Below are 60,948 nucleotides of genomic sequence, written 5' to 3' on the forward strand. Positions count from 1 at the left end.
AAGCTTCAATTTATACACCGATCTATTGTCGATGGGTTTTCTGCCAGGTGGTAAATTCGTCAGCGTCCAGGTCTTGTTTTTGACTAAAGCATCAATCTCCTCTTCCATTTCATTCTTCCAACGGTCTCCTTGAGGGAACTCGACAGCATTCTTGAAGTCTTTTGGTTCTTCCACAACACCCACTGAAGCAAGCTTAGCATAAGACTTCTTTCTCATCAATCCATCTTACAGGTGGTCTGCGAACTCTCCGTCCAAGGGGAGGCTCTTCATGTTGATTAACTGCAGAAGCGCCGGTCAACTCTTGTATGTCAACTTCTTCATGGCTAGTACTGGAATCACTCACTTCTTGAGACTCTGTGGGAAGATTTTCTCCATCCTGAATGTTGTTTGGTTCAAATGGCATATTGAGTTGGGGTTTTTGATCTGGTTGCCCGATTTCTTCAAAATAGGAGTTGGCAACCAGATAAAATATGCTGCTTGGTTCGTCAATTTCAACTGCTCGATCATCCAGCTCTTGAAAAACAACATCCCTAGATATTAGAACTTTGCGATTTAAGAATCCCAGGCCCTGAAAGCCTTTTGGGTTTCACAATAACCCACATATTTACATTTAATGGCTTTAGGATAAATTTTCCCCTTTTTTCTTTTGGGACATGCACAAAAACTGTAGATCCAAAGATCCTGAGGTGGGAAAAATTCGGCTTCACTCCCTTTCATACTTCATATGGAGTTTTACCTTCTACGGCTTTAGTTGCCACTCGGTTGAGCAGATATACAGCACAGTAGGATGCTTCCGCCCAGAGCTCCAAAGGAAGGGATGAGAAAAAGAGCATACTCCTTGCCGATTCCAGTACCGTTCTGTTAAGTCTCACTGACACACCGTTTTGCTCTGGTGTGTAAGCCGCGGTTTTCTCATGTCGTATGCCGTTTTCACTAAGCCACGTCTCAAACTCCTTCCCAACGTATTCACCGCCATTGTCACTTCTTAGACAGACGACTGGGTTTCCAATTTCAACTTCAACCCTTTTCACAAACTGTTTAAAGAGATCAAAAACTTCTGATTTACGTTTGATGAAATGAATGACACTATAGCTACTGAAGTCATCTTTGAAAGTTACAAAGTATTTAACGCCACCAGGAGATGAGACTGATACCGGTCCACAAACATCGGAGTGAATCAGATCACCAATTTTCTTTCCTCTGGTTCGGCCAATGGTTGAAAAGGAGAGACGGTGGTGTTTTCCATTCATACAACCTTCGCATACCAAATCTTTTCTTAAATCTTCGCTGAGGATAATCCCATCGGCCATGAAACTGTCAGCCATCTTCTTTATTGTAGAAACTGCGACGTGCCCAAGACGCCGATGCCAGAGATGTATTGAATGAGGTGTCGATTTTACCAGGGCTGAGAAAGATTCCATTTTCGGTTTAGGTGTAATTGTTTTTCCATGACAGCTTATGATATCAAGAATGTATAAATTATTTTCTTGACTCAAACCAGCTAACCGAACTTTGCCATTCTTGCTGACTTCTTTTTTTCAAATCCACTAAATAACAAACATACAGGGAAATTTATAAAACAATCGATTAGCTTTGCAACTGACTGTTTCTGATTGTACCAACTGCTTTCGTGTAAATCCAAAACGGCTAAGTCAAAACCTTTTTTACAGTAGCCACACGCAGCCAATACTTCGGTCATCTCGATTATTTGTGGGAGGTTTTTGTCCTCTCTCCTGGTTGAAACTACAACTCTTGAAGAACATCCCTGTTGCAAAATAAAATCTATATTTGATCGTAAATTGGATATTCAACAAATGTAGCATTTCTTACCCTCAACACTGTGCCGTTTACAATGGATGTTCCCAGTTCTACCAGGGAATGATTATTCCCACTGGCGTACGCCCATATTTTAAGCCCACCTTTTACCTCAAGGAAGATTGGAAACGCCCTGAAACAAATGTGTAATTTTTAATCGTCTTTTGCAAGCATCTATTTACAATAACCATTCTCAACTTACTGCCTAATTCGAAGATCAACAATGGACGAAGAATCGGTCTCCCAAAATGTAATTTGTTTCTTACTGAGACCTCTTGCACGTAAAATTCTTTCTTGGCATTTCGTTGAACCTCTCGGGTTGGTTCGATCAATTTCTTCCACTCCAAAAACACTTATTTCAAAATCTTCTTTATATGAAGTTTTAGAAAATATTTTGCGTCGATCAATTTCTGAGGATGATCGTTTGAGAGTGCCAGATCTGCTGCACATGTAGGGAGAATTTCCTGCATCTTAAAGAAATTTAACCAATAAAAGGAACAAATAAAGTACAAATTTAGACATTTAGATTGTAAGAGGTACTGGGAAACACAGTATATCTTTTTCCTTGCTGATCGTAAACAACTGGGTATACTTGTGTGTTCAGTGCAGTACCACTGCCTACATTCCCAAATTGGAAAGTTGAACCATCAGAACCTAACTGCGACAAAGGCTCTACAGGCATGCGGAGAGATGACCCTTCTTTGAGAAAATAGTTACATAGTCAGAAAACTTGATTTACTCAAAACACTAGTGTTAGATATGGGTTACCTTGTTCTATGAGTGGAACTGTTGTGAGTGTACCGTTGTCCTGCCGTTTCTGTACGTGATATCTGAGTGGGCCGTGGGTTAACTTGTTGTATGAGTGGTTCTGGACGTGCAATTTGTGCTTGGGTCTGCTGCACTCCAGAAGCAGCTCCTGAATATAAAGAATGTTTTATTAACATTGAAACTGATAAATACTTGGTAAAAAAAGTAAAGTAAAAAAGGTAGCAGAGCGCCAGTGGTGTATAGAAACGACACTAATTTTCCTGCCTACGCCAGCTGATAGCGGTTGTAAACCGTAAATGAATGCTTCTGCAGTCTCTGATTTCAGAAACTTGGGAAACGAATAAATCTGGGAAAATTCGAAAAAAATTCGGATCATTATGCAAAACTCACAGTTAGTTTATGAAAGGGTAGTGTATACACGGTTTGAAAATAAAAATTCCTTCTTAAAAATTAAATATATAAAAAGCTATGTGAAAAACAAGTTCGGGTCATAAGATAACATGGTTGGCGTCGGAGTGATCCGATACTTTCGGAGCCACTTTTAGAGGCCTATCCCATGAACGAAAAAATCTGAAAAAAATTCAGACAAAACAAAAGAGGTAAAATGACATAAATTCCAAGTTTTGTGAATTTATGTCATTTTTTCACTTTTTACCACCCGAAAAACCAACTAGAAAAATACACGTCGCCTTATGGAACGGCGCGGGGTGATCCCATACTTATGGAGGGGACTGTAGGTGGCCTGTTCAGTGATCATTTGGCAATCGAGTGCGTGCTCAGATTGTCCCGCCCCATTCTCCCGACAAAGAAGATATCTTATCGCCCATTCAAGACCATTGACTACGAGGCATTCGCAGAAGATGTTGCCAAACTGCCATTTGTATGCGAGCCTGCTGAATCATGCGATGAACTAGTGCGGCAATACAACTCTGGTCTCATTTCCTGCTTGGATAAACATCTCCCACCAAGGTCGAAGACAATAGTTGTACGTCCACTGAACTCTTGGTTCAATGATGAGATTTGAGCGGCAAGGAGAAGTAGCAGAGCAGCTGAACGTCGTTGGAGAAGCCGTCAACTGGAAATTGACAAACAGATCCTCTGCGGGATGCGTGACCGCTTGTCGGAAGCCATCAGAACTGCAAAATTCAGCTATTACAGCTCGTGTATAAGTGAATGTGGAAAAGACCAGCGTGCGTTATTTAAAGTGGTGAACCGAATGCTTGGGCGGCAGGGTGGACTAACGTTACCTAGTCATGAATCCCTTAATGCAATCCTGAACCAGTTCGGGGCGTACTTTCAAGATAAGATTGTCAAGATAAGGACTGAACTTGACGGAGCAGTTGTTGAACGTGAGTTTCCGGACGACCAGGAGCAGTCAGAAGGATTACAGATGGAAGAGTTCACGCCGGTCTCGGTGGAAGATGTAGCCTTGACAATTGGTTCGTCACCAACTAAGTCCTGCTCCCTGGACCCCATTCCAACGTCTCTATTGAAACGAATGGTGGGCATTTTGTCACCATCGCTTACTCGAATGATAAATGACTCCCTGTCATCTGGATTTGTCCCAGTGGAGCTAAAACAGGCACTCATTACGCCGCTTCTGAAAAAGTCGACATTGAACTCTGAACTACTCTCGAGCTACCGTCCAGTATCAAATCTTCCCTTCATCGGCAAACTTCTGGAGAGGATCGCTGTTAAAAGGCTGAATGTGCACCTAACTGACGGGGGGGCGAACGGCCCCGACGCAATCAGCCTATAGAGTGTATCACTCGACGGAGACGGCGCTGGTGAAAGTTGTGAATGACCTGCTAATGGCTGCGGACGGGGGCTATGGCTCAGTATTAATGCTGCTTGACCTGAGCGCGGCATTTGATACAGTAGACCATACAGCCTTACTGGATAGACTCAAGAATCGCTTCTCGATAACTGGCTCTGCCCTTCAGTGGTTCCAATCGTATTTAAGCGAACGAACTCAGTCCGTCAGTGTGTGCGGTGTGAAATCTGAGCCGCTGCCTTTAATGTCGGGTGTGCCACAAGGCTCAGTACTCGGCCCAACAATTTTCACCGCTCATCTGAGTCCTGTTCATGATGTCGTGAGTAGGCATGAGATCAATCTACATACTTATGCGGATGAAATCGAGCTTTATACTAGCTTTAATCTCCTGAAGGGAGATCAATCAGATCAACTGGCTGCCTATCGGCGTATCTCCGATTGCTATGATGAGACGCATGACTGGATGACTACCAACAAGCTAAAGATGAACGGTGACAAGACGGAGCTGCTGCTAGTCCTACCTTCGTCAAGACGAGGGAAAGGCATCGAGTTGGAAACCATTCGGGTCGGCAGCCACCAAGTTACTCCGGAGGAATGTGTGAGAAACCTTGGAATTACTCTTGATTCTGGCCTATCGTTCGAAAGGCATGTGAATGAAGTCTGCAGAAAGGCCTACTTTCAGATCAAAAATATTGCCAGAATCAGGAGATACCTGGACATCAACGCAACACGGACGCTGGTACAAGCTCTGGTGATATCGACTATCGATTACTGCAATGCTCTACTAGTCGGCCTGCCAGAGAGCGTGATTGGAAAGCTGCAGAGAGTACAAAATTCAGCGGCTAGGCTAATTCTGCGCCTTGGAAGGCGAGAGCACATCACTCGTCATCTGAGAGACCTGCACTGGCTGCCGGTTAAGAGGAGAATTGAATTCAAGGTCCTGGTACTAGTCTACCGCTGTCTGCACGGATTGGCGCCGCAGTATCTTGCCGACTTGGTGAAGCTGCGCGACTCGACGATACTGACCAGGTTGGCAGGTGCAAAACATCTGTTGGTGCCGAAAACAAGAACAGCGCACTATGGGGATCGTGCTTTCTGCAGAGTTGGGCCGGTCCTTTGGAACAGCCTGCCACCGAATATTAGAACCAAGGAGTCACTCTCAACTTTTAAATCCGCCCTAAAAACCCATCTGTTTAACTGTCCCCGCTGATGCAAAACTGTACTGTTTCCCTGGCCATGAAAATGTTAGCGCCTTTGATCAAGTCTTGTTAAAGGGCGCTATATAAATGTCAAATATAATAATAATATAATAACTAACTTCAAAAATGGATTTTATCAATGAAATTACGAGCAAATTACTAGATTCTGCTGCCAAAACAGTGTCATCGTGGACCATTATCGGAAGCAAGAGAGAAGAGGCTACTGGATTCCAATAGACAACATGTAAGAGTCTTTTAAATCTCAATGCGTTGGTAGAACGGCTCATGGATTGTAAAGAAATGCTACGCAGTCCTTTCATTTTATCTTGTACGCTGTTCGAAACTGTTGTAAAGATTTCGGCCGGCTAAAATTTAACAAGCGATTCGCCACTCAATGAGACCGTTTTTGATTTAGCGGAAAACGTCGCTGGGGGTTCTAAAAATTAAGAAATAGATGGGTTTTGTGCAAAATTTGTCGCTTAGTCGATGGCTAAAATTCGCAATCGCCTAGCTTTTGTAGTTTGGGAGATATTTCAAAAAGACTGAGAGGGGGTAGCCGAAATTTGGACTTTTTTTCGGTTTTTGTGCAGCAGTTTTCTTGTCAACTGCTGAACCTAAAAATAATCTAATTGGTTTAAAATTATGGGATAGCCCCTCTCTTCATTTTCTATTTTAATATTTTAATATTTTTTAAATATTCGGCTTAGAAGCCGAGATATTAATGATTGAAATTTTGAAAAAAATTTCCCAAAATTTCTTCGTTTTTTGGCCATGCCGGCCTTCATCCCGTAAGCCACCTAGCGCTGGAAATAATAACATCCAATAATAACATCCCCCCTTCTTTTCCTTTAGGGTATTTTCAGTGGCCACCCTCAAAACCCCCCATTTCCCGGTCGATTGGCGATAGTTAAGACTAGGCTTCAGTCGGTTAACTGACGTATTCAAAACAAGCTCAGACTCTCTTTCAAGTTTATTCGAATTTTGTGCTATTATTCTACGTATCTTTCGTGAATGTTTGTTAACTGATCAATTCACGCCTGCATATTATTGCAAGTACTGGACAATCTATGTTTATTGAGCTAAAAGTGCCTTTGTTTACAACCGTTATTGGTGATTCTTCTCCTGTAGTTGCCATCAAACGGTCACAAGTCATCGGGTAATCATGTGCGGTTATACCAACCAGATATTTATTACAATGCGAATGTTCTGAACTCGCTTGTCTTATTTACAGAGTGTTATTCACTACCAATCCAACATATACACACAGCAAGTCACTAGTCTACAAAAAGTTACTGCCACATAATCATGTGCAGGTATACCAAACAGATTTTAAGTATAATGCTAATTTTATTAACATGTTTGTCTTATTTTCAGAATCTTATTAACTACAAATCCAACATATGCAAACACCAAGTCAGTAGTTGACAAACAATTTACTGCCAGGTAATCATATGCTGCTGTACCAAACAAATATTGAGTTCAATGCTAATGTTCTTAACTCGTTTGTTTTATTTTCAGAATCTTATTCACTACCAAGCCAACATATACAAACATCAGCACAACATGCTGGCACATCCTGGAATACCAATTGATTACGACTGTGTTGATTCACAGGAAGCTCTCGTCAACATATATAATTTGGAATTGTATTTGGAGTTCACCACCCCCGATACAACTACAGGTATTATGCAATTATTTATTTCCGAGTTACCAAAAGATGATGCATAGTTCCAATTAGGTCAAACGAGATTTTGGGTTTCTGAAGAAGGCTACAATCAAATTTATGACGCAGAACACGGTGGACAACTAAATGAAGACGAAAATCACTTTGATTTTCAATGGGCTACGCGCGAATGGAACTTTAGCAGAAATACAGTAATGTGATGTGTGTAAGGTTAATGTAATAAAGTTTGTTCGGCTTTACGTATTTTTTGTCTTTTTCATTACACTTGACCTTCTATGAACAAAAAAGATAGTAGGGGTACGGAAAAAAAGGTAGAAAAGGTATAAAAGGAAACCGAACAGAATGGAACAAAGGAAAAATAGTTCAGTATATGACAGTCATTGTTGCAAGGATCAGGTGCATCGTTATTCTTTTATAGTTAAATGTTTTATATGTTGAATGGCAAACTGTAAGTGTAGAAAAAGGAAATGCATGGAATGCGACAAATGCTGTGTTTGTGCTTGCACTTGTATGAAAGGAAATTGGGATAAGAAATGATCCGTAGAAGTGACGATTGGTATCCTGCTGAAAATATTCGAAAGCAAAGTGAACTCCCGCATGATCCCGAATACGATGAGTCGCAATCTAATGAATAGGGTCTTTGCATGAAATTTCGATTTGTTTTTAACATACTTCATGATAATCAGTTTTTCACGCTGATTCTCATGGTATTTTTTATTTTTTTTTTTAAATCAACCGAAATGTGTGTATTTCTAGTTCAAAGTTAAAATAAGCGCCTCCCATTTCAAAACGGGGTCTCAGCCATTTTTAATGGGCAGTGCTTAATTTGTGATGAATTTGTAGACGACGCTCACCAAAATCACCCTTTTCGTACTGCCTACGGCTGAATACAACCCTCTTTTGCCCTTAGGGCCTTAAGGCGAAATACGAAAAGGGTGATTTTGGTGAGCGTCGTCTACAAATTGCAGGGGTACACAACTGTAGCGTTGAGCTCGTCAGACGAAATCGGGAAAAACTAGCTGGAATTGATACGGATTTGCCTCGCTTGATTGAAAATTGAAGAAATTCGTCGGGCGGTCAAACGATATTATTTTCAAGTATGACAAACCTCCTCAAACTCTAAGATGTGTACAAACCAACTACGCATCTGACTACAGCAACATCCCTACGTATGCAATTCAAGTCTTCAAACACTCGGGTAAGGAATATTGACATGGACGAATCGATAGAAATAATAATTTTGCTGTTCTATTCAGATCAGAAAGAAGGTACTATCATCAAGGTTAATCTTGCAGAAAAAACGTGCAGTATCACTGCGTCTATTAGACAAGAAACCGATGACTATGAATCAGAAGATGACACTACACTCGCGTTTTCAACCCTTCAGTCAACATCAAACGAGGCTGCTTCTACTAATTTGTCAACCGAGATCCAGTCACCTACTGGAATACAAATGGGTTACAGCAGGGTTACAACGATCGGTAAAACAACTGGAATTACTGTGATGTGCGACAAAGCTATTCAAAAACGTGGAGCTAGATGGAGGACTCGGAAACCGTTCTGTAACACTGTCCAAAAAATTCAGAAGAGAGAAACAAATAAAAGAAACATGGAGAGCTACGCCATTAAGAGAGCTCTCCAACTTCAGAACGACGGGAAAATTTGTTTCACTCCTATTTCGGAGAATAACATTGAGGCATCCTCCCCCCCATGCCCGGCCGACTTCGTACCTGATTTTGTTTTCAACAAAGGATGGGCCAAAAGACCGCAAGTAGGCAAGATGTATGGCCCCAAATATCTTGAACCGTACAAAGTTGAGATAGAATCTCTATAATTGCGGAGAATACGACAAAAAAATAAAATGAGTCCCGCCCAAATGCTAGAAAGAATTCAATTCCAGCATCCTAAGGAATTCTGTCTTCCTTCCGAAACGACATAAGATCCTACATAAACAAACTGCAAACGTAAAAAAAAGGGAGGCGGTGAGAAAACAGAAAAAGTAGCCGATCAGTACACTATATTCTTGCATGACTTAGCCCACAACAATCCGGAAATGAAACCAGCAGAAGCGTTACTCATTACTAAAAACAATTTCCCTATTGAAAGTAATCCTACCCTTCCAACGGATGCAAAAATAAAGAGCAAATTTAGCTATTGTAAGTCGAGGTTTAATAAAAGATAAATTCTGTTCAGATCCAACCAGTTCTATTGATCTCTTTTTAACGCTATCTAACGCTATCTAACACAAAAAGCCAATTACTTGTTTTCTGATGACGTCTCCATTAATGTGACGATCCTCGTAGAGCTAGCTGACGTCAATAACTATGCAGTTTTCCAGTAGTTGTCGTTGTAAATTCATCCGCAGAAATATTTCGCAGTGCAGAGCAGTGCATGGAATATAGGGTTGGTGGGTAGGACAGCATATAACATTGTTTCTGCATCTTGTTGATGGAACCCTTCTTCAGAAATACAATATCTTGTTTGACCTAATTAGAAATGTACATAACCTTTTGGTTATTCTGCAATAAATGTATGAATCATACCTGTCGTTGTGTTGGTTGTAGTGAACTCCAAATATAGTTCTAAGTTATATATATTGACGAGAGCATCCTGTGATCCGACGCAGCCGTAAGCAATTGGTATTCGAGGATGTTCAAGCATGTTGTGTTGCTATGTGTATATGTTGGATTAATAGTGAACAAAACTGCAAATGAAACAAACATGTTAAAAATGTTAGCATGGTACTCAATATCTGGTTGGTATAGCTGCATATGATTACCTGAGAGTAACAATTTTGTCGACTACTGACTTGTTGTTTGTGTATGTTGGATTTACAGTGAAAAAGATTCTGCAAATGAAACAAACAGGTTAAATGTTAGCATTATACTCAAAATCTGTTTGGTATACCTACACATGATTATGTGGCAGTAACAATTTTGTCGACTACTGACTTGGTGTTTGTGTAACTTGGATTGATAGTGAACAAGAATCTGGAAATAAAACAAACAGGTTAAATGTTAGCATGGTACTCAATATCTGGCTGGTATTGCTGCACATGATTACCTGTGAGTAACAATTTTTTCGACTACTGACCTGCTGTTTGTGTATGTTGGATTTTCCAATACTTGCAATAATACACAGGCGTGAAATAATCAGTGAACAAACACTCCATGAAAGATCATAGAATCACAAAATTCGAATAAACTTAAAAAATAGTCTGAGCTTGTTTTGAATACGTCAGTTAACCGACTGAAGTCTAGTCTTAACTATCGCCAATCGACCGGGAAATGGGGGGTTTCGAGAATGGCTACTGAAAAGACCCTAAAGGCAAAGAAGGGGGGATGTTATTATTTCCAGCGCTAGGTGGCTTACGGGATGAAGGCCGGCATGGCCAAAAAACGAAGAAATTTTGGGAAATTTTTTTCAAAATTTCAATCATTAATATCTCGGCTTCTTAGCCAAATATTTAAGAAATATTATTAAAACGGTTTGAAAAGACGGACTATATTATCATTTTAAACCAATTAGATTAGTTTTAGGTGCAGCAGTTGACGAGAAAACTGCTGCACAAAAACCGAAAAAAAAGTCCAAATTTTGACTACCCCCTCTCAGTCTTTTTTAAAAATCTCCCAAACTACAAAAGCTAGGCGATTGCGGTTTTGAGCAATCGACTAAGCGAAATATTTTGCACAAAACCCATCTATTTTTTTTTAATTTTTAGAACCCCCAGCGACGTTTTTCGCTAAATCAAAAACCCCCAAAACGGTCTCTTTGAGTGGCGAATCGCTTGTTAAACGTCTGTTTTGCAAACACACTAATCTTTTTATTCAATTGAATTCTGGCAGTTTTTGCGACGATTTCTAAGCTGTGAACTAATGAGTCACACCCTCTCTTCGTGTACTATAAAATCAATATATTTCCCTAAATCTTGGAGTAGAAAGTTTACGAGTTGAAACTTTTATTTGAAGCAATAAACGTGAGCTTCAAACATCTGGAATTTTGAGGTCATCTAAAACCATGATGGTTAAGAAGCCCACAAATAAAAATGAGCTGGAAAATCACTGTTGCCGATGACAGATGGTTAAGAAGGCCACAAATAAAAATGAGCTGGCAAATCACTGTTGCCGTAAAAATCGAGGAACCAGCACTGCAATTGCAAATGACCAGTTTATTAGTTCTCTTACTAGCATCACTGACATTATTGACGTTTCTTTTTTCACGAATATCCTTTGAATGCTTAGGGCGTGGTAAAGACACACCGTAATTGCCTGCAGGACCCAGATAACATTTCTCTGTACAAAAAAAAGGCGAATTAAAATTAGGGAAAATCCAGCTTCCTGTTCACTTGTGTGGCAAGGAGACGTCTAAGTTGGTTCAGAACAACTTCATTTTATATTTTAGCGTTAGAAAACTTTATTTCTGGATAATAAAAATCATTACAATTAGTATGATTATCATATTTGCCGTACATTGATTCTTCCTCCTAGGAATCGCAGCCAATCATATGCACTTCACGCATTTCTTATTGACTGACTAGGTGGAATACCACTAGGGCTTCAGCTTCTTTTTATACACAGTCACAGTTTCAATTATTTGACATGAGGCTACGAGAAAAAGTTTTCATCTTACAACAAATGTTTTGGGTCCTCCCCTCGATCTGCTATATTATCCGCCGTCAGTGGTTACGGAAGATTAGTTCGGGATAGACTATTTGTACTGTGCATTAAAAAAAATCGAAGAAATGCTGTCTTTCGACGTCTGCATTGAAGATGGAACGGAGGACGATGAAGTAATTATACAAGAGCAGATATTCGAGTTGAAACGGTGATATAGAACTGGATTTTTTCGTCAATGTATTTATGAATTCTAAAGGTTCGTTTAGCACAGAAGATGTTGCAACAGACTATAACGCAATTGCTGGATGGAACAAAGTAGTCCCAGTTCTAGTGAATTCCGCTTAATAAATATATCTTAAACAGTCGGAAGAGGAGAATATCGACGTCCATCTGTATAAAGTTCATATTACTGAAAAATTCGTTTTGATAAAATAATACAACATCAAATCAGGCAAAATTTTCTCCCTTCTATCCCATCCTATGTTGTTGTAAAGTGTTCTTCTATGTCATGTTTTCACAGGAGGGGGGATATTGCCTTTGTTCTAGTAGGAGATATTTACCCTCCATCTGAGAATAAAAAAATTATAAATCCCGACAACACCACGGGATGAAATAAAAAGAGGAAAACGGGAAAAAATAATAAATTCCGTTAAGTTTAAATTCATAAAAAAATATAAGAAAATATCAGTCGAAAAACTTGAAAATGACCTATGTTGTAGAACTAAGGAAATTCTTTATTTTACAATATTTGGTGTCGTTGTAAGTTAATTGTTTCCCTAATTATAGACCGGTAAATTATATTTTCAATAAGAAAGAAAAGATTGTGGTATAGCTTTTTGTGGGAGCTGTAAACGAGCTGAGTTACCCTAAGCTGTTTTGGAACGTTTGGCGTTGAAGGCTTTTAGATTTCTTTACAATTCGGGAGATTAATTTACTGAGGGAGTGGTCCATTTGAAAATACCTAGCAGTGAGGCTAAGTCCTTGGGCGATTGAAAGTTCGAGGTGTACTGGAGAGTACACATCTTTCTTAGCTTGGCTACTTTCTCTGAAGAGAGAGAGAGACAATAAAGACATAGCCGATGTATCGATGACCTAACCAATGTAGCTAACTGATAAGTTATTGAGATTAGGAACATAGCTTATTTCTCTTCGTGAATAGTGAAACCAAGTGATAATAACAGGTGGACCACCTGTGTCTTACGAATTCCCGGGCTGATTCTTTAGAATGACTAAGATGTCGTCGAGATAGATGACTAGTTGGAGACCACGCTGTCTAGGAAAGCTGATGATTTGTTGAAAAAGTTTGGTGAAAATCTCGGGTACTGGACCGAGGCCAAAAGCATCCTCTTTAGTTAGAATCATAATATGTATGTGTCTCAGTCGCAGCATAAAAAACTAGCTCGTCGGAACTAATTAGCAGAAGATGATTAAATTATTTATTAGCAGCAATTTGCAATGATGTTTTTTGCACCTGGGATTGATTTCGTTTACCTATTTGCCCTGGTAGGCTGGTAATTTTTTGTGTCATCACGTTTACAAATTCTAAACTTTTTTGTTCCCTACGAGACATAGAAAAGCATTCTCAGACGAAAGGATGAAAGATAAGGTGCAGTGCACAGCAAGCAGATTGAAGCACCAAACACTTCGTAAATGGGGCATAAGGGTGTTAAAAATTAGTTGGTGTAGAATAATTCTTCTGTATTTGTAACCATTAATTATTACTAAGAGAAAAACTAGTGTGTTCAGTGGATAATTTTGTTAATTTCGTCTTTCACCAACGAAGAAGGTGGTATAAAATTGTGTTGTTCATAACTTTGGCCTGATATAGTCTTACTCAATACATTTATTATATCCTCAGACTTCTCTTTTTCCTTTTTCTGCTGAATTCTTGGATTCTTGGACGACCAAATTTTCTGCTGCACCTGCAAATTAATCAACCTTTGTATTTCCTAATACTCGGTAAAAATTCTCATCCTCACTGCTCCATTTGAAGGCGTTTGCGTGCTGTGCTCTGCTCTGCTCTGCTGCGTGCCCACTTATTAAGAGAACTTCTCATTTCCTTGGAAGGCAAATATTTCTAACTATTAGAGACATAACAATATGCAAAGCCTGGAAAACGTCAGTGTTAACTGTTTAAGAGAACTTCTGGTAATCGTTTCCTCCTTCTTCTTCTATATCCCCTATCGTTAAAAAAGTGTGAGGAACATGACAATTTCGGCCTTGTGTAAAATTTTGGGCATGTAGGTCCCACATCTCATTTGCATTTATTTCGAAAGACTTTCCATTTTCCGTATCCTCCATCGTTTGGTGATCACCTCAGTATTAGGTTGACGATTCTTTTATTATCCCTTCATTCACGTACTTACAACCACATTTACAACACCTTAAAAAGTTCTTTTTTTCTTGAAAATATAAAAATGTCATAGATCATGTTGAAGTAAAGATTCCTTCCTAAAGTTTTTTGTTATGTTAAAAACCATTTTCACTGTTTTTGTTGTCATACACATTCTTTTGCGTCCGTGGAAATGACCTGTTCCCTACAAAAATAAAACGCTTATCGTAATTCAACGTTTCTACTGACAAACCTCCTAAGTTTAAACAGCCTATTGAAGAAGATTATTGTTCCAAGTTATCCCATAATGTATCAAGATCTTTATTCAGATCATTTATTCCATTTCCCCGTCCTATTCTTTTTTGGGTAATTCCAGGGTGAATTTTGTTGGAACTCGTTCCATTTTTTACAAGCTTTTGACGATATTTTGTCTTTAAAATAATTTTCAAACAATATATTTTTGGAGTTAAAAAGCTGTATAAAAAATATATACATATCCGAACGCTACATCTATGAATTTTTGAATACATTATCACCATCATCCGAGTCGCTGCTAATTAAATTTTATGTTGCTATGAACGGAACGAACGCTATATGGAAGCCTTGATGGCATAGTTGGTGTAGCCATCAAATAAAAGTTAATTTCTTAGCGTCCCGTTAACAAATTACACTCTTCATCAAGTTGTAAGAATGATAAAAAGCTTGCCGTTGACACCACATGCCCTAGCCATTTGGATGAGTTTTTAAGTGGATTTGTGTTTGATTGAAATAACTTGAGAAAACAGCATTGGCAATATTTAATGGTGTTTGTGTTGTTGAACTTTAAAAATTTTATATAACAACTTATGTAGGAAATTGTGAAATAAAAAAACATCAAAGCAAACTACTAGCACTAATATTACGACAGGACAAAACTTTATGATTTCACAGAGTCGTCTAAAAATCGGTGAAGGGTCTGTTTTGAGACGGAAGGAGCTTATTCCGAATTTAAATAGGAATTTGACATTATCAGGTGCATTTTAAAAATAAATAAAAAATATCACGTGAATCAGTATGAAACACTGAATAGACCCAAATTTATTTGAACCAAATCCTTATTTATGCAACGGCCCTATTGCCACCAGTTACCAATTTATACAAAAATTTACTAAACCGATATGAAAGTCAGTCTTCACGCTGCGTTATTACTGCTGGTTTCCACCAATTATAAGGTCGTTCAGCTTGATCTGCCAATCGCGTTCAAGATTCTACGATCGTACAACCCATGCATCCGTGAGGTGATACTTGTCCTTGTGTAGTGTGTGTCAAGTCCGATTATTGAATAAACACGATTATTAAACACGCACCTATGCGTGAGTTGCGTTGATCGTGGTGTCCCCTTTTCAAGCTTCTTTGAAAGCATCAATTATACTATATTTCAACAACAATGGTAACACCAGAGGTAATAACAGCTTCTTCCACTTCCACCCAACAATCCAGTCTTCTTTTGGTCTTCTTCCTTGTCTATCGGACGTTCCAGCCTCCTATCCTCTTCTTCTTTTTCAGTTTCTTCCTCGTATTCTTCCCCGTCTAACCGGCTATTCAGCTTTCAGTAGGAGTTCCTTTTTCGTATTTTTTTCCCGCTTCCTGATAGCTCTTCTTGGCTTCTTCCTCTACTTATTTTTCGTATTTCTCCTCGCCCATCCTCCGCTGTCCATTCTTCATAGGCCTTCGTCTCCTCTTTTCTCACTTCCTTCTTCTGTCTCGTCCTTTTGCTGTCTCATTCTTTTGATGTCTCTTTCTTCTTACTCGGCTTCTCACTTTTTGCTCCAGCCTCCTTGAATCTTCCTCTTCTTCTTCCTTGCCCTACTTTCTTAGTTTCTTCCATGTCTTCTCGTTTTCGGCGTTTTCTGCTAGTTCTTCTTGGCATCTCCCTTTTCTTCTTTGTCGTATTCGTCCTTCTTCCCCAACCCAGTTTTCCATAGGCCTTCGTCATCGTTTAATCGATGGTCCAAGCTACCAAAGGCCGTCCTCTTCTTCGTAAAAAAAATATTTTCTGACAGTAAAATTGGGTTTAGCTATAGCTAAACAATTGCTTTTTTTAATCCCGTCCGAAACATAGTGTGTTCATGTATTGAAATAAATTTTTTTACGGTAGATAAACTTAAAATTTTTTACTAAAATCATCTATTGTCTCTTGCTGGATCTCAAGGATCATTCGTTTAATTTTGGTTCATATAGTTACAAAATCCAAGGTCTGATTAAGCCTCTAAATAGTTTATAGGGACTTTAGTTCAAACTTTATGTAATAAGAAAACATTTCTGCAAATAACCGTTATCATTACTTATCTCAATTAAAAAAAATAACTGTATATTTAAATAACGTTTACGCGTGAATCCATTCATTTTTATGTCATTAGCTTCATGTTCATGTCGAATTTCCGTTTTTGCACCGTTCTTGTAGTACCATTCAAATTATTCATCCATTATCTGTTATCGTACATTGTAGCAAATACAAACGATAATGTTTAAATGCAGAAATGAAAATATCAGTATGAAACTTGAAAAATTGTGTTATTCATTTTCAGGGACATTTTCATTATCAACAAAATATACAATGGAGAACCGTACATCAACTTCTTTATCAGATGAAGCCAAAGCCACGATTTTAAAGAGTTTTTCAAAGAAGAGAAAAATGTGTTTAAGTAATTTAGATTTAGAATATAATAATACATGGTGAGGTAAGTAAATGCCTTTGTCATTGGGTAACATGTGGAGATAGTTGAATTGATATTTCGTCAACTTTGACCAAATATTGCCCATTAATATCTATAATCGCTGAAAGAAACATCTTTTCTGCCTCAGCTGCTAACACCTCGTGAAGACTACATTCTGAAAAGAAAAAATACGCTATATAATTCAAAAAAATATCAACATATAAATATGGCAAATATTATAGCAAGCTAACACCGATTTAAAAAATAATGAATTTAAAAACCACGAATAAAAATAGGAACTCTTATAAACCGAAATTTTCCTCCGCCTTGACAACTTTTTATAAAATAATTTTTCCATGAGCTACCACTTTTTCTTCAACATCTTTGCACAACTGTACGAAAGTCTTGGGAGTAGAATTGCAACTAATCTTCAATCTAAACGAAAAATGATCAATTCTAGTTATTTTGTCAGGAATGGTAACACTTCTTTGCTGAAAACTTACAGTTTCTTTCATATCTTTCAGTCATGGATGTTTGTTCAATATTGTAGTTGCTACGATCTTGTCTTTAGCTATAAACTCCCTACGGCTTTGACAAGTCATAACAATCTTATCCAACATCTTTTTTCGATTGTTGTTCCGTTTATCTGGGGAATCGAACAACTGCTCACTCAGGAATGTTTCAGCATAAAGAATGTCTTCAAGTAAAACTAGTAATGCATCCAGTCTAACTCGTCTGCAAAGAAAATGCAAACAAAAGATATTTCCAACATTTTTGAAATAGAAACAAATTCTTGCTTTTGAAATTTTTTTACTTAGGTTGATGAGTAGGGGAGACCGGGGCTATGTGGGACACGGGGCTATAATGTACAAGGCAATTAAAACATGTTAAATTCGTTTAAAAATTGTGAAATTAATGCAGAGTATGTTCAATTACGTTTTATTTATCATACAAACTTTATTTCTTGAAATTGTGATTTATTTTTCTTGTTCTATGGGAAATTTAAAAAATAGGAATCTGAAAAAATATTTAAGACGTTTAGTTTTTTATTTTATTGATACTTAAATCAATATTTTTGTAAAACCTAAATAGCTATCTGATAGCAATTTTATTCCTAGTTTAAGGTGGTGTATTTTGTTTTTGTAATGGGTTCCTAAGTATTTAATAATTTAGTTTATTTAATGTTGTTTGGGTTCGGGTTAAACGGGACATGGAAAACGGGGTAAAACAGGTATTGCCAGATCAACGTTATTTCCAGAAAAACGCCCCCTGGCAACAAAAACAAAGGAAAAATGATCGGAAAAACTTGTTTGGTAGTATCTCCACTTCTGCTTTATAAAATAAATAAAAATTCAGCACTTCTGAAAGGGAAATGAATTTCCTTTTCACCAGTGCATTATTTAATAAATATAATTAAGCCGTTGCAGAGAAAAACGATGTTCAATTTTACCCCTGGCTCTGTTCCGTTTAACCCTAAATTTTTTTCTTTTTCGGCATTTTTTCATGTTGGCATTTCATCACATAACTCTTATTCGAATCAACGAAAAAAATTAAAATAATTACCAAATGTAAATAAATGCCAGGGAATCACCCCCTTTACTTTAATTTTTTCAGAATTTTAATTTTTATATAAATGGCAGCGTAAAGAAAAAAAATGTCCCACATAGCCCCGGTCTCCCCTACTGTTGTTTGAAGCTTAATATTTTCCCATGAACAAAGTATTCCAGTGTATCCCATGTGTCTGTCCATCAAAAGAGAAATCTAATGCATGCACAACAACATAATCTATTATAACAAACACATTGAGGGAAACCAAAATTATAGTGGACTTTTTGAGTGTTGAGTTTGAGAAAACTGTTTACACCAGGATGTCTTCGACTCAACGTCAGCATGGGGCGAATGTTAGCGGTAACCAGCCGGCTACAACATCTTCCACTTCGGCTTCTGCGTCAAACGGTAAGACAATGCTTTCCTTTTCCTTTCCCTCCCCCCATTTTAAAGACAATTCTAGCGTTAACAAGGGGAAAAAAGGAGAGTGGGTGAAAGAATTCTGGTAAAGCACGCAATGTTGGTGGCCGTCCCTCTTAATTTTTTTCGGCATTGCGGCCGAAAAGCGGGAGCGGCATCGGGGCAGTTCGTGGTGCACTCCCTCACACTCTTTATCAGAGTAGAGAAATTCCGACGATTCCAACCGCTGGACGGCATATCGGTGGCCGTCCCTCTTTACTTTTTTCGCCACTGCAGCTGAAAAGCGGGAGCGGCATCGGGGCAGTTCGTGGTGCACTGCCTAACACTCTTTATCAGAGTGGAAAAATTTCGACGATTCCACCCGCTTGACGGCCTATCGGTGGTCTTCCCTCTTTACTTTTTTCGGCATTGCAGTTGAAAAGCGGGATCGGCATCGGGGCAGTACCCTGAAACTTTGGAGAAGAGGAATCCACTCTGCGATGTGGCTCTTAAAAAGTCGACTGTCAAAAACACCATTAATCATTAAGCATCAATCCTGTTGCAGAACCTATTCTTATGCATTCTAAAAGAATTTTGTCGTGGAATGTCCCCGCGAAATCTCTTTCCTCAAAATCTCCTGTCGGATAGACGACAGAGAGCGAGAGCGACCTGATGCACCTCATCTAATGAGTGGTGCTTTAAAAACTACTCGTCCCATTCAAACGCCCGTGCTCATTTCCTGAGGAAGCATTTGGAAGAAAATGAATCCACTGAAGATCCTGATATGGATAGAACCGCACTGGAAGACGTGAGTGACAAAAAGGCGACCAGGAAAAACTTCTTGGTCGCCGATGCCATCAAAAGTGAAATTAGGTAATATGGTTGTTCGACATATTTTTGACAGTATGGTAGTATGTGAGATTCTCAAAGAAGGGGAAAAGTCGTGGGATATCCCCGACAATGCTGCGTTTCATAAGTCAAAAGGGAGAAAAGGAAAGTCTGGTCCCCTCTTTTTTTCATTCTTTCCTTTCCTCCCTTTTCTTCCCTCGGGCACGATTAACCCGAAAAGTCCTGCGAGCAACACCATGGGCCGAGCCAAATAAAAATCTCCTGTTTACGGCACCCCTTCACACTGCAACGCGCCGCTAAGGGGTCGGCTTGACCCATACCTTTGGATCTTAATAAGGTCTATACTCTCCCATTTATCAAGTGTCTACAAAATAATCTAATGATTTTTTTTTAAATTCTAGAACTTATGGGGGCTTTTCCAACGACCGCGTCACACAACAGGAACGTCAAAACCTGTTTGATTCTCTAGCTGAAGAGGATAAACAATTAGTCAACCAAACCGGACCATATTATTACGCTGGATAGGATCCCCCATTCAAACTATTTTATCGCCGCAACGAAATATAAATGATTCCCCAATCTGAATTAAACTTGCCTCTTAATGCAGAAACCCAACAGCACACAACTGTCGCAAAGCCCATCAGCTCTTGCGACGAGAAAAATGAATCGGACAATTGAAGCAATTCTAAAAACTATTCAAAATTTAAAATTCTCTTAAACAATTTCGTTCATTCTTTTCGGATCTTTGCAAAAATTCAATCTGGCTGATTTTTGAGTAATGGTGTGCCCAATGCTACATAATACACAATTGTCACTTTCATACGACAAAATAAATAAAGGGTTTCGGAAAATTCAAAATTCTTTTTATTATTATTATTTTTTCGTTCAAATACATTTGAGAAGTTATCGAGATGACGAGTTGCTGGTTGTAATAATAAAGTAGAGGCATTTCCCTTCTTCCGAACATTTTCTTCCAGTCACTTTTTTTTCACGTTCTTCTTGCGGTCATTTTTATTCCATGCTCTTTTTCCGGTCATTTTCTTCCGGTAATTTTTTTTACTCGAAAACTTAAAAACAGACAGTTAAACTGGTCACTGCACTTCCAAACAAAATTCCCTTTCTCCCTCCCCTCCCCTCCCTGACGCTTACTTTTTCTTATTTTTGTTGTTGAAAACATTCGTTAATTTCTCTCTGGCCTTTGTAGCCTTGGCTTTCGCCGCCACTTGGGCTTTTTCTTTCACCTGGGTATTCTCTTTAAATTTATCAGTGTTTTCTTTCATTTTATCATTCAATTTTTCTTTAGTAGCATCGGTTTTTTTCTTCACCGTATCCTTGGCTTTTCCTACCCGCCTTTCGGAACCATCTTTTGCCGTTTGTTTTGCCTTGTGGGCAGCGTTTTTCAATTCTGTTTTCATTTTTTTCGCTAGTTTCTTGTCTCTTTGTAGTTTGTTTTTAAGAAATTTGAAGTCGATCCCAAAATCCCTTTTCTGCTTTTTTTTATTGTTGGAATCGGAGGCGTTGCATCAACGCGTGAACCTGGTAGATCTATAAGTCACTTGTCGCTGCCGGTCGCTGCTATACGTATATCTTAGTCGTTTTGATCGTCCGCTTCTGGTACGAAGACATCTGTTGGTGTGTTTCCTCGTCGTTCCCTTCTGCCATGGCTGTTTCCGGTTCCGCAGATTCGGCTACTTGATGTGCATCATAATTTGTATCATCGCCGATGTCTTGTTCATATGCCGGTTCATCAACGTCTCCCGAAATGTCCTCTGCCGGATCTGCTTTTTCTTCTTGTGGCAAGCCTAGTACAGGTAACAACATCAGCATCATTTTCGACATTTTCTTCTTCGTACGCTGGATCGGGATAATCTGCTATTTCTAGCGCTGCGCCAACGGCGTCACCGTCTGGTGCGGAACCTGGGTTATCAGACTCCTGTGGAACATATGATAACTGCTTCAAATCGGGTGTTCCTTTTTCATCCTTCGTCTTTATTTTATTTTACACAGTTGTGAAACAAAAATGTTGTCCATTCAGGGTTTACCATCTTTTAAGCCGGTCTATTACAGCAGTAGACAACGCTCGAGTACTACGGCGTACAAGAGTGTCCCACGTCTTACGATGACAATTGATGACTCATCCTAAACTGTTTATCTCAAGTTGTTTTTTTCTTTTCATGCAACGGCGCAGTCGCGTTAGTAAGTGTTAAGCTATTTTTGGTTTTTGTTAGTTGGGTTAAGGTGAGTAAGTGTTTTGTTAAATTAAGTTAGTGCATGCAGGGTTATGTTATACAAACAGAGAGTTCACATGGGAAACAGTGGGAGACAGTACAGTACATGAAAAAGAGTGCATGAACGATTGAAGGGATCTGAAAGGCATTTAACCGGGAGCAGGAATCAAACTCGGTACCTTTCGTATCAACACTACATGCCATAACCAGTAGATCATATCCTCAACGACAATTGGCTAAGTGTTTTATTAATTTTTTATGTGAGATCATTCATCATAATCATAATGGTAGCTTATTGGTATAGGCGTTGACTGACGTTTCAGGTGTACGGGTTCGTTTCCAGGGAAGGCTCATTAGGTAATGCCCGACATAAATTAGACAATTCTTTTCATTTTTTTCATTTGTTTTATTTAAAACTTTTATATAACCTTATTCATACATCGGAAAATTTGATCCCGCAATTTAGGCATGCGGGATACCTAGGTTGCGGGATGCATCCCGCATTCTAGGCAGGGCTATCGCTATGACACTATCCCAAATCCCGCTCCCCTCACTTTAGGCACACCCTCTATTATTTCTGCGTTCGTGTGGGTTCTGCAGCAACTGTGTCGTCGTCGGTGAAAATTTCAAGTAGAGTTTTCGAGTTCCGGTCTTTTGGAAGTTTTACACATGCGTGTTTCATGTAGTGAGCAACTAATGATACCGGTCGCATCTGGGGACTAAATTCACATGAATGAACTCGACTCGTGTCGATCTGTGCCGACGGCCTTTTTTAACCTGCACAAAATTTCGAGACTGAATCAGCCAGGGGAAAGTGCACATATGCAGGAGCAGCTGCCATTCAGTTAGATGCGACCCAGTTTTATTCTTAAATTCAGAGACAAGATATTTGAGTGGGATTTCAGTCATTCGACGTTGACCAAAGGACCGAATCGTTTGGATCTTTGCGTCCACATAAAATGACGATGATTTCCGTCCTAATTGTTGTTTATTTCTTTGCTGCTGCTGTTGCTCTGGTAATTATGAAACATTTATTATTACGTTCAACTAATTTCTGTAGAAATTTTGTGCTTTCCCAGAACGATATCGTGACAACAGAATCATCGCAATATCCCGTCTAACCTAATAAATGGAGAAATTCCTAGAAAGTGTTCTTTCCACATCTTTTCACTTAACTACGACTACGGAAACTATACCGATCAGAGGGCACAATTTTCCTGCTCGCACGTTAATCTCACTAGCCCAGGAAGTTATTTGAAAGTGAGTCAACAACTCAATTAATTTTCGAAATTATTCTTCCATCGTTCTAACTGACTTTCTTTATGATTCATCGTAGGTCACCAATTCTTTAGAAATGGACTATGTAGATGTGCCTGTAGTGAACCGAATATATGTTTCAGATATCGCAATGTATCAACAGTACATGATATCTCTCTATTCCCTTTTCACCATCGGCGATCAGTTTGAATGCAATTGGGAACCATATGTACCTCCAACGATTTCAAAAGTAATTTATAAAGCGCCAATCCTATATGTTTTTTTGTTTTTTTTTTATCAATTAATTGTTTTTTTCAAGGTTGCCGTGACTCTTCAGCAACGACGGCTAATGGAACCCTTCAACCATTTACCGATTATGATACGAAAATTCCGAGATGGTGCGATTTTACTATTCAAGTTTCCACTGATCATTCGGTTCAGTTTTCTTGTTCGGTCGTCAATCTGACAACTTCTGGAAGTTCTTTGCAAGTAGGGCCTATCTAATTTCATTTGTAATGATTTTCAGTTCTATTAAATGGTAAAGTCATTTTGTACATCTATAGTTGCGCGACTGGAACGGCGCTTTAATTACTGAGCCACCCATTACTAACCAGGGATATATTTCAAAGAACTTCATGATGGTTGTGTCAGCGCGATTTTTTTACCCAGATTGGTTCAATTGTCAATGGAAAACCGTTCCGGTACCCTTGGTGAAAGAGCCGCAACAACCCATTTTTCAAAGTAATTCTTCAAAGTTAATCATCATTTTCCTTATTCGTTCTTCAACTATTACTTATTATATGTGTACCATTTCCAGTGTGTAATAACGACCACGAAACTAGATCTGTGAATGGAACCCTTCAGCCCTTTAAGGCGTATGCAACAGGACTCCACACCGTTGGATGTCGTTTCTATATTTACGTACCTGTTGATCAGCGAGTTCAAATGACTTGCTCAGTAGTAAGAATGCACCCTGGCTTCTTCGGTGATGCGAGTTTTATCAATGTAAGACGTTTAATTAAAGTAGATTAATTAATTTAAAGTTTTTACAATTCGAAAAGTTAGGTTCTATGTTCGAATGAATGAATCATGGGCTAGGTTCAAGAGAAAAGGCAAAAGTCACTGTCGTTTATTCTGTTTATTATTTTTTTTAATTTCAGTTTTATGAAATGGACGGCACAGTTATATCTATGCAGCCACTTGAGAACGAGGTTACACATCCTTCGGCAACGTTTTGTATGTGTGGTCATTTTTCGGCTTCTCAGACTGGTTCGAGTGCAGCTGGACAACAATAATTCCTTCGCCGGTTCTTGTTACTTGTTCTAATAATAAAGGTAAGGTATATAACGATTTTGCATTTTGATAAAGAAATCACAATTTATTTGAAATTGGCCTTTTAAATTTATTTGCTTTTAATTAAAATGCTATCAATCATGAATAAAGTGTGCGGGCAGATGTGTTCTAATGTGACGTCAACGGGAGGGATTGTACAGTCTCCAAACTTCCCTGATGATTATGGGAATTTTGACATGGGCTGTGCATTTAACATTGACGTGCCAGTAGGAAAGACAGTCCAGTTGACATTCAATTCCTTCAATTTGGAAACCAATTATGACTTTGTTTCTGTAAGTAAAATAAATCTGTCTATCAGTATCTGCTCATTCTGCTGTCAATATTCAATGGAGTCCTCTTTCCCTTCTCAGGTTTTTGACGGAACAACATCCATGATTTTGTTGAACGAGGCAACCGGAAACACAATTCCCTTGGAAGTAACCACAAAATCTAATAGGATGATAATCAAGTTTACTACTTCCACCTTATTTAGGAAATCCTGGTATCTATGGATGGCAGGCAACCTTCACTGCTATGGTAATCTAATAATAATATGTAACACAAATATGGATATGTACAATGAGGTTGGTGCTATAATTCTATTTCAACAGAAAGCATCAACAGCTCTCTCGACTTCATCGTCGACAACGGAACTCGCTCAAATGTCGACAACCGCAATAACATCAAGTTTTGAGGAGACGGAGACAGCGACAGCGACCGCGACAGCGACAGCGAAAGCGAGCTCAGCAGAACCTATTCCGACTTTCCAACGTGAATATATTCAGGTTTAAGTTATATGTCGTGAACAAATTTTTATTCTCTATCTTTTATTTCGTTCAGCTTGCCACGACAATTACACGACGTCGCTCAGAGGGAACCTCAAACATCCAGCTAATAATGTTGATCTGGAAAATGTGAAATCCTGCACTTTTATTATCGATGTACCTACTGATCGATGGAACCACTTTTCATGTTCAATCGTTAACCTTGGCAATACCAGTTCTTTATTTGTAAGTCAAAGTAATTAATTATTTGTCAATAATGAGTTCTTTCAAAAAAGTCGAAATATTATATTTAGAAAATTATTTTTTTCCGTCTTTCTAGCTAGACGGATTAATGGGAAATGACTGGAATATCCCCGTAGAAAACGTTACTTATACTTCAAATTACGATGACGTTTATGTGCATTTTCAAGTCTCTAATTGTGATGAGGTTGATTGCGAATGGACAACTATTCCGGGATTGGCGACGGCAGTGAGAAATTTCAAATGTATGAAAAATATTCTGTAGATCGTGTTGAGATTTATGTCGTTCAACATAAATTAATTACATTTTTTATTTTAGTATGCGGTGAGAGATATACAACGTCATCTTATGGGAGCATTCAGCCTTTCACTGGAAATTTCACAATCGACGAATTGAGACCATGTAGTTTAATCGTTGTCGTACCTCCTTTTCTACATCTTGAAATATCTTGTCCGGTCATCAACTTATCGAATCCTACTAGTTCAATGCAAGTTAGTGGATTATCCTAAATAAGGATACTTGTATTTTACTTGTATTTAGTGACGTAACTATTTATCAGCTTATTATTTACATTAGCTATTAGAAGCTCTCGAAATGGATTTAGGCCTACCAATCGTAAACAGGAAATATTATACTAATGAGGGGTACAACGATTTCTATTCAATTCTCGGCAAATCTGATTGGTTTGAGACTTTGAGTGCAATTGGATAGCGATTCCAGTTTCCAAGGACCCGAAGGATTTCAAACGTAAGAAATTTCATTCACGGATCGCTTATTTTGCTCAACAGTATAATAAATTATTATTAGAATTAAATTGTCATTTTTTTCTTTCAGTTTGCGTAGACGGAAGTGCAGAAGTGTCTGAAGGGATTATTCGTCCTTTTCATGATGGAATGAAATTGCCGCGAACATGTTCGTTTACCATTCGTGAATCTCCTAATAAGCCCTTCACTTACATTTATTGCCCCACTGTTAATCTAACTAGCCCTGGAAGTTATTTGAAAGTGAGTATGAAAGAAAAATAGCAATTTACTGCCAAATTAATGAGTGTTTTTCAATTTTCTATCGTCATATATTACTGTATTTTATTTTGAGAATCTTATTTGCATTTTTTTTTCCAGCTTCATTCTACTTATGAGGGCAACATAATTGCGAATCCACCCATCGCAAACCAGATTTATAGCATACAACCATCTAGTCATTTTATTATAGTAGATTCAAAATTCAACGATGTTGATTTGTTCGAATGCCGCTGGACTACAGAAGAAGTTCTCCTTCCTACTTTTCTACCCGTTATTCAGCAGAAAACAACACCAACGATAACACCTACACCAAGTACTACAGATTCTGAATTCTTTACTTCCAGAACATTGACAGCATCGATAGTAGAGACCACTACCGTATCGTGTGCAACTTGCAAATCAAGTAAATCCAAATATTGATGGTCCATTTCCCTTGAATTCAGTTGTTTTATTTCCTCATTTCTTCGTTTTATGTTCAGTTGGTGGATCTTGCACGTTTTTAACTATGACAAGCGGAACAATCCAGTCGATTAACTTCCCGAATCAAGATTACGCAATAGGGGCTCGTATTCCTGCCAACAAAACTTATTTCGAAGCTTATTTTTTCATCGAATCGCTTTGCGGTCGCATTAAACTGACATTCAACACGTTCAATGTTCAACCAGGTGGCGACGTAATTTTTGTGAGTAGGCCTAGTAATAGTCGGAAATGTCGTGAATATAAATCTTGTTTAAGTTAATTTGACGTCAATTTTAAATTTTCCTCTTTTTTTTTAAGGTTTACAATGGCAAACCGGATCCGCTTCCCAGTGGCGAAAGTGGCTATAACACTCCACTTTTGTGGTCTTCGCTATCTTTGTCTTATGCTTCCGACTACAGTCATTTCACGGAATCCCCCCCTGTTATCATCGGTACATCCAACATAATGACAATTTTGTTTCTTGGTGATACACCCGAGAACACAAAACTGATGACATCGCAACAACCGGCACGCTGGCAGGCGACATACAATATTGCATAATTTTCTTTCTTTTTTTTTCAAATAAGATATCAAGTTGTTCAACCTTTTTTTTACATTTTCGCTTTTATTAGTTATATCTTTCAAGCTGCTTAAAAGTAAATAAACTTTTGGTTTCGGGCTACTGGAAAAAAACCCAATTTATCCATATGTGAAATATAAAAATTTTATTACTTTAGATTTAAGTTTTAAGTTATCATGCTCTTTCACGATGAAAATGAATCTTTTCGGGTTTTTTCTAACTCTCCTTCTGCATTAGGCCTACCCGACAACAGTAAAAATTCAAGAATAAAAAATAAAATAGGCAAATTTTTATTCTAGATAGATACACTGGTACACTGGCACATATTATCTGTCAACTTCGCAGACGAATGAATTTTGGGGAAAGCATTAAAGAACAACTTGCTGCAGGAAGGCAGAGACGCTTTTGTGGTAAATGGAAGTTATAGCTTCAGGACTATGAATAAGACAGCGCAAAACGAAAAAAGCTGCAATAGAAACGAAGTGAAAACAGATAACAGAGTCTAGCTATAAAGCAATAAAAATTCGTTGTCCTTGAAAGTCGAACGTGAAATAACGGACATGTCCCGTAGTCCCGCAGCTTACGTTGCTGCTGAGTTGAGTTTCTGTTTTGGACCACATTTATTTATGCTTGATGTCGGTGAATGTATCCACGTGTAGTGGATATACCCATTGACCTCATAAATGGTTATGGATATTTTTCGATGATCAATGCAAACCGCCATGAACAGTGACAAGGCATGAAATTAATTGTGTTGACGAGGGCTTGCGGCTACACAGAGTCTCCGTATTAAGAGCGTTTTGTTGTATACAACACACAACCCGTATGAAATCCAATTCCGCATTCAACACAACAGGAGTAAAAATAGAACGCTTTCGGCTAGAAAAGTTTACGTTTGCTTTCAGAAAATAGCATTACTTATCAAACAATTTAAACCTTAGATATTTTTTCGTGGTGCACAGTCTGCAAACGGCGTTGCGTAAAATTAGATACCCACAGACGGACGTGAACAATACAACCAGCTGATCAGTTATCTGACTTTTAATTTTTTCGTTGTTATTCTTAAAGAAACCACGGTAATTGTAAGTTTGTAACATGTTTAACCTAGAAGACAATCGCGAATCGCTTGCACCGAAGCGTATACACTATTTCAATATGTCCAACTTGCTGTACTATTTCAATCCGAAGGATTTCGTCATCACATCCAAGTGCAACGTATTAATGTTGTTGGTCTTATTCAAATTGGTATTGGCCGTGATTATTGTGACCATTTGCACCCGAAATCATGTACAGTCAGGAAAAGAACTTCCGCTTTGCTTGGGGAATTTACTAGACAACCGGGAACACCATTATGCAAAAGATTCAGATGGATCGTACGATAACAGTCGAATGATATCAAAATTGGGATCGTGCCAGCTGACACGTTACACTTTTGAACGAGTAGTTGCCTGTTTTAATGCGCTTAGTGAGCGACATTACTTAGCCCAGAATAACTCTTCTAATAACCTTAATGTCGTCAACAGATTATATAAAAAATTTACACTTTGCATTTATAGGTGATTCCAGGATGCGTCAACAATTTATAAACTTTCTCAAGGTAAATGCGATATAGTCAGTGAAAAAGTTTTTAACAAAATTCTAAATAAATTAATTTTAGAAAAATCCATCAATTTGACTAATTTTTTTATTTGTTAGATTATTCCAGATTACAATCGGAAATCAAAACCGAGCCCCCTCCCATTTGTTTATCACGGTAATATGGAAGTTACAAGTGAAATACTGAGATTGCGATTATCCTTTCAATGGCAACCTCTCGTTAATGACACGATTATCGATACGATACGCCAGTGGGCAACTGATAGTCAAGCTGATCGACCAAACTTGATTTTTCTAGGTAATAAACATCTCTGTAGAAATTTGTCGTCGTGAATTTTTTAAGCCTAAATGAATTTTTGTATAATGTGTTATCAGTCATAAACTGACGCCATTCAAATAAAATTTAATATTACCAGACAAAGTTATAACAACATCTTAAATAAGATTATATGTCCGATTAACAGGTATTGCTTTGTGGTACATGATTCAAACACCCGGGGAACATCAACCTTTCCAAAAACAATTAGAGCGACTCGCTCCGTTGCTCAGTCAGTTGGCGAATGTCAGCAAGGTTATTTGGCTTAATCAATACCCAGTCATGGAAACGTATGGCGATAATGGCGCTGTGAACACGGCGATTTTTTCGGAAAAGATCAATCATTACAACGAAGACGCTCGGTCTGAACTGCAGCAGTGAGTCCAATGGCGGAATGAATTAAACACAAATTTATATAGATGTAACTAAAAATGTCTTTCTTATTCTTTCAGGAGTTATTTGCCAATCATATGGGATTCAAGTAATTCGTTGGTTGAGGAATACATCCGCGGATGCATTCTCTTTCGGCAGCGCGTGCAACTTGGGATGTATCTGCTCACGGATCCGGATTATTCGTACATTAACTGCAACGACCACACACACCCGGCTTACTCGGCCCTATCGCAAGCCACTCAACTTCTTTTACACGACCTTTGCGACGCTCGAAAATTATTCTTCCCGTGACATTTGAAAATTGAGGATCATATTCAATTTTGGTACATATATATCTTGCACTCACATTCGGATTGTGAGCGCTATATCGACTTTTCCTTTGGTAAATGGAATCTCAAACTTTAGCAAGACCGTCAGAATCACATACAGTAGGCTACCAATTGGCAGCTATTAAATTATAATCCAAGGTGATATGGAGAAAAAAGAGAAAAACACGGAAACAGGAAACCTCTACTAATTTACTTTTACATCCAGAAGGTCTCTTCTTTCTAACGCGATATTATAGCGCTGTTCCTTTCAAATATTCAATACAGAAAGAAACGGAGACTTGATCAGCAAATTTTCATCCGTGATTTTTTTATTAAATAAATCCACTGATTCGGAAAGTTTATTCCGGAAAAAATTATTTTTTTAAATCGGAAAGGAGAAGGTCCTAAGGAGAAGAAGGAACTAAGCATATTAGATCCTTTCTGCTGGAGTCTCCTTCTCAAAACATACGCTGTCAGTTTTCAATTATATTGGAAAATTCGTTGTCGAGTTACGGTATTTTAGTCATGTATGAAGGAGAAATGGTAATATTATCTTTCGTAGTTTGTTTTTTTATTTTTAACCAGTGTAACTTTTTTTTTAACTATTGATTTTTAATTTAAATTCCAGAATCAATCGCGTCTAATAAAATTACTGATGGAATCGTTGCATGCTGGATAAAGATGTCCCTGATAATTGCAAAATATGCTCGCAATTTTTTAATCTCCTATCAGCTTATGCAAATATGGTATTTACTTATTTAATTATCTATTTATTTATAAAATTAGTTTTAAAAAAATTTATTTTCAATGGAGTTGACCAGTGTCAACATTTATTTCAACTTGGTGCTTTCCGTAAGCTCCTAGTGTTTGTGTTGGGAGCGGACAGAGTTGGATTCAATCCTCCATCACCAGTTTTATCCCCCCGAGAAAATAATTCGAAGCCAACACCAACCGGACAAAAAAGTCTTGCCAAGCCTTTGCCAGCACCTTCCCCTACCTTTGCACTGTAAAGAAGTTGGGGTCAAACGCAAGCAAAGGATTTCCATGATCTCCTACAACGCTGGCAACAATGATCCTTCATTGTGATTTGCATGCCCAAAATTCCAGCATCACAACATCTGACAATACTAGTAGGCTTCCGACACCCCCCGGAAGTAACATCAGTGCTGTATGGTCAAAGTTCCGTATTTTACTTTCAGCCAGAAAAAAAAAGAAAAAACATAGATTGAATGTTATTTACGATAAATTGTGCTAATCATCCAGGAATTAGTCGTTGCGTGTTGCCATTTAAATAACATAAGTAGTGAATCATCATTGATCTGAATGCTGTTGTATATTGCCCGGGGTCAGCTAGATTTCTCGCGGACTCTGAGATCTATGACTAGATTTAAGAAAAAATAAGTAACTTGGTGTATTGTTTATGTAGCACCAGTACGCGGTTGTTTCGGGATCATGAATTGAAATTTGGCACAGCTTCTCCAAGAAATGTTGGTACTTAATGACAATTTTTCATCTTAATTTGTTATAGAGGACTTTTTTTTTAAGTACTTCTGCCTTTCATGAATCTTCCAGGTTTTGGAGGATGGTCTGCAGTTTAACCGACTTCAGTGCGTTATTGATGGTTGATGGTTTTACTGACAAGGACGGCCAGTCTGTTAAAGGCGTTTTAGGTAAAAATAAAAATTAACAAATAGCATGTAGTCCTTAATTTCAACAGTTTTTTCGCCAATAGTGTACGCATTTTCTCTTTTTCTTAATCGATTGCATTGCCTGTTATTTTTGTTTAAAAGTTTCTTAAATTTTTATTACTGAAGATATTTTTAAGAAATTTCTTTTTATATCTAGCCTTAATGAGCCTTAATACAATCGCGTCAAAGCAACGACAGCAAACGGGCCTATTAGCTAATGGAATTTTTAGTTAGTCTTGCAAATCGCCTTCAAATTGCAAAAGACTACCTGTTGCAATCACCATATGCAAGTGGTTAAATTAATTGCAGTGGTCAGTTAATTGGTTGAAGCAAAAAATTAAGCAAAGCTACTGGTCATCCCACGCTGATCTAAGCAATGAGATTCCAACACACGAATATTTCAACGAACATCTGCTCAGGTAGACAAAATTTATTGCTGTGTTAATTCTTAATTGGTATTTTACTGATTTTTTGTCCTTCTAAAAATTAGGTTACATTGGAAGAGGCTACAGCACTTCTGACCGAGTTTGAGTCGTCGGACATGGAAGCCGAAACGGATCTTGATTTTGGGTTAGCGCAGTCTATTGAAACTGATGAGACATCTACTACCCAAGAATCTACTTCTAAATCAAAGTGTCGTTTTAGCTTAAGTGCCTCTTGAACTGGCCACGAAACTCACTTCAAGTTGGGTATAAAATTATGCTAGCAATTGTCGATGTTGTGAATTTCATAATTCTTATTGACAAAGCGCATTTGCCTTTTGTTAAACAGTCCAAATCCTCCCCCAAAAACTGTCTGAACATGTGCCAATTATATGTCCGCCTCGGTTAAGACACACGGATGTGAAACCCTTTCTTTGAAGCTACGAAATACCTTCTAAGTAATGAAAAAAAAACAGTTTTAGCAACTAATGACGAAGCTCGTTTTTCTACATAGAATTTCATTTTATCCAGAATTTGAATAATTACGTAATAAGTGATGGCGATTGTAAAAAAACAAACAACCATTTGAATTCTTTTTTATTTGTTGTATTTCATTTTCAGTGAGACGATTTGCATGTTACGGTTAACGAAGTTTCCGCCCAGCACGAAAATTTGTTTCAATCTCAAATTGTTTTACGTCAGCCCGTTCTAGAAAAGCTTATTGCCTTCCCAAAATCAAAAATTTGTTGCCTATGATGAAAAGATTTCAGATCTTCCGCAATCCCTTCTTCTGTTTTAAATCGATCCCAATCCAGCTTTGATTTTTCCAATGTACTGAGCTTTGCTTTTTTACTTGATAATTGACTGGTAATGCTAGAAAGGCCACCGGATTTTTTTTTAAGTTGGAAGGTTTTTTCCTTTCATTTCTTGGGAATTTAAAGGTCCAGTTTTCTTAACTTCTTCTGGGATTCTATTAAATGTAATAATATTGATATTAGTTTACACAAATAGTGTGTGATCCAGGTATAAAGCCCAGTCACTTGAAATGCATAGACGTATAAAAAAATTACTCAATTTCTTCTCCAGCAAATTTATAGGCTATAGATTTTGTAGGTTTGGTTACAATAGGTGCAACAGTCTCTTTTGCTTCTTTTGTGTCAGTTCCCTCCTTGAAACTAGCCCACATACGGTCAATCCTTTGTTTTTTATCTTCATCATTATTGGTATTTTTTAATTTATCTCCTTCGTCTGGTTCTTCAGAAACTGTTGTTCTACAAAACATATCAAATGTAAATGTAAGGCACAACCGTCAACCGGCACAACATAAAACCATAAATAAAGAATGTTATAGATAGCCTACTTGTTTAATTTATTCTTTTATAAGGGACGTTTTCTCTTTTTGGAAGAGCTTTATTCTACAGTCATCACTTTCATTGCTTGAAATTTGTTCAGCTTCATTGGATAATTCTTCAACATCACTCTCAGTCACCTGGAAAATGTAAACTAAGATATTGTGATATAGCCTAGGTATACACTTTGGAGCAATTACCTGTAGGAATGTAATCATCATCACTGGAATCTGAGTAAAAAATCTTGTTCATTCAATCAATCGCTTAACAACAACTAACTCATCACGCGAGACTCGAGTTTCTATCCACGATAACGGATAACCGTTCGCAACTGAACACGATCCACACTGTAGACAACAGTCAATTTTCGCGCTCCTAGACCCTCAGGTGAGCTGGGGAGTGGGTGATGGCCTCGGGTTACCACCTTCCCCAAAAAATGAAAATGAAAAGCTCTTTAAGAACGTTCATTGGCATCTAGCGGAAACTCATGAACTAAACTTCAGTGCGTCGACCACACTGGAATGATTTGTTTCTCCTTTCTACATGACTATACGGATTAACGCAAGCAGACGAATTTGTAGGCCTACTCAACTCATTACTCAAGTTTTGATCTTTCGGCGTTTTGGCCATTGGAGGCGGCTAGTTTTGTTGAAGCTTAAGTTCAGACTGCATTGTTGGATATTCGATACCGTCAAGACTGTCATAGTCTGCTCTCTCAGCTGTTTTATTTCAAGAAAAGATCTAAAGATGAAACAATTGTTTGCAAATGTGAGTGTTTCTACGAGCCCTGATTGAGTGTTTTCTTGTCTGTTTTGTTATTTTTTTTTTGGGAGGGGGGGTTACGAAAAATTCTGACTCAACATTGACAAGGTGACTGATCGTGAGCAGCAGGGCACCAATCCACTAACCAACCAACCATTGACAAGGTAAATTAATAATTTTTTATTTGTCGTTTCTGCTCAAGAGTAAACTTTATTTGTGTATTTGTGTAGAAAAGCCAATCATAGGAAGGAAAAGTTAGCGATAGCGTGTCGTACTAGTAATCGGTCAAGCAGTGATCGAGTTTCCCCCACGTTCACGCCATGGATTGTACAGCAGACCGCGGAAGATCAACACCTCGCACCGATAAGTGGCCCGCACGATGCACGACCAGCATCGTAACAAAGGGCACGATCATGTGGTTGGTTTATGGATTACTCATCGTTCTTCCCTTCTCCCATTTTGTAGGAAAGACACGTGCAGGTTTTCGTTGGTTTAATTCCATTTTTTCTCTCGGGTGAAAGCGAAGAGACATGTGTGGCGATTGTAGAGAATTTTAGTTTGGGATTAAGGACATAGATAAAGAAGACGTGATAAAGAAGTAGAGTCTTTTGCTAAGGAGTCTTCGACGACTATTTTATCTCGAAAAATAAGTAGAGTAGAGTACTCGTTCTAAAAAAAAATCTGGTTTTGCACAACATTTTTATAAATGTATGCTTCAATCTGGGGCAATCGATACTGGTAGATATAGATAATAAGATTGCTAACGAGAGTGCTTTAATGTTAATACCGGTAGGTGAAATCCGTGGGCATTATCTTCTTTTTCGCAACCTCTAATGAAATACAAAATTCTTGTTTTTGTTTTTTTCTTTTGACAGAACGGATTAAGGGCACCTACGAAAAACCACGATACGATGGATGGTATAACAACTTGGCTCATCCAGATTGGGGATCAGTCGGTAAGTTAACGGTCTGATTTTTTTTTTATTAATAGCTGCCAATGCATTATTATTTTTTTTATTCTATTCTATTCTTATGCTGTTGTTCACTTCAGTTTTCACCTGAGCGAATAGCTTAAAAGTACAATTTTGAAATCTAATTGCCTTAAATTTGTAGATAACTGATTAGCATTTCCTGAAAAAACTTTTTTTTTAGATTATTAGCAAAAATGTTTTGGAACTAAATCAAATTGTTGCCATTTGTATTGCAGACAGTCACTTGACGCGCAAAGTCCCAGCTACCTACGCTGACGGTGTCTACATGATGGGAGGAGATAATCGGCCCAATGCAAGGAAACTCAGTGAACTCTTCATGAAAGGTCCCGATGGACTCGGCTCTGTCATGAATCGCACCGCTCTTTTCGCTTTCTTTCGGTACGTGTTTATTACTCTGTTTTGTCCAGAAAAGAAACGCACTTTAAGCTTTTTTAGCAAACATTTTCTAAGGTTTGATAAGGGTGAAAACTTTCAAAATCTAAGGCTTCGTACCAAATCGCTAAATGCTGTAAAAATTACGACATTTTATTTTTCTATTTTTAAAATGAATCAATCGACATCAATCTAACTTGACTTGATATGCAAATTGCACTTGGTTTTTACGAAACTATGAGTGACTCTTTTAGCTAGATCAATATCGAGGTTCCCTGTGTCTACGTTCGATTGTTGGTTACAACTTTTGATTGCCCAATAGTGTTAGGTCATCAATCAATGTCTAATGTATGTCGTGTATTTTATTTTTTTATTGCAGGACAACTGGTATCTTCAGAGATCCTGATGGCCAGCGAGTCGGGTTGCCCAATTGAGATGCACAAAATTGATATCGAAAAGTGTGACGAGATGTATGACGCAGAATGCACAGGAAAGATATTCATGCCATTTCACCGTGCCTGGTACGACCACAAAACAGGACAAAGTCCAAACAGCCCCCGGGAACAGGTATACCAGAGATAATCGCTTACTCTTTCTACAGTCATTTCCTGTTACAGTCTCCGGTAAAAATAAAATAAAAATACTCCAGGGAAGTCATGCGTGAAACGCATTTTTGAGAAATAGCCAATTGCATCTAGTAAATAATTTGGAGTGCACGTAAGTAAACTGAACTTGTTGTCGGCTAGAAAAATGCAATTGTTGTCATTTATAACGTTGCCAATGGCTTTCGAAATTTGACCAACTTTTAAGGTTGATATTTATTACGCGTCCCTGTCAATACTGTAAAAAATATTGCAAATTTAACATAAAATCATATTTTTGAAGATGGGGGTGAAAATTAAAATTAAGGGCAAGGATATGCGAACCAAAACGTTCAGTCATCTGTTTTCAAATAGAAAATCTGATTGATCTTTATTTATTGGACGAACGTTTGCTATTTATCATCTGCACGGTAACATTGAGAGCGAAATCCCCTCCAGGTTTAATGTAACTAGTTAAAAATGGTGATTGCTGTAGCCGTTGGGGCTACTTTACATAAACCGCAACGAAAGACTTGCACTTAACTTTTTTTGGGGGGTTCTCGAATAATTTTTCAAGGGAGATTATCTCATTTAGGATAGCCCCTGACACACTTGAGTCAATTTTGATATGCGAGAATTATTGGCATGAGATCAATTGTCAAGTTATTGAAGGCAATAGTAATCGAATTATAAATTGGATTTTTGTCCTTTAGATCAATCGGATGACCAGCTGGATTGATGGCAGTTTTATCTACAGCACAAGTGAGGCCTGGGTGAACGCCATGAGGTCATTCACGAACGGAACTTTTAAATCGGGCGATTTGGAAGGAATGCCCCCACGAAACAAGGATCGTGTACCTATTTTCACTGCACCTGCTCCACACATCATGAGAATGGCTAGTCCCGAAAAAATGCTTCGTAAGTAAACAAATTATTGACGGTAATTGGATTGGAGATGCTGAATGAATGAATTATTCACGATATGTTTATATAGTACTCCGAGATCCTCGGACCAATCAAAACCCAGCAATTCTTGCTATTGGCGTTCTCTTTTTCCGCTTCCATAATGTGGTCGCTGGTAAAATTCAACAAGAACATCCGGAATGGTCGGATGAGCAAGTCTTCCAAAGGGCTCGTCGTGTAGTGGTGGCAACATTGCAAGTATACGTCTAAATCTTAGATAGATGGAACCATTCAAAGCGTTTGTTGTAATATTTTTATTTTTGGTATTATCTGTAGAACATTGTCGTGTACGAATATTTACCGGCCCTGATTGGTGAATCTCTCGGCGAATACGAAGGCTACAAAGCCGATGTACACCCTGGAATCAGCCATGTGTTCCAGAGCGCTGCCTTCCGCTTCGGTCACACGATGATCCCTCCCGGCCTCTACAGACGTGACGGCCAATGCAATTTCAGGTTGGGACCAAACGAGACGCCAGCCATTCGACTTTGCTCGGCCTGGTGGGACGCTGTCGAAATTTTGGTCAACAATTCCGTCGAAGAATTCATCCTGGGCATGGCCTCGCAGCTGGCCGAACGAGAGGACAGTTTACTCTGCTCCGACGTCCGCAACAAGCTCTTTGGACCGATGGAATTTTCCCGTCGCGATCTAGTAGTGCTCAACATCATGCGTGGTCGAGATACCGGCCTGCCGGACTACAACACGGCCCGCCGCAGCTTCCACTTGAGCCCCATCACCAACTGGACCGACATTAATCCGGCGCTAGCCGTTCAACAGCCTGAACTCTTCCCAAAGCTGGCCGAGCTCTATGGAAATGATTTGTGGAATGTCGACGTCTACATCGGTGGAATGTTGGAGTCAACCAACGGACCTGGTCCACTTTTCACGGCCGTCATCAAGGAACAGCTGGGTCGAATCCGCGACGCTGATCGCTTTTGGTTCGAAAACAGCGACAACGGCATGTTTACGGCCGGCGAAATCGAGGAGATCCGCCAAACGACATTTCACGACGTGATTTTCAGCACGATGAACATCAGCGAAGGGGAGATCCAGCGGAATGTGTTCTTCTTCCGCGATGGCGACCCGTGCCCTCAACCGACTCAGCTCAACGCTTCGCTGTTGACCCCCTGCAACTTCTTGGCCGGCTACGACTACTTTGCGGGCAGCGAAGTGCCCTACATCTACGGCTGTCTCCTCTTGGCTTTCGTGCCGATTATCGCCGCAGGCGCTGGCTACGGCGTCGTGAAATTGCAGAATTCCAAGCGTCGCAAGCTCAAGGCCCGTCGCGAAGAAAACAACAACGGCAAATCGGTGGACAAGATGGTCGTCAAGGAGTGGCTGCATTTGAACCACAAGCGACTGGTGAAGGTGAAATTCGGTCCCGACGAGGCGTTTTACACGGTGAACCGCAAAGGTGAAAAGCTGCGCAAGGTCAACTTCAAAGGCGTCGAATTGCTGACGATTGAAGTCACGCAGGACGCCCGCAAGAAGCCGATGCTGTTGGTGCGCGTGCCGCGCGACTGCGACCTCGTCCTGGAATTCGACTCGAACGCGTCGCTCAAGCGCTTCCTCCACAAGTTGGAGACGTTCCTGACCAGCCACAAGAAGCACCTGGAACAGATTCCCACCTACCGCGAGCAGATGCTGTCCAACGCTGAGACGCGGGAGCGCCGAGAGAAGCGGCTGGAACATTTCTTCCGCGAGGCTTACGCTCTGACTTTTGGTCCCAAGCCGGGCGAGAAGCGCAAAATGAAGGAGGCGACGGGCGATGTCGTCATGGTTATGCGGACGTCTCTGTCGCGCAGCGAATTCGCCAGCGCTCTGGGCATGAAGGGCGACGACGTTTTCGTGAAAATGATGTTCAACATCATCATCGTCGACAAGGATGGCGACGGCCGCATCTCGTTCCAGGAGTTCCTCGACACCGTCGTCCTCTTCTCCAAGGGCCGCACCGAGGACAAGTTGCGCATCATTTTCGACATGTGCGACGACGATCGAAATAGCGTCATCGACAAAGGTACGTTTGCATTAGCTCAATCGACTTTTGATTGGCCCTCGATATGAATTGATTTGTTTTATTACCCAACAGGTGAACTTTCTGAGATGTTGCGCTCGTTAGTCGAGATTGCACGTACCAACAACAGCCTGAACGACGACCAGGTGACGGAATTGATTGACGGCATGTTCCAGTCTGCCGGCCTGGAACACAAAGACGCATTGTCCTACGACAATTTCAAGCTGATGATGCGCGAGTACCGCGGTGACTTAATCGCCATCGGACTCGACTGCAAAGGCGCCAAGCAGAACTTTTTGGACACGTCGACCACAGTGGCCCGTATGATCAGCTTCCACATCGACGCCTCCCAGGAGCGCCACCGCAACACGATCCTGCGCAAGTGGAACGAGCTGACCACTTTCCTGGAGGCCAATCGCCAGAACATTTTCTACCTGTTCGTCTTCTACGTCGTGACGATCGCCCTTTTCGACGACCGATTCATCCACTACTCGTTCATGTCCGAGCACACGGATCTGCGTCACATCATGGGCGTCGGCATCGCCATCACGCGTGGCTCAGCCGCGGCACTTTCCTTCTGCTACAGCCTCTTGTTGTTGACCATGTCCCGCAACTTGTTGACCAAACTCAAAGAGTTCTCGGTGCAGCAATACATTCCGCTGGATTCTCACATTCAGTTCCACAAGATTTGCGCCTTGACGGCCTTCTTCTTTTCGATGTTGCACACGGTCGGTCACATCGTCAACTTTTACCACGTCTCGACGCAACCCATCGAACATTTGCGCTGTCTCTCCAAGGAAATCAGCTTGCCCAGCGACTACAAGCCCACCATCACCTACTGGCTGTTCCAGACTCTGACGGGACTGACGGGCGTGCTCCTCTTTGTCGTTGTGATCATCATCTTTGTCTTTGCTAATCCCATCATTCGCAAAAAGGCCTACAACTTTTTCTGGATGACTCACAGTTTATACATTGTCCTTTATATCCTGTCCATCTTGCACGGACTCGGCCGACTGACAGCCTCTCCCAGCTTCTGGATCTTCCTCATCGGACCGGCCATCGTCTACACCCTGGACAAGATTATCAGTTTGCGCACCAAGTTTATGGGCCTGGACATAATCGAAACGGTCCTCCTGCCGTCCGACGTTCTCAAGGTGAAATTCTACCGCCCACCCAATTTCAAGTATCTTTCCGGCCAGTGGATCCGTCTCTCGTGCACCGGAGTCAAGCCTGAAGAGTTCCACTCATTCACGCTCACATCGGCTCCACACGAAAACTTTTTATCCTGCCACATCAAGGCGCAGGGACCGTGGACGTTGAAGCTGCGCAACTACTTCGACCCAAGCAATTTCAACCCGAAAGAGATGGACCCTAAAATCCAACTCGACGGTCCATTCGGTGGCGGCAATCAGGACTGGTACAAGTTTGAAGTCGCCGTCATGGTGGGTGGAGGTATCGGAGTCACGCCCTACGCTTCCATCCTCAACGATTTGGTCTTTGGCACGTCAACCAACCGCTACTCCGGCGTCGCCTGCAAGAAGGTCTACTTCCTGTGGACTTGCCCGTCGCACCGCCACTTTGAGTGGTTCATCGACGTCCTGAGAGACGTCGAGCGCAAAGACGTGACCAACGTGCTGGAGATGCACATCTTCATCACTCAGTTCTTCCACAAATTCGATTTGCGCACGACGATGTTCTACATTTGCGAGAACCACTTCCAGCGCATCTCCAAGCGCAGCATGTTCACCGGGCTGAAGGCGGTCAACCATTTTGGTCGACCGGACATGACCTCCTTCCTCAAGTTCGTTCAGAAGAAGCACAGTTACGTCAGCAAGATCGGCGTCTTTAGCTGCGGTCCGCGACCCTTGACCAAGTCCATCATGAGCGCTTGCGAGGAAGTGAATCAGGGTCGCAAGCTGCCCTATTTCATACACCATTTCGAGAATTTCGGTTAATCACTGTGAGGAGATAACCTTGTCCTAAACTGCGTCGTGTACGTTTGGTTTATAGAATAGTCCCTATATCATCGCGCTGTCGTCATTTAATCGTTTTTCTTTTTCGTGTTCCTCAACAGTTTCACATCCCCTCGTTGGTTTTTTTCATTTTATTTTCCGATTTCTTGGAATCTTCATTCTGTTTGTCTTCTCATTAGCGTCGTGCTGCTTTTGTAATTGATTGCGTCTTTTGTTCTGGATTATCCTTATGGTGGACGCACTTGCCATTTCCATTTTTGTGCATTCCTCGATTCGCCTGTCTGTCATGTTATACTTGGAAAATAAAAGACGTAAGGAAGGGTTGTATAATAAGTTACGTTTGATTTGCAGAGTGCATTTTCTTGAGTTTTCAAGGTATGATACTGATTCGTGAAGCTGAAAGCGCCAACGGGCAAACTTGGTATTAGAAGAATAGAATTGAACTCAGCACTCGATTGCATTCAGATTCGAGTGTTATTGATTCATGTATTGGAAATGTCGGATTCACATTTTTGCCACTTTCATCTCTTACCTGCGGTAAAAGAATTGCAATAAAAAATGCTATATATGGAGTGTAATATCGTTATCAGTAACTTTCATAATTTATTAATTTCTATCTGGCAGATGGTATAGTGTAAGTTTATAACGAAACCTTATTGAAAGTCGAAAAAAAATACGAAGCAGTCATTTATCAGGTGTGATTCTGTGGTCGTACACCTAATGAACTAAATTTGCCTAATACTAAGTTGATGAAGCAGCTTCAAGTATGGCGATGAAAACCCAAATGACTCATTACAAGTTGCATCAGTTAACGCCAACGAAAATGACGCCGACGAAAATTTCACTCATTCGTCAAACGGTAACTTTACCAAAAACAATTAGAGCAACTGGCTCCATTCCTCAGCCAGTTGGCGAATATACCCAGTCGTGGAAAAGTTTGGAAGCACTGGCGCTATGAACGCGGACATATTTTCGGATAAGATCCATCAGTACAACGAAGCCGTTTGGTCTAAACTGCTGTGAGTAATATAATTTATCGCAGGATCAAACGCATAAACGTATAAATTCATCTTGAAATTGATTATTTTTAGGAGTTACACAGATATGGGATTCAAGTAATCCATTAGTTGAGGAATACATCCGTGGTTGCGGTCCTTTTCGAGAGCGCTTGCAATATGGGATGTATATAGACTCAGAGCCAGATTATTCGTATATTAACTGTAACGATTTCACACACTCAGGTTATTCAGCCTTATCGCAAGCCACTCAACTCCTTCTAAATGATCTTTGCGAAAAATAATATCCTATACCATTGGAATAATACAGGCGTTCAATTTTTTAAAATCCATTTTTTAAACCCATTTAAACTCCCGCCTTTTCTTTTGGTAAGTGAAATCCCATACCACTTGATTAACCCATCGCAACTCGAAAAAAAAAAGTAGCAAGGGGGGGGGGGTAAGAGAAGGTATTTCCTCTTAGCACTCAGAAGGGATGTGGCTACTGTCAACCATACAGAGCAGCTGGGGAAGGTCATCATCAAGAAATGTGAAAGGACAGAGTGGGACCTGCAGCGGCCTCGTTGTTTAAAAGTTGTTGATGAGAACTTGTCTTTTAGTATCACTTATCTGAACTGACGTGCCAATCCTGGTCTCTCTCCAATTCGCCATAACGAAACTTAAAATCCACCAAGAAATTTGAATCTTCAATCCAATAGTGTTATAGAAACGTGTTGTTTTGTTTTGCCTCAAAATTTTCAGTATAAAATGAAGCTCTCGGTAATTGTGGTGTCTACTATCATTTATTTTGCAATCATCTGTGTCGTTAGCGCATCGCCCCAGATTACCGTCATCGCTCACATGACCAACACACCGAACGCTATTCGCTGGGCTCTGGAACAAGGCGCCAACGGAATCGAAATGGATCTGAAGTTTGACGGCACTCGTCCCGTCCAGTTCCACCACGGGGCTCATTGTGACTGCACTTGTTTGCTTCAGTTTTTATCGATTCATGATCATGGATGCAGATCACTAGGCAAAGGCTGTTCCGGCTCCACCAGTGTTGCAGAAATGACGCACGTCCTGGGCAGCCCCGAGATAACATCCTCCCATCTGGCACTCATCTACATCGACGTCAAACTGGAAAAATCCATCCGAAATTACGCCCAAGCTGGAGCCAACGTAGTGCGGATGATCAACGAGAATGTCATTTCACGGGGTTATCGCGGTCAAATTCTTCTGGGTTGCTCGACTATTTCACGAGTTGATTACCTGCGCGGGGCTTTACAGGAAGCACAACATTCCGAATACGTCGATCGCTAATTCTACACAATCGTCAGCGAAGGCCGGAGATAACGCGGAAAAAGTATGGGATAATTCTCTTCGATTGAGCACCAACAACGTCGGAGGAAACTGGGAGGCAAAAAAAAAACGAAATAATTTATTGAACGTACCGTGGCGAACGGCAGCCCGGCCGCCAGTCAGTTCAATGTTTTCGTTTCCAAAAATCTATATACACTTGGCTGTCCCGTCTGAACGACACCTGGACAGTACTAATACTTTGATAGAGTTGCATCCGGATTAGGCCAAGCGGACGTATAATGTTATCAGCTGCTTCAGATAAAATTCACCATATTTATTTCCGATTTCCTGACATAATAACTTAACTTTTAAATTGGGCGGCACTCAAACGGGTGTGTGTAGTGTCGTCTGCAACCTATCGCGACATATAACTATTGTACATAGCACTATTTTCTTCCACCTATAAGACACTCTACTTCTTATTTAGGCTGCACTACCGTCTGGAATTTTTTTCTCTTCTTATTACGTGCACGTACTTGTATTTTGCGTATAACAACTATATAAACAATTTTTTTAAATAATTAAATTCCAGATAGCCGTGCGAGTTTGCAGTATGGTTGATGCAAATCCTTAAATTTACAATTTGTTCGTTGCCAAAGTCTCGCAAATCCTTTGAAAGCAATGCGACTTACTTTCTAGGCGTGCTCTTCCCCGTCGATAGTACAATAATACAAAATTTAGCATTAAGCATTTAAGTACACCCTCTCCACCGCAACTTTTCGTTTATTATTAGCCTTTCATCCTCTCTTTTTTTTTCCTCTAGTATTTTTTAGAAATTTCCCAATTGCGTCGTTGAGCAATGCAAATGTAGTCTCGCGCAGCAATATATTGCGGCACAAAAGTATGCTAATTTCGGTTGGATATATACCTACTTATCGGAGTCTAGTGTCAGTTTGCTTGGGTCTTTCCAATAATTGGTGGCTAAGGAAAACTTTGGGCTTGCGTCGTTCTATAAACTGCTGGCGAACGCTGGTGGAAAAGTTCACAAGGTCCGTGACGGCATTCAAACCAAATCGGCCAATTAACAGAGCAAGTTTCAAAAGTTTATAAAACTTTCAGACATCGGAAGGAAACCGAAGAAAATGGCAGAAGATTATTTTCACTAATAACGATAAGATATTCAAACAAAAATCAACGTGACTGATGTGGGCGAAAAAGCTCAAAACGGAAACAAGAGGAATAAGAGAAAGTAGGCCTATATATATTTGCATGTCAACTGTCTTGGGAAATGGGAGTGTTTGGCAACCGTGTCTGATGCAATCATTTCTATGCTCTGCCGCGCGTTACAGACGCACAATCAAGATCCGGTAAGAAAACAAAAAAAGGTAAACTAAAAAGAACATGCTTTTCGACTGAATAGTTAACTTCAATAGGTATGTAATGTTGGTGCGTATGCCCGGTTGGTGATTAGACCCGCACGAATTAAACCGGGCGATTTAATCGGAATGGATCGCGGAAGCCGACAACCTTTTCCCGTCTCTTTTGAGTCTTATTCTTCTCTTTCTGGGAAATAATTTCCCGACGATATTTAGTCGCATTCACTGTTGAAATTTTGAGTGTTTTCTATTTCGGGGGTTTATTTGTTCAACGTTCGCCAAATCTTATATCCATGTCGCGTTATTTAAAAAAAAAATAAATGAAAATCTGCTTATCATATCATTTTTCAAGATCACAAAAAAGCTCGCAAAAAAGGTTTCATCGATTGCGAATTCCCCCCCCCCCCAACTTTTCTTTTGCCTGAATCGAATTTGAAGAATCGATGGCAACTAAATTTTATTTTGAGATATTACGCAAAAAACCACTGACTTACTTTCGTGGTTTTGGGTGGAAAACCTGCGAGTTGCGGAAGCTCCTGGAATCAGATTTGGTCAATCTAATATCCCATGTTTGACGCTATGTTACCCCTTACAGCCAAAAACAAATCAAGCCTTTTACACCAAATATGAAAGACAACACCCAGATTGCTCACACAAAATTTCAAAAGTATACGACTTCCCCAACAGGAGTTATAGCAAAAAGAAAAAAAAAACGGCAAAAAGTTTTTTTTGGGCCTCTCAGTACTTTTCATTTTTCTCATAGTATAAAACTCTAAGAGTGTCAGAAAACCTAAGCAAACAAGAATTAATATTTGTATTATGTTTAAAATAAACCCGACATTTCTACATTAAAAAGTTATTTAGTTATCAATTTATTTGTTCGAAAAGCACCCTGTGGGGTTAGTTGGCAGAAATTTTGAGGGGCATGTTGGCATACAGATTTCTCACGAGATGCTGAGTTGCAAGTTTTCAAAATTCGACCTAGAAATTTTGGAGCAATGAAGAATCGTCACTTGCCAACTTACCCCGTAGGTGGGGCAAGTTGGCAGACTCTTTTTTTGCATTTTTTCTCAATTTCACAATTTCGTGTAAATGAACATTGTAAACAAATACGATCAATTCATAGAGAATTGAAATCTGAATCTGATTCATTCATTCAATTTGCAAAACGTGTGGTAAAAAAATTAAAATAAATTCACAAAAAGTGACCCTGCCAACTAGCCCCCCTCTCCCCTAATGTTGTTTGTTTAATTATGGATGATGTTAAATGATAGGTTTGTTGTTAAAAAGGTTAAAGAAGATGTTAAAGAAGCACCCCATATTTTTTCGCTCTTACTTAACGAGAAAAGATGAAGAGAGAAAAAAAAAGTTGAAGAAATCAACGTGAGAAAAAGGAGAAGACGGTAGAAAAAAAAACTTTGCCAACCACTAGAAGATACCGATAAATAAATCAAAGAAATACAGTTCCCTTTAAAGACTTCGCGAAATCTTTTTATTTGTCCTCCTCTTTTTTTATGTCTCGAACTTAACCAACAGTTTAAGCTAATGAAGAAGGACAAAAAAATGGATGCTTCTTTTTTTTGTTGTCTTTTTGAAATTTTTAAAACAAATATGATCAATGCGACGATATTGAGGTAGACACACTTTTCATTCCCATATTTCAATCAACCCACAAGGCCACAACGGTAATAACAATAATAAGAAAAAAAGAAAAAGAAACGCGAAAACTCCTGAGAAGCCCTTGTCCGCTTCTCAATCCAATTGAGAAGAATTTATTTTTATGAAATAGACAAAAGAGGAAAGAAGACGAAGAAGAAAAAAATATTGAAGAGTCTTGGGCTGCATGGGCAGGGAGAGATAACGGGGAGAAAAAAATATAAAGTTGAGACAGAGACGGGATTGAATAGTTTTCCTTTTTTTCAGACCCCCCCTCACACCCACAGAGAGAGCGAATGTGTGTCTGGGACGGGCTGGTGAAAAATTCTCTAGGGCCATCATCATTGACGTCGAGAGCGAAGCGTCGGTGGAGGAGACATTTGACGTCGTTCGTATCCTCCTAGCAACTTTTCTGTCTTTTTCTTCGGGACTTGCCAGTGAGGGATAGCCCCGAAAAAAAAATCCATTTGTAAAAATTGGAAGGGTTCCCATCATAAATAAAATAAAAACTAAATAACTAATAAATATTTAAAAAAGAAAAATTTCCCATAACGTTGGGAGTAGTACGTGGCGGATGAAAAAGAGAGTGGCTCACTCGGCAACGGGTTGAAGAATGAGAAAAAACAGACGAAACGGCGGTCATCCGAGAGAAAAAGAGCTACGGAGCAAGGAACATTCATGAGGAAGAACGGCGGTTCCCCTTATCCTTCTTGTGACAGTATATACAGTACCCTCACAAAGTTTGGAAACACGGCGAGTGTTTCCACGCTTGTAACACGGCGGCTTACGGGCCAATGTGTCTCCATTTTTTCGCGATAACTCACGTTTGAGTTATCGCAAAGCAAATTGTAAAAAATCTTCTTGGTAAGGAAAGAATTTTCTTTCACCATGATTTTTTTCAGATTTTAGTAAATTGAACTTTATCCCAAAGTGCTAGACATAAAGTTTGGAAACATCGGCGCGCTCGCCATATGTTTCCAAGCTAAAGTGTATGCTAGTTAAAAAATCATAAAAAATTTAAATTAATCAATTTTTACTTGAAACTTTTACCAACGGTAGACGACATAGTCGTCTACATTTGAACAAAGTTTCAAATTTTTGTAATGATACGCTGATTTTTGCCGATATTTTATGTCAAAATGATTCGTAGCGCAATTGTTTGATTTTTCTGGTCATCGAAAACGAGGGGGGGGGGTTATTATTCTCTCTCCCAGCGAGGAAAAGAAATTGAAAGAACGAACAGAATATTTAACTTATCAGAATTTATTTAACGGATAAATATCATCACGGACAAAGAGAAAACGGTCACATTTCTCTAGAGATTGTCATTCATTTACGTGAATTACGCCACTCTCCAAAAAGTTTGTTTTTGTTGTTACCTTCGATCCTGAAGAGAATTCAAAGAAAAAAAGAGATGGAGAGAATATGATTTACAGCTGGGCCGGAATACAATAGAAAAAAGTCGTTCCTTGTTGATTCATTCCATCGGCGGGGGATTTCCGCCAGGCGAACCGCCCGAATGAGAATCCCAATACAAACATACGCAAGAGACACATCACACAACGACATTTGTAGAGCCCTTCTAGCCTATTTACACGAGCGAATGACATCGTCGGCGAATTAAGCGAGGCAAATCGAAAGATGGTGTGGAAAAAAGAAAAGAACAAACAAACCAGCAATCATCATTCATCCATCGCAATCAAACTCGTTCACCTCCCAGCGATTTCACAAAAGCAAACTCGACGAATATAAACTGTACAGGTACTCAACGACAAACAACAAACAACAGAACCCGACAAACAAGACGTAAAAAAAAAAAACCTTAAAAAATGTTTCTCACATTTTTTTCTTCTTCATCTTTGTAAAATATTTTTGTACGCGCTTTTCATCGAATATTTTGTTTGCATGTCTGTTTTCTTTGGTACTGTTTCAACTCGTCTCTCTTAAAAATACGAAATCAAAAAATGGCATCCGCACACGCGCAGGAAGAAAAAAAAGCAACAAAACTGTCAAAGCCACACGACGAATTTTCTCTACAAGAGGCGTAAAACCCAAAAGCGCCGCTTGTCACCAACTACAACATCCTCAAAATGATTCCCCTCCCCCACAAACAAAAAAAGGGATTCGCTTCACTCAACGATGATGAGGCGAATAAAAGACGAGGGGGAAAAAAGCCAAAAAGGCGAAAGAAAAGAAAACAGGAACTTGATTGCGAAGAAGAAAAGAAATTTTTTTAACCTAATAGATATTTGATCGATCTGCCACTCTGTGAGGAAAGATCAACAATATAAACGGCATGAAATTTTTTTTTTTTTTAGATTTTCATTTCCATTTGATGGTGTGGGTCCTATTCTATGAGTTGATGATTTCACCCGTAATGAATAAAGGGGTTGAATGTAGAAAAATAAAATAAGGTGGGGGAACATGGAGAGGAGAGCAGGGTCTAATTTAAGAGCTTGAACACCGACAATTTTGTAAATTATGTGATGATGAGTCACAAGAGTCAAAACACGAGAGGTGCGGTTAAAGGTGTATTGAGAAACAACCAAGACAACTGTAACACGATTACAAGCATAAGCTAGTGACCGTATACAACGAGACCTCAAATAGATCGAATGTCCGATTTATATACGGGATGATGAGCGATGGCTTGTCTGATGGTAGCCATGCCTGTTAAAGTAATTAAGAAGGTGCGTATGGTAAACGCATCAACAAGTGTGAGAACTTGTCAATGGCTTTGCCATATGCTGTGAATTAACATTACACTCCTCCCCTGCTTGGAGATGTTCCAAACTGGGAAGGGGCGTGATCTTCTAACATTGGCAAAGCACAGCATCACTACATGTAAGATTAAAAGCACAACATTGCTACATATAAGGTCACTAAAACAGGCAAGAATGGTAAAAATCACTAAACAGGCAAGAGTGGCAAAAATCTGCATAAAGGTAAATGGTCAATGCTACTGGTGATTATTGTTATGTTTTCCTCCCCCTTTTTTTTTTTTAAAATTTGTAATCAACGATCGTCTCCATATCGACGGTTGAGGCTGCGGAGAGCGGAAAAATACCGCTGTTTCAGTTCCTCCTGGTCGATGATGAATTGTTTGATTAAATTCAGTTGTTCCAGCGCAAGGGCCGGATTGTTCTCGGGCGTCGGACGAGTGTTAGTCTGGGGAGCTGCTGGGCCGGCAGGGGCGGCAGGCTGTTGCTCCGGCGTCTGGACGGTGGTGGAAACGGGTCGTGGAGCCTGCGGTCTTATGGAGGGGACCACTGCTATGACCTGTCGAGTCCTATTTTTCGAAATCGGAACCGGGGAAGGTTCATCGTCGTCGTCTGATGAATAGGGGGGAGGCGAAAATACAACGCGGTTGTATTTAATTTTAGAAGAGCGTGCTGTAGACGGCCGCTTAACGCCCCGTGTTTTCTGGTCGTCAGGAGAAGTGTACGAAGTCGATGTCCCAGGTTCCGGCTCCGGCTCGTTCGATGGAGACGGTGAAGTTTGTAAGTCATCAGACGGATAACTCCGGTATTCGGTCCTAGGAAGAGGCCATTCAATTACTCGGCCAACTACTGGTGGCGTAGTGAGTTCCACTTCGTCGTGGATGAAGTCAGGTCCAAGAAGAAGTCGACCACGTCCGGCCATGATGAACAGGATAAAATATGTGGTAGCGAAGTGAAGAAAGAAAAGATTTTACAGCGATATTTATAGTAGATAGTCGAAAAAGATCGCAAGAGAGAAGTTGGGGTGGTAACTAACTTAAAGAAGGTGCAGACAAGATGAATCTATATATTTTTCTTTTTTTTTTTTTTTTTAATGACGTCAAAGTCATTAGTCACTGTCAAAGACAGTAGCTAAGTCGAAGAGTAAAGTAGCTAAGATGAATAAATTCTTTTTCGTGCTTGCTTCAGTTGCTGGGCCTGGGAGTAAAAACGTCGATATAGTTCACGGCTGTCGCGGTTGTATTGGTTAATGAGGTCCTTCCTGTTTTGCTGATACTCCTCCTCGCTTCGGAGAAGAATTGGGGGAGCGTACATCTGCTCAGCTTCTCCGCTGCAGTCGTTGTTGGGGAGTCCTGGTGGAAGGGGGGAAACTGCTTTTTCGTCCGAGGCGAAGTTTAGTGGTAGATCAGGGTTCGGCTCCGTCGATCCGCTATCGATTGAACTTACGTCGTCGTAGTAAAGATCGTCGCTGTGTAGTGGATCTTCGTCTTCCGGATCCGCTTCGTGAAGTGTTATTAGTGAATCTGCTTCAAGGTCGATTTGTTCTTTGTTGTTAATAAATCTCCTTTCTGTTTGAAACACTACAGTTTCGCTGCTGCTGCTAATTACTTCCGCTGGTATTTTCCTTACTCTTGCTTCTACGTCCAGGAGTACCACGGTCTTTTCTTTTCTATCAGCTACTAACGCGAACGTTCTCTTTAGCACTTTTGCGTTGGCGTCCATGTAAGCTGCTTGGGTAAAATCGATTCATTAGTGATGCTATGTCAAGGCAATGACTAAAAAGGCGGTAACTACGATTTATTGGCTAATTAGCATCTTTCTTTTTTTTTTTTTTTTTTTTTTTTAGCATTAAATGTTATTGGCTTTTTTTTTTTTTAGGTTTTTCTTTTTGTTGTTTGTAAACAACTATTAGCTGCTACTGGTGATTACTACAACGCTTTGCTACCGTTGTATCTTTTTATTATTATTATTATTATTTTTAATTTCTTTATTCTAATTCGTTTAGATCGTCGTCATCTTCATTCTCGGAAGGCGTTATTTTGTTGTCGGCAATAATGTTTTTCTCGACGTCGCTGTCTGATTCGCTTGTTATCAAAGAATAGTCCCGTCGGTATCCAGGTGGTGGGGGTAGTTTTGATTTCGCTTTGTCTATTAGGCGTTTAAAATTTCGTAATTTGAGACTTGGTGCACCGTCGTCTAGGCGCGACATTTCGGTTCTTGTAGGGTAGATGTTCTCGTTGATTTGTCGTGGCGGAATAGGGATGTGCTTAATTGGCGGTCCTTCTTCCAAGTCTGGCATATCCTCGTAGTTTCCTTTTTGGGAGGTCTCGTCCGACATTATGTTCATGGCTGCTATCGCTTTCTCGATTCTGTCAGAATTATTGTAATAAAATCTAGTGTCGAGTGTTTTATAGGCCTTTTTCCTATTTTCATGGTTGTAGAGGCGTAAATATTGATAGACGGCATTCCTGCCATCTTTTTCTGCGGCCATGATTGGAGTTTCGTGGTTACGATTTCCAAGTTCCAGGCGGGCTCCGTGAGAAATCAATACCCTTAACGTAGGTATATCATTCACGAAGTGCGCGGGCGTGTTTCCGTTATTGTCCTGTAGATTTACGTGTGCTCCGTGGTATAGTAGGATGTCGGCAATTTCATGGCGGTTTTTTTCCACTGCTAGATGGATATAAGAAAGAGATTTATGCACTTTTGTGTTGACAATGTGCTGGAATCTGTCTAGCTCTACTAGAGCCCTTATGGTTTCGATGTCGTTTCTTCTTATAGCCACTGAAATGGGGCAGCTGAATTTTCTGTTGATTAGAAATGACTCGACTTTTGGGTTTTGGCTGAGGATGTAATCGATACAATTCCTAGCCTGATGGCTTATTGCCAAAGTCAAAGGAAATTCCTGATTAACCAGATCGTGCTCTAAAAGGTTTTTCTTGTAAATATGGACGAACCGTATACTATTTACGTCATCCCGTGAGATGAGTATTTCTGTGATTGTTCTAGCCAATCGATCTCCGCTGTAGATTGTGGCGCCCTTGTAGATCAAGTCTTCAATCATGTTAATTCGGTGTAATCGTACCGCGGTCACTAACGCCGTTTCATTCTTTGAGTTACTTTTTTCGACGTCTGCATCGTGTTCTAGGAGAATCTTGAAACATTTGTACGAATTATGTTTGATAGCTACCAGAAGAGGCGTTTTTTGTCGATAGCTGTTCTCAATGTCCTCTGGGTGTCGCGTAAGCCAATACTTCAGCTCGGTGTGACTGTCCATCAAAACCAGTTCGTGAATCTTCGGGGTGGTTTTTTCAATTCCATGTTTCCGGTTGGGAGGAAAAGCATTTCTCCTACTCATGTGGGTAGTGCTAAAGGTCCAAATCCGTTGACGTTCCGAGGGGGTCGTTGCAAAATCCTCTTGGTTCATTTTTTTCTTTTCTTTTCTATGATGATATGGTTTTTTGGATATTAGACGGTGGTTTTTTTTTTTTTAACATATTTTTGTATATAGTTATTCAAAGCATTTCTACTCTACTCCATGCGGCGATAAGTATGTTGTCAATTGTCAGCAGTTACAGATGAATTTGATTAAGGAAACTATTTGCTCGGCTTATTGATTCGATAGGCGCACTTGGTGGCATAACATATGGATACATATTTCCTGGCATTATAACTGGATGGTTTGTGGCATATGCCATGTGATGACTCTGCTCTATTGGTATTTCTACTGCTGCGCGGCGATTTCGGCGTTGTTGAAACGAATCTATCATGGCTGGTATAGGGTTGACTCGTGCAAAAATATACGCGACTAGGATAAACATTATAAATCCTATCGTAGTAAAAACGATAATTTTTAGATAATCTGTCCAAGAGTACATGTCTCCAATTTTCGTATCCTGTTTCTCTGACATTATCATTCCAGCTAACGAATTGTCGTGCGTTTCCTCTATCCTACCTATCAATTCGTTTAAAACATTGAGTCGTTCTAAGTCTGTTACTGAATGAGCTGGGTGTCCTTTTAAAGCGTAGTTAAAATCGTTAAGGGAGAGCTCTTCAAACTGCGATACAAGATTTAAATTTGGTGTGTGTATATTCGGCGTTTGCTCCGTCCAATCGGCGTGGGTTGTATTGTGTTCCCAGTGAAATGTTTTTCCGTTTAGATTGACAAGGTTTGTTTTCCAAAAACAATTGGAAAATGGGTGGATTGACCATCCATCTGTTCCAATTGTATAGTTGTTATTTTTGTAAACCGTGTATGGCTGGAATCCACATTTCGTTTCTATTGCTCCGACTGTAACTTGTTTCTTCTCGCATTCCTGTAGAAGTAAAGATTGTCCGAGTCCTTGAAGTCGTGAACAAGTTGGTAATTCCAATGCTGCTGCGGCTAGAATTCCATTTGTTTGAGACAGTGTCATGGCTTGCAATCTTCTCAGCACAGACACCTGGCAGTATATTTGTCGTATCTCTCTTGCCAGCTCATTTTCGTGTTGAATCTCGATGCTCTGCTTATATTGCTCGTGGAAGGATTGGATAATGGGTTTGATGATCTCGCTGATTTCTTCTTTGTTTGCTGTTGTTGGTTTATTTTGTGTGGTGTTTTTGCTTTTGTCGGTTGAGTCGTTCAGGTAAGGTAATGTGGCTTTTGTTGGTATAGGTATAGTTTTGGAATCGTTCTGGTGAGGTATGATGGTTCTGGTGGGATGAGGTAAGGGTAAGGGTTGTTTTGTAACTTTTTGGTTGGGACTTGTTGTTTTTGTTTGGGGTGGAGTGTTGCTTTGTGTAGAATTACGTGGGCGTGGTACAGGTGGTTTTGTTGGTTCGGTTAAAGGTATGGGTTTTGAAGTTGAAGTTGTCGTCGATGTCGTTGTTGTTGTGGTTGTTGTTGTAGTTGTTGTTGTTGATGTCACTTTTGGTGCAGGTTTTGTCGGTGCAGGTACTGGAGGATCTGTAGGTCTTGTTGGGTTCATTGTTGGCGGGTTGCTTGAATTATTATTGATTCCTGCATCTGGTCTCGCTATTTCGCCTGCGAAAACTGTTGTTAGATTTTTCTGTTGATTATTCCCTAGATTTTGTTGTTTGATTTGTGACGCTGCTGCAACTTTAGTTTCATTTATGATCGGTGTTTCTACGGCTTTTATTTCGAATATTTCAGGGTACTCTTCTTTGTTGGTCTCTTTTGTTGTATCTGGAACTGGCGTTGTTTCTTCTTTGTTGGTCTCTGTCGTTGTGTCTGGAACTGGCGTTGTATCTGGTATCGTTTTATCTTCAATGAGGCTCATGTTATTTCGATTCTGGAAGATTGGCGGCATCGTCGGGAATGGCATATCATGAATGGAAAAGTTTTTATGCCACTCGAGAATCCTGGAAGGTATTAAGCTGGGATGCTCTTCGGAATTTATTAGATTAGGGTTGTATGCTTCGAATTTCCATTTCTGATGTCTGGGTTTCTGGTCATCGTTGCATAATCCTAATCTTAACTTTCCTTGGTGAAATTCAATGCATTTGATTGAGTTCACATCCATTAATTGTCCAGTTATCTCGTTGGCTCCCCATCTCATACTATCTGGGTTGCATTGCTCGAGAACTGCGTTCTTTTCGTTTATTCTTAAACAATGATTGGTGTCGAACTTCCTGATGGTATAGTCGATGTCGTATTCAAACAGCTGATCTGGAAACTGCATCGGGTCTCCTGGTGATTGACATGGCTCCATAGAGATGTTTAATTTTCCTTGTATATTGTTCATACACATCGGCGTTTTTCCATTTTTGTTTTTGTTCATAAGTTGTCCCCAATTAAATATATGGTCTATATTTAATAGGTTTTCCGCAGGGCTGCTTCTGAATTCTTCGTGGACGAATTCCCATTCTTCTATTGTGATGTTTGGATATGCTTGACGTAGGTTGTAGTCCGTATTACGTTGATCAAATCTCCACATCTGCTTGATTGAATGGGGCTCCATTTCACAAGGTTCAAGTGACACCTGGTCCTTGACTGCTGTAAGACATCCTTTCGATTGTGTTTCCATGATGTACATTCGGTAGTCATCATAAATCCAAGTCGAGTGGGGAATCGAGCAATCTTTGAAGAGCAGGTGGTTTGGGTTGTTTACTGTCAGACAGTAACTGGTTCCATTTGTTGTAAAACGAATTGAATAGTCCGTGGAAAATTCGAAAAGCTGCTGTGTTTTCGGCCAAATTCCTAGCTCGCTCCATGTAGTTTTGTTGATCGGAACTCGAGGCATCAGGAACAGATGATTTTCGATGTCGGAAGTTGTTACCACGTATCTTTTGTCTTCATATTTCTCGTCGAACTCGGTGGGTGGAAATGATGCAAGGGGATTGAGGTGTCCCCATGCAAACACGTGGCTATTTTCGTTGTTAATTTGTTTAAGCTGTCTTGTGTGTCGAGTTTTTGATGTTGGGTTTGTTAAGAAGAATTTTTCGATCTCGTCTTCAAAAACTATGTGGGTATCCGGTATGCCAATTATTTTGTAAGAATTAGACATACCGGCGCAAAGGTTGACTTTTTCGGGACCAAATAAAATTTCAACTTGTTTTTCGGTATCTAATATTCTACCTGTCTTTATCTGTTTTAATCTTGGGTTTCTGTCTATTTTAATGAGAGATATTTTACCTGTTCCCTTAAATTGTTTCTTTTCTTGACATTTTACCTCGACTGCTGTAGGAACGTTTGGTATGCGCCACACAATAGTATTGTGGTTAACGATAAGGTGTTCGTTTTTCAACGATACGTTATGCGATCCAAATGGTGATAGAAGTGGTCCATCGGTGGACTCTTGTCTAATCTCAATGTCTTGGGCTAAACAATTCACTACTGAATATTCTTTTATTGACATCCATTTTCCTTCACCTACTGGTTTTTGTCTATAACTATATGTTTTGCCGTTAACTATATTCTTATTTCCTGCGCAGTTTAATAGCGATTTCATTTCCCAACATTCTTGGGGACTGACTTCTTTCGTCGTGTGAAAATGCTCCGTGTCATATGATCCTGCCCAAAATGATCCTGTGATCTTTTTCGTTTCTATCCATTGCGAGCATACGAGTCCTTCTACTCGCAGGTCTGTTTGTATTTTAGTAGCCACATAATAGGTAACTAATTTGCTCATAACTTTCTGTTCATCCTCTTTATCAGTGTGATTTTTGAAACAATAATCTGGGTCTGTAAGGTCAAGCAGACCTCTCGTGACTGGTTTTGAGCAGTCGCAAATTTGTATATTAAGCGTCAAAATAGGCGTAAAGACAATCGACAAGTAGCATGCTGTGATAAGAACAGCGTTGTTTCCCATCTAATTTGGAAAAACAAAATACGATTACTGTTTGTTAAGCTTTAATTTCTATTTCTAAGTGGATATCTATGTGACACACGTATTTGTGTCGGTGGAATTACGGGGTTGTTATTAGGTAATTCCTGATCTGTAACTCTTGGTTGGTTTGGGGGTCTACCTCCACGTTTTGGTTGTGGGGGAATTACAACCCCTGTTATCTTCGGAGGTCTACCTCTTCTTTTTGTCGCTGTTACGACTTCTTTTACTTTTGGAGGCCTACCTCTTTTCTTTCCTACTTTAGTTTGTATCTTTTTAATGGTTTTACGTCTTTTCTTAATAATTATTGGGTTAGGGCTAGTTATATTATTGGGAGTGCTGGTCACTAATTTTAACCTATTTACATGTACTATATATTTCCCTTCGTCCTCAGTGTTATTTATTTCATCTGTTATTTTGATAATTTCATAGTTAAGGTCCGATATTTTTCTATTTATTTTATACGGTCCTAACCATCTATTATTAAATTTTCCTGGGGTAGAATGGGCTTTTAAGAGTACGTGATCGTTTACGTTATACTTAACTAATTTACTACCTTTGTCATATAGTCGTTTTTGCTTTGATTGAACTTTCTCTAATCGTTCTTTCGAACGTTTTAGAGCTCTTTTCCATTGTTTATCGTATTCATCTGCATCATCTTCAAAAACGTCTATATCGTCATTGATAGAAATATCGCTTGGCACTACTGCTTCGCGTTTAAAAAATAGATAGAAAGGGCAACAGTCTGTACTAGTTTGCTTTGCAGTGTTATATGCGAAAGTTACAAAGTCGAGATATTTATCCCATGACTCTGGTTCATCGTTCACATAACATGCGAGCATATCGCACAGAGTCCTGTTGAATCTTTCCACTAGTCCATCCGTCTGCGGGTGGTAACTTGTAGTTTTAATTTGCTTAATTTTAAAAAGAATGCATATTTTTGAAATGAGTTTTGAAAGAAAATTAGTTCCCTTATCTGTCAATACTCTTGCTGGAGGACCGAATTTTGTATAGACTTTTTTTACTAAATGTTCTGCTATCGTATGCGCTTTCTGGTCTTTCATTGGTATGGTCATTACATATCTACTTGCGTAATCAGACAAAACTAAAATATATTTGTTTCCTTCACTACTTTCCGTAACCGGCCCTACTATGTCCATTGCGACTTGTTCCCAAATGTTTGCTACTAAAGGCAATGGCTTAAGTGGGGCTTTAGTCGACCCATAGGCCTTACGTTTTGCACATGCAATACAATTGTTTACATATTCAGTAACGTCTTTGCCTAGTCCGGGCCAAACGAATTGGCGTTTTACTCTCGCTAGCGTCTTTGCTATCCCTAAATGCCCTGCTAAAATATGATCATGATTCAATTCTAAAATTTCATTAATTTTCTCTTTTGGCACAACTATTTTTCCTTCGTTTGTTATTAAAATGCCTTCATTATTGAAACGGAATTCATTATATTCTTTCTTATTGCTTTCTTCTAGTTTCTGTATTATTTCTTTACAATAATTATCATTTCTCTGTGCTAATATTATATCATTTTGAACCTTTTCTTCTTTTACTAATATTATCGATCCTATTGATGGTAATGGAGTCCTACTTAATGCATCGGCATTTTGATTTTCCTGGCCAGGACGATGTAGGACTATCATATCGTATGATTGCATTTCATACGACCAACGAGCTAATCTGCCATGCGGATCTTTTTTCTTCATTAATGTCTCCAATGGTTTGTGATCTGTGTATACTTTAAAACTTCTTCCGTATAAGTATGGTCTAAACTGCTCTAATGCATAAACAATCGCTAAACATTCTTTTTCTGATACATTCCAATTTCGTTCTCTTTCGTTTAAATGTCTTGACGTATAAGCTATAACTACTTCCTGTTCTCCGTGGGCCTGTGTTGGATCTGATTCTGAGGGGGGTATGTTCTGTATCTGTGCTAACACGGCTCCAATCCCGTATCCTGAGGCATCTGTGTATACCAAGAATTCCCGGGTGAAATCGGGATACCTTAAGAGTGGATTGTTGGTTAGCGAATTCTTGATACGTCGAAAGGCGTCCCTTTCGTTTTCTTCCCAAATCCAAGTCGATGACTTCTTTGTCAGTTCTGTTAAATAATGCGCTATCTCTGCGTAACTTCGAACGAATTTTCGATAATAATTAACTAATCCTAAAAACGAGAGTAGTTGCTTTACGTTTTGTGGTTCGGGGTAGTTTAGAATTGATGTAATTTTCTTATTGTCTGGATGAAAACCATTTACTGTAATCACGTGACCTAAGTATTTAATTTTTGTTTTGAAAAAATCGCACTTACTTAATTTTAATTTTAATCCTTCATTTGCCAGAAGCTTAAAAATAATTTTCAAATGTTTTATGTGGTCATCAAGCGTTTTACTGAAAACGATGATGTCGTCAAGGTAAACAAGTGTAAATTCGTACAGCACGTCCTTTAATACATTGTTCATTTCTCTTTGGAATGTGCCTGGTGCGTTGCACAAACCAAATGGCATACAGTTAAATTCATACAAGCCATACTCACAAATAAAAGCTGTTTTATATTTATGTTTTTCTTCGATCTCGATTTGCCAGTATCCACTGAGCAAATCCAGAGTCGAGAAATACCTGGCACCGTGTAGACTATCAATAATTAGCTGAATGTTTGGTATGGGGTACCTGTCTTTTATGGTTACACTGTTTAACTCACGATAATCCACGCAAAATCTCATCTGTCCTTCTTCTTTTTTAGCTACTAAAAGAATAGGTGATGCAAAAGGGCTTGTACTGGGCCTAATTATATTATGTTTTAACATGTCTTCTATTTGTTTTTTTACAACAAGTCGTAGCCTTTCAGGCGTTCTCCTCATAGGCATAACGTTCGGAAGCTTGGTTGTACGTATAAGGTGCTTGACTGATTTTGCTTTTCCTAGCTCATTTAAATTCTCAGTAAAAAGCGAAAAATTTGAAATTAAAAGGTTCTTTAAATTTTCCCTGTGTGTTGTTGGTATGCCTTCTAAATTAAATTGGGGTGGATCAACTATGCTAATTGAGTTAATCTGTAATGGCGGTATTATAAGTTTCTTTAACTCGTTGTCTTGTTTATAGCTAATCGATCGTTCGCTAGGATTTATTATTATTTCGTTAGTTGCCAAGAAATCGTAACCTAAAATACATCCTTCTTCTAACTCTGACATTACATAAAATGGATGTTTAAACGAGTGTCTACGAGCTAGTCTAATATTTAGCTCGTAGCATCCTCGTGGTTTGACTAACTCTCCTGATACTGTTCTAAAAAGCTGTGTGCTATCGTTGGCGGTATTTATTTCTTTAACTTCTCCATAGGGTACATTTATAAGTAGTCGATGTGCAAGGAAACTAGCTGAGGCACCTGTATCTACTAAAGCTTGTGTCTTTAGACCAGAAAAACTCACAGGTATACGCATTAACTGCGTAACGCTACATATTACGGGTATATTTATATTTACAACACTGTTATTCGATAAACCTACTGCTGTTCTGTTGACGGGGGCGGGGGCACGCTGCGACATTCTCGCGCGTAGTGGCCTCGCTTTCCACAAGCATAACACTCTATATGTCTCTTATTTCTAAATCCTTGGGCTGGGTTATACCAAGCGTTATGCTGTGGCCTAGCTCCAGGGGGACCTGAGGTAACGAAGTTATTCTGGCGCGGTACCTGATGGGCACGAAACGTTTGGTTTCGAAAATGCTGGGGATATTCACTTAAATTCTGAAATCTACGACGAGGATTAAACATAGGATTAAAATTTTGGGGACGCTGAAATTGTCCTTGTGATCTGTTTGAATAATTTTGTGGTGGTGGAGTTGGCTCTCTTCTCGGACGGTTATCTAGTGTATCATTATATCTGTTACCACTAGAACTACGTGATCTATGGTGTTGATTATTCGTACCTCTAGATCGAGGAATATTTCTATCCGCGCTGTGTTGGCGGCTTAGGGGGTGCTGAAAACGGATCCGATTTTCCGAATTGGACCGTCTACGATCGCCGGAAGGTGATCTGTGTCTGTTAAAGGCGTCGGCAACTGCTATTGAGGGAAAATCAATCTCGTTGTTTTCCTGTGGAGCATTTTTTCCGATAGTTAGACCGGCTAACTGTTTCTCTAAATGAACAATCTTTGTTTTCTGCCGCAAGATCTCTATATCTTGCTCGTTATCGTGTGCAGAGATACCTGCTATAGTGGCCTTTAAACTCTTATCTTCATTCTGTTCCATTCTATT

General features: G+C 39.5%; 5 protein-coding genes and 4 long non-coding RNA genes across 16 annotated transcripts; 6 read left to right on the top strand and 3 right to left on the bottom strand.

The window, feature by feature from the left end:
* The first annotated feature begins 6,475 nt into the window (after positions 1-6,475).
* LOC124206361 lies at positions 6,476-7,521 on the top strand. Of its 2 annotated transcripts, XM_046604147.1 has the most exons (5): positions 6,476-6,712; positions 6,788-6,869; positions 6,931-6,999; positions 7,075-7,237; positions 7,295-7,521. In XM_046604147.1, exons 2-5 carry the CDS (start codon positions 6,862-6,864, stop codon positions 7,364-7,366), a joined length of 312 nt encoding a protein of 103 aa, XP_046460103.1. In that variant the 5' UTR covers positions 6,476-6,712; positions 6,788-6,861; the 3' UTR covers positions 7,367-7,521. The 2 variants fall into 2 exon arrangements, with proteins under 2 accessions (XP_046460103.1, XP_046460104.1); XM_046604148.1 differs by having other exon boundaries at positions 6,476-6,869.
* Positions 7,522-9,428: 1,907 nt separating this feature from the next.
* LOC124207309 lies at positions 9,429-10,508 on the bottom strand. 2 transcript variants are annotated; one of them, XR_006879885.1, is made up of 5 exons: positions 10,334-10,508; positions 10,152-10,230; positions 10,020-10,088; positions 9,784-9,944; positions 9,429-9,726 (listed from the first exon to the last, which is right to left on the bottom strand). It is a non-coding gene; the product is annotated as an uncharacterized LOC124207309 (long non-coding RNA). The 2 variants fall into 2 exon arrangements; XR_006879879.1 differs by having other exon boundaries at positions 10,304-10,508.
* Positions 10,509-21,229: 10,721 nt separating this feature from the next.
* LOC124209355 lies at positions 21,230-27,727 on the top strand. Of its 2 annotated transcripts, XR_006880889.1 has the most exons (19): positions 21,230-22,924; positions 22,988-23,168; positions 23,245-23,415; positions 23,485-23,654; positions 23,729-23,906; positions 23,983-24,170; positions 24,326-24,499; positions 24,609-24,790; positions 24,869-24,934; positions 24,991-25,034; positions 25,109-25,268; positions 25,338-25,507; positions 25,602-25,767; positions 25,842-26,014; positions 26,100-26,270; positions 26,358-26,527; positions 26,645-26,948; positions 27,025-27,227; positions 27,323-27,727. It is a non-coding gene; the product is annotated as an uncharacterized LOC124209355 (long non-coding RNA). The 2 variants fall into 2 exon arrangements; XR_006880888.1 differs by having other exon boundaries at positions 24,869-25,034; positions 27,323-27,703.
* Positions 27,728-28,422: 695 nt separating this feature from the next.
* LOC124203321 (N-acetylneuraminate 9-O-acetyltransferase-like) lies at positions 28,423-30,740 on the top strand. Of its 2 annotated transcripts, XM_046600073.1 has the most exons (5): positions 28,424-28,660; positions 29,141-29,181; positions 29,280-29,478; positions 29,645-29,873; positions 29,949-30,731. In XM_046600073.1, the coding sequence occupies exons 2-5, from the start codon at positions 29,152-29,154 to the stop codon at positions 30,178-30,180; spliced, it is 690 nt and encodes a 229-aa protein (XP_046456029.1). In that variant the 5' UTR covers positions 28,424-28,660; positions 29,141-29,151; the 3' UTR covers positions 30,181-30,731. The 2 variants fall into 2 exon arrangements, with proteins under 2 accessions (XP_046456021.1, XP_046456029.1); XM_046600065.1 differs by having other exon boundaries at positions 28,423-29,181; positions 29,949-30,740.
* Positions 30,741-32,030: 1,290 nt separating this feature from the next.
* Positions 32,031-32,888, top strand: LOC124203362. The gene is made up of 2 exons (XR_006878529.1): positions 32,031-32,304; positions 32,376-32,888. It is a non-coding gene; the product is annotated as an uncharacterized LOC124203362 (long non-coding RNA).
* A 9-nt stretch (positions 32,889-32,897) lies between these two features.
* Positions 32,898-34,149, bottom strand: LOC124203354. Of its 2 annotated transcripts, none has more exons than XR_006878525.1 (4): positions 33,857-34,149; positions 33,668-33,796; positions 33,378-33,578; positions 32,898-33,277 (listed from the first exon to the last, which is right to left on the bottom strand). It is a non-coding gene; the product is annotated as an uncharacterized LOC124203354 (long non-coding RNA). The 2 variants fall into 2 exon arrangements; XR_006878526.1 differs by having other exon boundaries at positions 33,668-33,810.
* A 121-nt stretch (positions 34,150-34,270) lies between these two features.
* Positions 34,271-41,635, top strand: LOC124203333 (dual oxidase-like). Of its 3 annotated transcripts, none has more exons than XM_046600081.1 (9): positions 34,271-34,582; positions 34,649-34,836; positions 35,294-35,374; positions 35,626-35,788; positions 36,162-36,349; positions 37,077-37,281; positions 37,358-37,524; positions 37,603-39,343; positions 39,416-41,635. In XM_046600081.1, the coding sequence occupies exons 5-9, from the start codon at positions 36,188-36,190 to the stop codon at positions 41,293-41,295; spliced, it is 4,155 nt and encodes a 1,384-aa protein (XP_046456037.1). In that variant the 5' UTR covers positions 34,271-34,582; positions 34,649-34,836; positions 35,294-35,374; positions 35,626-35,788; positions 36,162-36,187; the 3' UTR covers positions 41,296-41,635. The 3 variants fall into 3 exon arrangements, with proteins under 3 accessions (XP_046456037.1, XP_046456050.1, XP_046456042.1); XM_046600094.1 differs by having other exon boundaries at positions 34,316-34,582; positions 34,649-34,898; positions 35,626-35,786; positions 36,161-36,349; XM_046600086.1 differs by having other exon boundaries at positions 34,517-34,526; positions 34,649-34,898; positions 39,416-41,568.
* Positions 41,636-43,076: 1,441 nt separating this feature from the next.
* LOC124202722 (dermonecrotic toxin LarSicTox-betaID1-like) lies at positions 43,077-43,631 on the top strand. The gene has a single exon (XM_046599114.1). The coding sequence runs from the start codon at positions 43,077-43,079 to the stop codon at positions 43,629-43,631; it is 555 nt and encodes a 184-aa protein (XP_046455070.1).
* A 7,718-nt stretch (positions 43,632-51,349) lies between these two features.
* On the bottom strand, positions 51,350-52,720 carry LOC124202724 (ankyrin-1-like). Its single transcript, XM_046599129.1, has one exon. The coding sequence runs from the start codon at positions 52,718-52,720 to the stop codon at positions 51,350-51,352; it is 1,371 nt and encodes a 456-aa protein (XP_046455085.1).
* Positions 52,721-60,948: the final 8,228 nt, after the last annotated feature.

Source organism: Daphnia pulex, chromosome 2, assembly GCF_021134715.1.
Source record: "Daphnia pulex isolate KAP4 chromosome 2, ASM2113471v1".
NCBI lineage: Eukaryota > Metazoa > Arthropoda > Branchiopoda > Diplostraca > Daphniidae > Daphnia > Daphnia pulex.

Bases quoted from the DNA above. Each gene is read 5' to 3' on its own strand.
- LOC124203321 (XM_046600065.1), top strand. From the start codon at position 29,095: ATGTCGTCAACAGATTATATAAAAAATTTACACTTTGCATTTATAGGT. The intron at 29,479-29,644 runs GTAATAAACATC...TCCGATTAACAG, and splicing joins ACCAAACTTGATTTTTCTAG to GTATTGCTTTGTGGTACATG. The intron at 29,874-29,948 runs GTGAGTCCAATG...TTATTCTTTCAG, and splicing joins GCTCGGTCTGAACTGCAGCA to GAGTTATTTGCCAATCATAT.
- LOC124203333 (XM_046600094.1), top strand. From the start codon at position 34,739: ATGGATTGTACAGCAGACCGCGGAAGATCAACACCTCGCACCGATAAG. The intron at 35,787-36,160 runs CGGTACGTGTTT...TTTTTTATTGCA, and splicing joins CCGCTCTTTTCGCTTTCTTT to GGACAACTGGTATCTTCAGA. The intron at 37,525-37,602 runs GTATACGTCTAA...TATTATCTGTAG, and splicing joins TAGTGGTGGCAACATTGCAA to AACATTGTCGTGTACGAATA.
- LOC124202722 (XM_046599114.1), top strand. From the start codon at position 43,077: ATGAAGCTCTCGGTAATTGTGGTGTCTACTATCATTTATTTTGCAATC.
- LOC124202724 (XM_046599129.1), bottom strand. From the start codon at position 52,720: ATGAGTAGGAGAAATGCTTTTCCTCCCAACCGGAAACATGGAATTGAA.
- LOC124206361 (XM_046604148.1), top strand. The intron at 7,000-7,074 runs GTAATCATATGC...TTTTATTTTCAG, and splicing joins GACAAACAATTTACTGCCAG to AATCTTATTCACTACCAAGC. The intron at 7,238-7,294 runs GTATTATGCAAT...AGTTCCAATTAG, and splicing joins CACCCCCGATACAACTACAG to GTCAAACGAGATTTTGGGTT.